This window comes from Lactuca sativa, chromosome 3, assembly GCF_002870075.4.
Source record: "Lactuca sativa cultivar Salinas chromosome 3, Lsat_Salinas_v11, whole genome shotgun sequence".
Taxonomy (NCBI): Eukaryota; Viridiplantae; Streptophyta; class Magnoliopsida; order Asterales; family Asteraceae; genus Lactuca; species Lactuca sativa.
Window position 1 is genome coordinate 79,509,510 of NC_056625.2, and position 72,089 is coordinate 79,581,598.

A 72,089-nucleotide genomic window follows, 5' to 3' on the forward strand; every position below is an offset into this window, starting at 1 on the left:
AATCAAAATTTATTTTATTGCGGAAAAAATTTGTCCTTACAATGCAACTCATTGAAAAACTTATGCTAATACATCTTTCTTAGCAATCTAACTCTAACTCTAAGTAGTAGCTTAAGAATCTAATCTTCGAGAAATGCGATCGAAATCCATTCCTTCATGGTTAGATTCTGCTCACTTCTTCCTTTAAGCTCCCGTTCTTTTGTTCGATTCTACAAAACATCAATTGTAATCTTATCACATTATGTATTAAGAATCTAGAACAGAAGCTTAAAAAAGTTAGTTAGTGGATTTTACCTATATTAGAGCCATACGTTTCGACTCTCCCATCTCTTAGATCTCTTACGTAAATGGGGCAGCTTCGTCTCCAATGCCCTTTCTCTTGGCAATAAAGCAAATTGACTCTTTTTGGAACGGGACATGGAACTACTTCAGACATTGCCTTTCTATTATGATCAAACTTTTCGATCATAGCATGTCTTTCGTTGCCATTGTCTATATCCATAGAGGTCTTAAAGGCAGATTCACCAATCAACTTTGTTTTTCCATTGCGCCAAACCATTGCTGATTCAGCAGCAATAAGCATATAGGTGAGATCTATAAGGGTCACGTCGCGGTTCATCATATAGTACTCTCTTACGAACTCACTATATGAGTTAGGAAGTGACTGAAGAACCCAATCAACAGCCATTTCCTCACAGACAACGGATCCCAACATTCTTAACCTATCAATGTGTGACTTCATCCCTAGGACGTGTGCACACACCGGCTTTCCTTCTTTATGTTTACTTGCCAAAAGGGCTTGAGTGATCTTGAACTTTTCAAGCCTTCGAACTTGTGGGTTAGGGAGAATAATCGGAGGAGGGGAGGAAGTGAAGTATGATCTCTTGTTCCTCGATCAAATCGTGGAATATCATCTTCATGTGGAAAGCTTGTTCTACGGGATTTGGGAAAACCATAGTTGTCGAACTTTGACATCTACAATACGGGAGAAAATGAATTCAAGTTAGTTGATTGAATGAGTCCTTAGCAAATCACCCAAATGAGATACTAAGGCTAGGACCCAACACAATATTCTACAACTCAGGAGAGGGATGTCGTAACCCTAATTGCAGAATATTTGAAGGTAAGTGAATGACGATTCACTAATTTCCACCATGAAAAACGAAAAAGAAATTTAATTTTTAAATCTATGAAAACTCCTAGATCCTTTGAGATTCATTGAACTTTCAATGGCATGTTTAAATCTCGATATGCCCCTCTTGTTTGTGACTGGGATGCCGAGGATCACAAAGCGGGTGTGAATAACCATGCAAACTTACATGGTGCCCTCACATGTTACAGTCACCTATTCGATGTGCCGGTAAACCACACACGCTCCACCAAACTATGAAAAACATTGAGTCACCCTTTGCTACCTTTGCTTAGAACCATTTAGTGTGCTGGTAAACCACACACGCTCCACTAACGTCTTTGCAAGGGCACAAACTGTAATTTCATGAAATTGCATCAATTCACATTTGCCTAACTAACTAAGATTGGGAATTTTATGAAAACATTTAGTTACTTTAATAATTCATTATACTTATAATGGAAGGTTTCGTCCTATCCTACCCGTTCGGCTAACGACCCTCCACTAGTCAAGAGTGCGGTGGGTAAGAGTGGATACCCATTCAATCGCCATTTTATAGGCAATTTCCTTAAACACCCCTTATAAGGTATATTTTACACTTTTAAAATACTAGGTGGTTAAATTTAACAATTATACTTTTAATTCAATTAAATTGTAAACCAAAACTTTTATGGATTTATTAAACTTCTTTTAATTATACACTTTAATTAATTAATAAAACCATAAGGGTGTGATTTGAACTTTTTCAAAACAATACTAGAGTTTTAGAATTTAACATTCCTAATTAAACTTTTAATCAACTTTTAAATTCCAAAACTTGAGGGCAAGTTTTGAAACATTTCAAACATTAAGGTTTAGAATTTAAATATACATCAAAATTAAACAATTAATCAAAATTTAAATTCCAAAACTTGAGGGCAAGTTTTTTTGAAACATTTCAAAACATTAGGGTTTTAACTATTTAAATTTCAAAACAACAAAACTTTTGGGTTCAAATTTAAACTATAAAACCTAAAGGGGAAAATATGAAACTTTTCATAACACAAGGATCAAATAACAAATAATCTAAATTAACAATTAATCACATAATTATCCATATTTGATTTATTTAATGATTTCTTGCAAAACAATTTATCAATTTAGTCAAAATAATTAATCAATTATCACATAAGGAAACAATTATCTTATTAATTGATAAATATCTTCAATTAGATCAAGAATATAGTCAAATATATCATAAAATCGGATTTATATTGATCTAATATGATAAGGTAACTATCCATAAGCAAAAACAGCAAGAAATCGCGAAGATATCCCCATCTGACGAGTTGACTCGTCCAGTCAAGCTTGGACTCGTCGAGTCTGCATGGACTCGGCGAGTTCAGCTATGGACTCGGTGAGTCCAGCCTCCAGAACATCAAAAATCGAATTTTTTTTGAACATGTAATGCATCAATACAATAGAAACCAATCAAGGCTCTGATACCACTGATGGGTTTTAGTCATAAGACATCCTATGTGCTCATACAAACCCTAATGCTTGGATCTAGGTTTCTCTATTATACATGCTTTGAATCCAAGACTATAAACCCTAATTCTAGCATATGGAAATCGATATTAACATATAATTAGGTTTAATATGTTACCTTGATTGTTATGTAGTAATAACAATCCCAATTCCTTCTTGAATTGACTTTGGAAGGTTTAGAGTCACAAGTGTCACTCCTCTAATGGCTTACAAACACCATAAGCAAGTGGAGAAGGTATAAAGAGAGAGGGGAGGTATTAGAATTCGTCTCTAGGACCTCTTGGGAAGGCATGGACGAATTCATGAGCCTTGGGGTCTTTATATAGGTGTAGAGATTAGGGTTTTAGTCCTTATCCTTATCTAGTTGCTTGCCCATCAAGTAACCATAAGATAAGCCTTGAAAACTCTTATCCTAGTCGAATTCTAAGGCCTTATCACCTTAAATTCGTCCAACCTATTAATAAGATAATCCTTACCTTATTTTGTAACTATCACATAATTACAATTCAGCCCCTCTAGTTTAATTAATTACATTTGATCACAAAATTAATTCTTAATTAGTTATTGACCAATATTAATTAAACAAATATGATTTCTTCTTTAATATATTATGCTTATAACATGTTAATAAATCATAATAACCTCTCTCTCTCTATTTATTTCTCTAATCAAGTTGCTTTGGTGATGGCAACCCAAAAGGACCATGCACCATCGGGTCAAGTACATACCAAAATAGTTATGGACTTAGACACTAATCCAACAGTCCGATCATCTTCTGATCAAGTGAATGTGTAGTTACTTTCTTCTAACGTATAATTATGAAGTATTTTATACGAAATACATGTTATGTGTATAATTTTGTTGTTATATGTGTGAATGTATATTCATTCTCTTCTATCTCATAGATCTGATTTATTTTCTATGAAATACGTGTTATGTGGGTGTGCCTCATCTGTTATGTGGAATATGTATTGAATGAAAATGCTATACAGGTTTTAAACTATGTATGAAAATATATATTTTTATCTACTAATATGTTGGGTAGAACATGGGTAGATAGTTGGTGTGTAATAAACAGATGAGAGGCCTCGATGTTGTTGTTGTTGTTGTTGTTGATCTAGTTATTCAGCGGAGTATAGATAACGACCACATACTCTTTCTAGACAGTCCTGTGGAACGCTAGCAGGTTCATAACCTGTAGGTGTTGTGAACGATGTGTTCACCGGTGTACTCTATCCCCCTCATGGTTGCCTTTAGGATATCTATTGTTGAGGAAACCCCTTAGCAGTAATGTCCGTCCCGATGAAAATCCTAGATTAGGTCCCTTGAGATAGATGTTGTTTTAGGGACGTAAAGTGAGGATAACGGGAATGGGTAATCGGGTTATTGTTGGTTGGTGAAATTAAATATAATTTATTTATTGTGGGTTGAAAACCCGATATGCTCACCAGGCTCCCAAGTCTGACTCACTCAATTTTATTTGTATTACAGGAAGTGGCGCAAGAGCGTAAGATGGATGAATCATCGAGTTGTTTTGTTTACAAGTCTGTATATGTATATATTTGTTGAATGACTTGTAATGTTATCGTTTATGCTTTATGGTCTGTATCGGAACATGATATCCCGAGTTTTGATTATATAATGAAAATGCATCTCTTGATGAAATGCTTTGATAAATATTATTTTATCATGTTTTGTTTTGGGAACAAATTCCGCAACACTTTTAAATCAAAAGGATTTACTCTGAAATTATTTTAAAAAGCATAAATGAAATCGGTCTTTTCTGGCCGTGATTTTGGGGATGTCACACATAGCCAGCTATCATCAGAAGAAGCTCTCGTAAGTAAGAAGATCGAAGGCTTCCTTCTATGGGGTCCAGATTCAGTGGATACATCTCGCCTTTTCTCTTAGACTTCAACATCATAGTCTTTGACTTCTTCTCTATAATTTTGGATCCCTCATCGTCAAATGAAACTTTCAATCATTTTCCAACAACCAACTGTGAAACACTTATAAGGTTGTGTTGTAAGCCTTCTACGTATGCGACCTTGCAAATTAAAAATTCTCCATTTGTGATCATCCCATAACCCTTGATTTCTCCAAGTGAATTGTTTCCATACTTCACTCTTCCTCCATCCTTTAGTGCCCTGAATTCTCACAGTTTTTCCTTCCTTTTTGTCATGTGACGCGAGCAGCCACTATCTATAAACCATTCTGAGTCAAACTGCTCGTCACGAATAACCTGCAAAAACCAAAGAGATTTAGGAACCCAAAGTTGTTTGGGTCCATGTGAGGCTTTCGCAGTAACAGGAAAAGTAATAGCAACATCAACTAAGTAAAAAGATAAAACTTGTTTTTAATATAGAGAAAGAAAAGAATGGTATAAGAAATGAGAGTGTATAGCGTGGTTTTTATAGATAAAACTTGTTTTTAAAAAAATGTTTTTTTTTAATTAGTGGTTCAACAGCTACATGACCGGTTAAATATGAAGCAAACTCTTATTGGTCGTTGCAACTCGTCCTTCCCACCCACGGTACACCACGACAACGATGCACCACAAATGGTCGGGCTGGTGTGCACGACCGTTGTCCGTGGCCAGCTAGACCACAAAGTGGTTCATCGATGGTATACCAATTGGTCTGATAGACCTAATGTATTATATTCCATCATTTTAATATTTAAATATGTGCATTATAAAAAAAATTGATAGAGTTAGATAGAAAAAATGATGATGTATTAATATATTAAATTCTAAAGAGTTGAATACTATGATGTCCATCTTTTATGGTAGGTTCTTAAAAAGCTTTTTACTATTTGAAAAAACTTTTGAAATTCTTCTACCGTCGGAAAAAAAAGACTTTGCATACACAAAGGTTTATCTTCCACTAACCTTTTAATTTTTTTCATATGTTTTGCATATTTGATCCCTAAATTAACCATTATATTTTATACCCTAGTGATATTTAGCTATTAAATTTTTTTATTAGTTAATCAGTTGATTTAATAAAAAAAATAATAAAAATGAATGTACTTTATAAAAAAGTTATATAATTTAAAAAGTAGTTGTAAAAATTCTCAAAATTAAAAAATAATAAATACTATAAAACATTTCGGTTACATAATATTTTACTGTTTTAATATTTTACTGTTTTGTAGTTTATTATCTTCTATGGTTTCGAAAAAAAGTACCCAGAGACAACGATAATTTATAAATTATATGATAGAACTTATAAATGATAAATTAGTTGGAGAGTTTTTTTTTTAATGTTAACCATTAATAATATATTTACTAAAAAATTTTATTAAATAAAAATTAGTGAACACAGGCTCTTATAGACGATGTGTTACCAAGAAAAGGTCTCACAAAAGGAACCACACTTATTCAAAAGCTTATTTAGATAAAAAGCTTTTGAAAAGAAAAAGGATGCTCTAAACTAAAACTAGATCCGTAAAGATTCTGTCATATACACGGTATTGGGTGTTCTTTATGTACCATCGATACATAGCATGTGCACGTAAGTCACTAAGTCGCTTCATCGATTTTAGAAGAAAACTTGTGAGCAGGGTTTTCATGGCCCTAAAACAAAAAAACGTCGAGAATGGCTGTCTTTATGAACCTCTGCAAACTATTCCGCCATCTGAAACAAACGAAAATGTTACTCCAATGGTTGAAGCAGGAACGTTAAGTAAACTTACATTCTGGTGGCTAAATCCTTTGATGATAAAAGGAAAAACTAAAGTTCTTGACGACAAAGACATCCCAAAGTTACGAAGAGAAGATACAGCTAAAGAATGCTATTCCAGATTCATGGAGACGATGAAGAAGCGACGTGCTTCCGGTGGTCGTGGTGATTCCGATCCGTCGATATTGTCAACACTGTTCGTTTGGCAATGTAAAGAGGTCGTGATCACAGGCTTCTTTGCACTAATAAAAGTGCTCGCTTTGGCTTCTGGACCTTTGATTCTACGAGCTTTCATTAGGGTTTTCCAAGGGAAAGAAAGCTTTGAGCATGAAGGTTACTTTCTGGCGTTAGGTCTGCTACTAGCGAAATGTCTAGAATCGGTATCGGAGAGACAACTAAAGTTTGGGAGTAGAGTGATCGGACTCCAAGTGAAATCGATGTTATGTGCAGCCATTTATCAGAAGCAACTCCGGCTATCCAACGATGCTAAATTGAGTTACTCCTCCGGTCAAATAATGAACTACGCCACCGTTGATGCTACTAGAATCGGCGAGTTCCCGTTTTGGTTTCATCGGGTATGGATGATACCTCTTCAGATATGTCTGGCGATAGTTATAATCTATTTTTCAGTGGGAGTTGCAACATTTGCATCTGTTCTAGTAGTAACGTTGACAGTTCTTGGAAATATCCCGTTGGGTAAGTTGCAACATGAAAACTTAACAGGACTTATGATGACACAAGACCGAAGATTGAAGGGTATAACGGAGGCTGTTACAAACATGAAGGTTTTGAAGTTGTATGCATGGGAGATGCATTTCCGGGAGGTGGTTGGAAAGTTGAGAAACGAAGAGATTAGATGGTTATCGGCTGTTATCTCACAAAGAGGCGTCTACTTGGCTCTTTATTGGTCGTCTCCGGCGGTTGTAGCAGTAGTTACGTTTTGGTCGTGTTATTTGTTGGGAATCCCACTTGATGCAGGTAATGTGTTCACGTTTCTGGCAACAATTCGGATCATTCAGGAGCCTATTCAGAGCATTCCCGATGTTGCAGCTGTGTTTATCGAAGCAAGTGTAGCGTTAGCTCGTGTTGTTAAGTTTCTTGAGGCGCCTGAATTGCAGAAAGAGGGAACAAGTCATGTGAATGTGGAAGATGATCAAGATCTATCTGTAATAATCAAATGTGAGAGGATTTCATGGAATGATGATTCATCAAAACCGACCCTAACCCATGTAAATCTTGAGGTTTCAACAGGCAAAAAGGTGGCAATATGTGGAGAGGTCGGGTCGGGTAAATCGACTCTTATATCTGCCATTCTAGGAGAGGTTCCCAACATAGAAGGCACGGTAAGTCTTCTTAAATTTTGACCTACCAAATAACTTCAAGATATATATTGTGCTCTTTACCCATTACTTGCTTCTAGCCCAGCGGTATCCGATGTTGTTTTCCTTTTTTAAAGTCGAAGGTTCAAATCCCACAATGGCTATAAATAGAATAATTTAGGAGTAGTTTATAACATTTGCTTAAAAAAAACCATTACTTGCTTCAAACAGATAAAATTGTTGTTAGTGCAATAGAAAAACTAACACCTCTATGTAATGTCACTAATTTCAGCCACATCATTCGATTATTAGGCTTGATAAAGCCACAAACTGTCCATGTCAATTTTGCCACACAACATAAATAATATGACGTTTTCAGGGACGAATCTTGGTAAAACAATACGAAAAGAAAAAAAAAAGTAAACAGAGTCACATGCATATTCTCTCTCCTCTCTCATCGACACTAAAATGCCAGTTTAGTTTGCCCTTATGTCACCTTTGAGGGGGTGGTGTTTGTATGGCATGTCAAACATAGGTCGAGTGTTTTTGTCACTTATTCCCTTAAGTCTTATAGTCTTTACCATTTTTAGTATCGGCTCCGTATATAGAGATCGATCCCTTTCTACATACATATTATGTGTGGAGAGAGAGAGAGAGAGAGAGAGAGAGAGAGAGAGAGAGCATGGCACATTATAAGTGAAGAGAGAGGAACTACACATCCTACCGCAGACGAGGGTGTTTGCCACAATTGAAGTGGTGAACCGCATTTCCTACCACATCCACACCCTGTAGTTTTAGCCCCACCCCACTAGATACATCAGACTTTTTATTCGACTTACCACTTCACTACATAAATATAATCTTTGTTTTAATAGCATATTCAACTTTTCTCTTTTTTTTTCTTTATTACATTTTAATGTATTATTTTTTATAAATTTTAATATATTAATATTTTGGTCTTAATCACATATTTGTTAAAGGAAAAATCCAAAACCGAAAAAACACCAAAACTGGACCAAGAAAATCCACGCAAAAATCGCACTTCCGTACTAAAAAATCAAGACCAATCCCAAATAGAATGAAATGAAAATAAAAATGTCAAAAATCAGTCTAAAGAAGACTTGTGTCGATACCGGTGGCCAAAAAAATCGGACCAATTCGAGATTGACCTAGACCGGTCCGGAGTCGTTAATATGCAGCTCTGCATGTGACTACTTCGCAAGAATAAAATAGGCTTTTGAAAACCCTTTGAGTCGACCTTAAACCATTTCCAACAACAACAAAATATTCTTGATATAATTCCTTTTTAGTAAGTAATATAAATTTTCAAACATAACGTTTATATTTATTAAAAATACAAAAGAAAAATGTATAAGTTTGAAACATAAAATTTACTAATACATAATTAATAAACTAATTAATATTAATCCAGTTGATAATATTCAAGATTGAAAACACAGATAATCAAAATAACTCTTTGATTAATAGGAAAATAACTCAAAACCTATATTGTGTTTTGTGTGTGTATGTACGTACAAACCATAACTCGGTATCTATACATATATATACTACCAACTTGTAGAATTAGTTTACAATTAGGAAACTAAAAACCTACTTGTTTATGATTTCCTAAAAACTAGGTTGCTATTACTTGGTCTCCAAGTCCTACTTGACTTAGGATTCCAACAATCACCCCCGAATCTCTAAGTCCTTCTAGAGAATTCTTCAACCCCGATCAAGCTCCGCATTTCCTTGAACTTGGTTCGAGCTAATGGTTTCGTAAGAATATCCGCCCTTTGTTCTTCACCGGGAATGTATTCCACCTCCACTTGTTCCTTTTCGACACAATTACGAATAAAGTGAAACCTTGTGTGAATGTGCTTACTCCTTCCATGAAAAACGGGATTTTTAGTTAGTTCGATAGCCGACTTGTTATCAACTCTAAGAATAACTTTCTCTTGTGCTTTGTTCATTATTTCCCCAAGCAAATCTTGAAGCCATATTGCTTGACATGCACTCGCTGTGGCTGCCATGAACTCAGCCTCACAAGATGATAAAGCAACGGTGTCTTGCTTTTGTGAACACCATGTAATTGGTGATGACCCATAGTAGAAAATGTGACCGGTTGTGCTTCTTCCGTCATCCGGGTCAACATTGTGACTACTATCACTATAACCAATAAGCCGCTTTTGTCCCATTCTTTCGTACTTAATTCCGTATCCAGTTGTTCCTCGTAAGTACCTTAGAATGTGTTTGATTGCACCACCATGTGATTCTCTTGGACTTTGCATATATCGACTAACAACTCCAACCGCATATGCCATATCGGGTCTTGTTTGCAAGAGGTATCTAAGGCATCCTACCACTTTTCTATATTGTGTTGGGTCGATTTCGGGTTCATCCTCGGCCTTTGACAATTTATTTCCCGGTTCCATCGGTATGTGGGTTGGATTGCAATCATATAAACCGGCTTCTTTTAAAATGCGTTTAGCATATGCTTCTTGGTTTATAGTAATCCCCGATTCTTCTTGCTTAACTTCAATGCCAAGGTAATAAGTTAATCTTCCAAGATCCGACATTTCAAAGTTCTTGGACATCTCTAATTTGAACCTCTTGATCATGCTCAAGTTTGTACCTGTGACAAATAAGTCATCAACATAAATTGCTAAAATTAGCAAGTTAGATCCTTCACATTTCCGGTACACCGATGGTTCTTTCATGCATTTTTGAAATTTCATATTCTTCAAAATCCCATCAAGCTTCGTGTTCCATGCTCGAGGTGCTTGTTTTAGACCATATAGTGCTTTTGTAAGGCGATATACTTTATGCTCGTTGCCCTTCTTTATATAGCCTTCCGGTTGTGACACATAAACAGTTTCTTTTAATTCTCCATGTAAGAATGCTGTTTTTACATCTAAGTGGTGAAGCTCCCACCCATGAGTAGCTGCTAAGGCTATAAGAAATCGAATAGTTTCAATTCGAGCTACCGGGGCAAACACTTCCTGAACATCAATACCGGGTTGTTGCACGTAACCTTTAGCGACTAACCTTGCCTTGTATTTATTAATGGTGCCATCTGCATTTTTCTTTAATTTGAACACCCACTTGAGTCCAATTGGTTTCACCCCCATAGGTCTGTTTACAAGAGTCCAAGTATTATTTTTGTTTATCGACTTGATTTCCGCATCCATGGCCTTGACCCATTCTGGTTCTTTCTTCGCTTCTTCAACCGATACTGGCTCGTCATTGGTTGTTAGAAGGAGTTCTTCGAGATTGTCAAGATCAAGCTCATAATCTTGGAATCGTCTTGGAGGTACTCTTGCTCTTGAAGGTCTTTGGTTTGCAGCTCCTTGTTGATCATTATTATTTACCGGACTTAGTGGTTCATTATCTTGTACATCCGCTCCGTCTCCAATCTCTTGATCCGATTCAATTGGATCATTGTTTACATCGTTTCCTTGGTTGTTGTTCACATCTTCTCTTGGATAGTCCCATGGTATTATGAATGAACCCGGTTCTTCATTGTTGATTCCTGCTTCTTTAATCCAATCCCACCCTTTGGTTTCATCAAAAATAACATCTCGACTCACGATTATTTTTTGTGTTACCGGGTTGAATAACCGGTAGGCTTTCGTACCCGGTTCGGAACCAACATGTACTAGTGGTCTTGATCTTGCATCCAACTTCTTTTGATTAACCGGTTCAACTTTTGCATGTGCCAGACACCCAAATATACGAACATTTTCTAAATTCGGTTTTCTTTTGTACAATTTTTCATATGGAGTTGTATCACCAAGGACTCTTGTGTAAACTCGATTGATTAGATTTGTTGAGTGATTTACCGCTTCTCCCCATAAGTAGTTTGGAACATGCATTGCCTTCATTATACTTCGTGTCATGTCCATAAGAGTTCGGTTTCTTCGTTCCACAATTCCGTTTTGTTGTGGAGAGTATGGGGCGGTGAGATGGCGTTTAACTCCGTTTTGCTCACAAAAGGAATTAAACTCGAGAGAGGTAAACTCACCTCCTCGATCACTTCTAAACACTTTCAAAGGCTTTCCAATTTCATTTTCCACCAAAGCTTTGAATTTTTTGAAGTGTGTAAACGCCTCACTCTTTTCTTTTATGAGATAAATCCACATAAATCGTGAAAAATCATCAATTAGTGTAAAAATGTACCTATTTTGACCCTTGGTTGCCGGCGTGATCGGACCGCATAAATCTCCGTGAACAAGCTCCAATGGTTGTTTCGCTTTGTATGTCGTCATGGTTGGGAAGGACTTTCTCGTTTGCTTGCCGACTAAGCATGATTCACATAATTGATTCTCATGATCTAATTTTGGTAACCCTTTGACTAAACCTTTTTTGGACATCTTTTTCATTGACTCGAAATTGATGTGCCCAAGTCTTGCATGCCATCGCCACGCATCTTCACTTAGTCTTGAATGTAGGCAAATAGGAACTCCAATCTGTAATTTTATTTTATAAAGGCGGTTTGAAGTTCTTTGTACTTTCATTAATAAGCAATTATCGGCATCGTGCATGGTTAAAAAGTTGTCTTTCATTCGAATATCACACCCGGCTTCAGTTGCTTGTCCGAGGCTTATAATGTTGTTCTTGAGATCCGGAATGTAGTAAATTTCCGTCATCAGCCTTTGTTGACCTTTCTTGCCTTGGAAAAGTATAGCACCTTTTCCCTTGATTTTTACACACGAATTATCTCCAAATTTAACCTTCCCGGTTATGTTTTCGTCAAGTTCGGAAAAAAATGACCGGTTCCCCGTCATGTGATTGCTCGCCCCATTATCCAAATACCACACATCGTTTTCTTGTGAGTCGTATCGAGACGGTATCACCTTCTCTTCATTCAAAAATACGGTCTCATGTAAAAATACGGCATCGTCGGTATCGTCATATTCAATAAAATTATTTTCTTGTAATTTTTTGATTCGGTCCGGACATTGAGACGCAAAGTGACCCGGCTTATCGCATCGGTAACAAATAACTTTTGAACGATCCTTCTTATTCTTAATTTTTTGGTTTGGGTCATTAGTATTATTGGGTTTATTTGAATTTGGGCTCGTATTATTGGACCTTTTGGTTTTGTATTGGTTTGACCCGTTTCCTTTTGACCCATTTGATCCGTTTGTCTGATAGTGCCCAGTAGATCCACTCGATCCCTTCCAGTTTCCCTTCGTTCCACTTTGAGATCCAGTCGCCTTCTTCGCAAACATCACCTTCGATTGTTCTCCATCACTCACCTCATCCTCCCTAATTCTCTCTTCGTAAGCTTTGAGCCTTCCGACGACATCTTCAAATCCCACCGTTTTTAGGTCCAATACTTGTTCAAGAGAGGCGACGATATGGATGAATTTTGATCGGGGAAGAGTTTTCAGAAATTTCTTTACTAACTTGGATTCATCAATGGTTTCTCCGAGGGCTGCTGATTTCGAGGCGATACAGGTCAATTTTCCGGCGTACTCATCAATTGACTCCGATTCCAACATCTTGAGTCGATCAAACTCGGCGGTTAGGGTTTGCAGGCGCGCTTCTTTTACACGGTCGGCCCCAACATGACGAGCCTTAATCGTATCCCATAAAGTTTTTGCCGAATCCACATCTCCGATCTGCATAATCAAGGATTCAGGGACTGCTTGATACAACAATCCGATTGCCAGGTAGTTCTTCTCTTCATTCTCTTCTGTTCCAGGGTCAATCACACTCCAAGCCTTATGAATTCTTAAAACTACCTTCATCCTTAGTGACCAGACCATGTAATTCGTGGAATTTAACATGGGACACTGAACAGAAGTTGATCCGGTTTCTTTCACAGTCACCGGTCCTCCATCGCCCCCTGTATCAGCCATGTTGACCTTACTCGTCAACAGGTAAGAATTGATCTCAAGGCTCTGATACCAATTCAAGATTGAAAACACAGATAATCAAAATAACTCTTTGATTAATAGGAAAATAACTCAAAACCTATATTGTGTTTTGTGTGTGTATGTACGTACAAACCATAACTCGGTATCTATACATATATATACTACCAACTTGTAGAATTAGTTTACAATTAGGAAACTAAAAACCTACTTGTTTATGATTTCCTAAAAACTAGGTTGCTATTACTTGGTCTCCAAGTCCTACTTGACTTAGGATTCCAACAAATATAACCTTACGAGTAACAAATATTATATATATGATATTGTTATGAAAATAATAAACTAAAATCAGAATCAACATGTACACATAAAACTTTAACACAATATTTGGTTTTAGTGACTAGTATAATAGCAACGTTAAGTGTATTTGGTGTCATATTGCTCACGAGCATCATGTATAGATATAATGGTATAATAAATCAATCCGGTCGAGTTATTTTACATTAAAACACGTGGAAAAATAGGTTTTGGGCTTCGATTAAAGATTGTATTATTAGTTTGAAATTGGATTTTGAATTTTTCAGGTTGAAGTTTATGGCAAGGTGGCATACGTTTCGCAAACAGCATGGATCCAAACAGGGACTATTCAAGAAAATATTATGTTTGGAATGTTGATGGATGAGGAAAAGTATGAAAAAGTAGTAGCACAATGCTCACTTGTGAAGGATATCGAGATGTTTCCGTTTGGAGACCAAACAATTATAGGAGAACGAGGCATAAATCTTAGTGGTGGACAAAAACAACGAATTCAACTTGCTCGGGCATTATATCAAGATGCAGATACATACCTCTTGGATGATCCGTTCAGTGCAGTTGATGCACATACTGCATCCAGTCTGTTCAAGGTAATCATCGTTTTCATATCTCTCTTTAAAAAATACAATTCATGAAACGTTTTTTATTTATAGGAATACATCATGGATGCTCTATCTAGCAAGACGGTGTTGCTTGTAACTCACCAAGTCGATTTCTTGCCAGTTTTTGACGATATACTGGTGAGCTCATGACCTATTTCACAAACTAGTTGTTTTAAGGTTTTTAAGCTCTTCCACTCTTAACGACTTTTGATTCCATTTACAGTTAATGGTAGACGGGAAGATCGTGCAAACAGGAACATATGAGAAATTACTTGCATCTTGTAGAGAGTTCAAAAACCTTATGATCACACTTAGGGATACTTCCACTTTAGATAATCAAGAAGCACATGATGATTCTCAACACGGATTTAAAGCTCTATTTCAACAAAACCAAAAAACTAATCCTAAAGAAGAAATTGTAGGAGAACAATTGCTTAAGCAAGAAGAAAAAGAAGCAGGGGACACGGGTTTTAAACCGTACAAACAATATCTTAGCCAGAGCAACGGTGTTTTCTACTTCTCTATGTTGGTTTTGATAAATTTTGTGTACATAATCGGGCAGGTGTTGCAAAATCTATGGTTGGCTAAGGAAGTGCACAGTTTTGGTGTAAACCATAGGAACATGTTGCTAGTATACACGATCCTCGCTTTCATGGTTATAATCTTATTATTTAGTAGATCTTATTTTGCTGTTAAACTAGGGGCTAAGACGTCGATAACAATGTTTATGAAGTTGATTACATCACTTTTTCGAGCACCAATGGCCTTCTATGACTCAACACCTATCGGAAGGATCATCAGTCGGGTAAGTTGATATCTTTTTACCTATAAAATTATGCTCGAATGAACTACAAGAAACTTAGGAATCTACTTTTGTTAGGTGTCATCCGATCTTAGCATTGTGGACCTTGAATTGGCAATAAAGCTTACGATGTGCGTAGGAGCAACGATGAATGCTTACTTAAGCTTTGGGGTCTTGGCGTTCCTAACTTGGCCTACTTTGTTCATTATCATTCCCACGGTTTATGTAACGATACTTCTACAGGTAAAAAAGGCTATACTTTGATTTCTAAATGCCTACTAAATTCAGAAGCTAAATAATCGATAGAAGGAATGTGTTATTAAATGTAACTGTAAACAACTATCATTATGAAAAATGACCCAACAATTATCATTATGAAGAAGGGCCTAATGACATAAAAGCTCTTAAGGTTGGTTGACAGAAATGTTGGGTTTTATCATTTTGCATATTTTGGTTCATTAAAACCTGGAGTTTACAACTTTTTTTCAGTTTTACCTTTTTGCATATTTACCTGGTAAAATCGAACATTTCTACCAAACTTAAAAAACTTTAAGGAACCATAAAAAAGGGTAAAACCAAACATTTAGGTCAACCTTAAAGGGCTTTAATGAATCACAGAAATGCGCTAAAGACTATAATTGAAAAAAAAAAAAAAAAAAAAAAAAAAAAAAAAAAAAGGTGCAAACTTCTGACTTTAATGAAACAAAAATATGCAAAACGGTAAAACCGGATATTTTTGTCAAACTTAAGGGTTTTTATATTATTAGGCATATGAAGAATGGCTTCTCTTAAAGACTAGGACTTATTTAACTAAAAATGGAGACTAGTTCTAAAAAAAATAAAAACACTCTACATGTATGTTCAGCAACCTAAGCTTTTAGCTTTTGATAAAGAACTAAATTTAAAAATAAAAATAAATAAATAAATAAATAAAAACTTCGTTTTAAAATACAAGTTTAAACTTTTATTTAAACAAAAAAAAAAACTTCAATCTAAAAAATATCTTAGGTAGTTTTCAAAAGCTTTTAGTTTTTATTTTTATACAATTCTATATTTTTTAAAAACTTAGAATTATTTTTGTCGAACACTTATACACAAATATAATATATAGTTTCTAGTTACCACCTACAACCTACCACCCACCACTTATCGGTTACCGACTTGTTTTGTCAAACATACCATATATGTAACGCTCCCTCTTAAGCTAATAATGTATTTGCATTTAGATTAATACATTGAATTTAGTTACTCTAAGCATGCCACGAAGCTTCTCAAATTTTTCTAGCTTCAGTGGATTTGTTATAACATCTGTACTCAAGGTTCTAAATGGCGTGAGGTGTGGCGTGGCGGCAAGGCCAAGCCTCAAGCTTAACGAGCCATGGCGAGCCACGACGTTTTTCAAGGCGTGATGTAAGGCGGCGATCTTGTATTAATTTAAAATTATATTACCACATAAATATAAATTTATATTAAATATAACTAGTTATTAGAAGTGTTAGATCAATAACTAATAACAAAAAGTTAACAAAAACCACAATACTTGTATCTCCGATTTGAAAAGACATAACGAAGAGAAAAAAAATTGTGTCTCAAACGAAAAAACACGCGCCATGGCGCGCCATATCAAACCTTGTCACGTGTTACGCCTAACAGCAACGTTATGAAGCTTTTCATAACGGCAAAGTCACGCCTTACGCCATGACGCGCCTTTTAGAACACTGTATGTACTTAAGTTCTAATTGTTGTAGTAGCTTAGCTTGACAAGTCCATCTTTCACCGGGTCTCATAGAAAATGGAATCATATATCAATATGTTTACTCTTGTTGTGAAACATTTAATTATCTTGGTATCTCCAACTAGGGGTGTTATTCGGTTCATTTTTTCGGTTTTCGGTTAAATCGGTTCGATTTTATCGGTTTTGGTTTATTCGATTACGGTTTATTTTGTTTGGTTTACCGGTTAAACCGAATAAATTTTCGTAAGTAAATATAAATATTAAACTAAAAGAAAAAATGTGCTAAACTTTTACCAAATAAAGATAATACACTAATATATGACATTATATTCAATCTTTCATGATGTGATGTTGGAAGAATTGATGCGAACACACAAGTTGTAGAGATGTGTTAATATAGCTTTAATCGCATATGAAAAAAAAATATTAATCGACATTTGGTTGATTTGTTTTTGATTTTGAATACAAAATAAAACAATTTTAAATTTATAATGGTTACTAACTAAATAATAAGTTATTAAAATATAAGTAATTAATCTATAAATTTATATATAAAATTTTACTTCATAGATATAAACTATGAATATATATACTAATTAAATAACTTATTTGTTTTTTTCAGTTTAACCAAAATAATGAAAATTTAACTAAAACCAAACCATATAAGATATCTTTATTTGGTTAACCAAATCAAATTAACCGAAAACCAAATAATCTGAGCTAAAACTAAACATCATTTGGTTCGGTTTGATTATTCGGTTTTGGTTTTTTATCACACCCCTATCTCCAACCAAACTCCAAATATCATTTTTAACTCCATTCTTCTCGATGTCACCCCATTTCTTGCACATTTGGTGTGAATACTATAACAAAATATAAAGTGATATTATTCATGGAGTTCAACTTTTGGTTTCAGTTTTAGTCCCTTTTATTTTAAGTTTATAGATTTCTAGTTTATTTTAATTACTAATTAAACATAAATGCTATTTAATATATGTGATATAATGTTATATATTTAATGAAATTAGTTAATCATAAATATAAAGTTTAATCTTTATGTATTGAATTTATATAAATTTAAATACGTTATAAACAAAATAAAACATGATAATATATTTTGTAAAGAGTTATATATATATATATATATATATATATATATATATATATATATATATATATATATATATATATATATGCAATTAACCTATATAGAAAAAAATGTAACATTTGTTAAAAACTAACTACTATAATCGATATTTTTGACAATTTATATAAGTTATAAAAACATATACCGGAGAATACACTTTTTGCTGTAAAAATAATGTACAAAAGGAATAGAATCTGAAATTAAACACTATTTGCATCAATTTTTACTTTATTTAGTTGTAAAAAATAAAGTTGGGTTGGGTATGGTCTTAGTATATATACTTAGAGTTTTATCACACAATCTTAATTCATGTTTTCTCTCTTCAACGCCCTTACGATCCCTACAATATGACCTACAAACCATATTTCACCTTTTGTTTTGCCTATTGTGGAAAGGGCAACCACGGGTTATGGTTGTTTATATGAGGACTAAGAAACAATTTTATGGGTCGTTTGATAGTTGCTGACTGAGAAAGTGTTGATTGAGAAAGGTCTGTTTGAAAAATAAGTTTTGACTGAGTAAGAAACTATATTGTTTGATTATACATCTGACTGAATGTACTGACTGATGCAAAATGACCACTTTACCCTGATGATGATGATGATGATAATAATAATAATAATAATAATAATAATAATAATAATAAAATTAATAAAAGTAATAGTAGTAGTAATAATAATAATAATAATAATAATAATAATAAGAATAATAAGGATAAGAATAAGAATAAGAATAAGAATAATGTATATAAAAACTTCCAACATAATAGATATTAAATATACTATTTTAGAGATTAAAACACAAAAAACCATTTAGCTTGCTGGGAAACATCATTATATATATAGAGGAGACCCGAGTTCAATTCTTGTAACCTCCCATTTCATTTGTTTTTATCCAAGGCCAAGGGTATTATTGTAAAGTCTTGCTTTCTTTCTCAGTCAGACATTTCTTACCGAGTCAGATGACCAAAGTTGGATTATCAAACGGGGCCTTAGTCCCCACCATTAACACAAACCCGAAAGTACTTCTAAATCATCCCTTAAAATACACCTAGTTTGAAATTTTCTTTATGCTATTGAAACTTCATTTTTCATAAAATATTGCAACTGAAAACTCCAGACATTTTCAAACATTAACAAAATATAAATGTTTAGAAATTAAAGAAAACAGAAAGATATGTATTAATCAAGCATTAAACATTGGTAAATAATAAATACTAAGTCATGCTAAAACATCGAGAGTACTAAATACTAAGCTATCTCCAATCTTTCAAGTAAACTTGTGTCTCTATCCACAAGTGACTCCACTATTTCAAACATCAAAATAATATGTCACACTAGCAAGCATGACCGCTTACATAGATTTTGACTCTATAATTATTATACATATAACATCATATGAAATAACATCAATATGGAATCACTTCAAGTCTTCAACTTCAACATCAACATCTAAACACTAGGACTTATTTATGAAATAAAAGATTAATTCAAACACAAATAAAAAAGGACATATACCCAACATGTATTTAATACCTAAAAACAATATGTCACTTGATCATTTTTCACATAGAAATTCTACAACGCTTCTGCAAAGGAGTTGATGCGATTAGATGGCACGAGTAAGTCATTAGTAGCAAGCCATCTTGCACAGTCAATTGCCGGAGCCGTAACCATCCGTGCGTTTAGCAAAGAAGATCGTTTCTTTCTAGAACATATGCACCTTATTGATGGCAACGCGAGTCCATTTTTTCATAGTTTTTCAGCAAATGAGTGGTTGATCCAACGTCTTGAAATGCTATGTGCACTTGTTGTTTCATTGTCTGCCTTGGCCATAACTTTGCTTCCATTTCAAGCTTCTGACTCAGGTTAGTGATTAATGATTTCAAAACCATATATAATAATCTCAAAAACTACAAGAAAGAAACGGTGTTTTTGGTGTAATTAATAATGGCAGGTATCATTGGAATGACTCTTTCCTATGGGCTCTCATTGAACGTTGCCCTTGTTGCTTCCATCCAATTTCAATGCCAACTTTCAAATCAGATAGTTTCAATTGAAAGACTAGAGCAATACATGCATATTCCTAGTGAAGCCCCAGAAATCATAGAAGCCAATCGTCCCTCAACAAGTTGGCCAAGTATCGGTAGAGTTGATATCCAAAACCTTAAAGTATGTAAGATTTTCAAACATATTTCCATGTATTATTCATTATTACAACTTTTGTTGACTATTTGGTTATGTGTTGAGATGCAGATTAGATATCAACCGAATTCCCCATTGGTTCTTCAAGGAATCAATTGTGTATTTGAAGGAGGACATAAAATTGGAATTGTTGGAAGGACAGGGAGTGGAAAAACAACTTTGATAGGTGCTTTGTTTCGACTAGTGGAACCTACACAAGGAAGGATTGTTATAGATGACTTAGATATCACTTCTATTGGCCTTCATGACCTTCGATCAAGTTTTGGTATCATCCCACAAGAACCAACTCTATTTAGTGGCTCCATTCGATATAATCTTGATCCCCTAGCAGAACATAGTGATCACGAACTGTGGAAGGTAATAATATATCACAATCAGACACATATTAATCAAAAGCCATCAACAATTTCTAATGATCATTATGTATTCTAGGTTCTTGAAAAATGCCAACTTCGAGAGGTGATTCAAGATAAAAAAGAGGGGTTAGACTCGTTAGGTAATAATCTTTATAACTTCTACATTATACTAAAGATTAAGATGGTGTTTTGGTATTAGTTATATGATGATGTAAATACAGTTGTGCAAGATGGCTTGAATTGGAGTTTGGGACAACGGCAACTATTCTGTTTAGGAAGAGCCCTTTTGAAGAGACGAAAGATATTGATACTTGATGAAGCCACAGCCTCAATCGACAATTCAACAGATACAATTATCCAAAAAACAATTCGGGAAGAATTTCAAGATTGTACAGTAATAACAGTTGCACATAGAATACCAACTGTTATAGACTGCACAGTGGTACTTGTTATGAAGGATGGTGAGTTCTTTCTTATATCTTTCTACTAACTAGCTACCTTTAACTTTTCACAAGCAAACAATCGCTCTTACAAAAATTGCCCACAAAAGCATGTATTTTGCAAGTAATACAAATTCGAAAATCCTCCATCCTTTCACAAGTTGTGGCTTCTTAAAATTTTCAAGAACGAGTTAAGGAATTCAAAATGCATGCTGATACTTTTGAAATAAATGAGAATTATGATTTTACGTTACAGGAAAGGTGATGGAGTATGACAAGCCCATGAAACTGATGAATGAATCGGCTTCCTTATTCACGCAGCTTGTTAATGAATATTGGTCACAACATAAAGCCTCAGGATTAAACTAGGTAAGATTTGTGCTACGAAAATAATCCACATATATTCCTCCTAACAACGACTTTTCTTGTAGTGTGAACTGTGTATAATTTCATATCCCTTTTCTCATTTTTTAGATCAAGTGAGACCTCATAAGATGCAATGCCAATCAATAATTAGATTTTCTCCTTGATCATGAAGAAATTGAGAATTATCGCCATGTAATTTACCTTTTTAGATCAAGATGCAATGCCTTATGATTTGGTTTAAAAAGGAAAAACTATATATCATCTATTTTAAGTTTTTAACATCTCTTAAATTTGCCACCTCTTTGGTACACTCAGGTATGTGTTCTTTTTTAACAAGCTAAATCATCTGTTTATGATCATGGATAATCTGATCTTATTATAAAAGCATATTTTATAAGATTTAACGTAACTTGTTTGAATATTCTCACACTAGGTGTGATACCCATGTATTACATGGTTTTATTTAAAAAAAATTAAATATAAAATTTTAACAATTTGAAAAGTTTGAATTTATAAGAAAAATAAGAAATTTTTTGAATTATTAAAATTAATGAGGATTTAATGTATTGGATACATTACATATATAAACTCTTTCTAATAAATATCTTACATATATATTTACCTTACATATTAAATGTGGAATTTTAATTTAATAAAATGAAAATTACAATAAAATGACAAGTGGAAAATAGAAAATTTAAAAATGTTAGAAAATGTCATGTGTCCAAATGAAAGAGAAGAGGACATGTGGCAAAAAAAAAACTTTCATTTATTAAGGAGGATATGTCATATGTTTATATACAAAGGTTTCCTAATGCTATTATAAGTTATAACTTGCCTACAATACTTTCTAATACATGATGACCTGATCAAAGCTAATCTAAGTATGTGTCGCTAATAGTCTTATGCAATCTTAGTAGAAGGTGCTCAGATGCTAAGACTGTTGACTTAATCCATAAATTTTGTTATGAGTTTTTTAATTATTTTTGCTGAAAGTTGTGATAAAAAAATTAGAGTTTTAATAAGACTTGAGCCATGTTGGCTATAGTACCGAGTCTAGAGTGTAGTGTGAGTTAGTTTCCTTATTTTTCTACATTTGATTAGTTTAAAAGGTGAAAGTGTACGTTGTTGAGAGTGTCTTGTTTCTGTTTATTGTGAAAGTGAATAAAACAGTGCAGCTTTTGCCCATTTTGTCCCCTATCCTCTGTTTTGTTTTATCTCATAAAAGCCTTCATACCACTTTAAGCTTTCCCTGTATTACTAACATTTGGTATCAGAGCATAACCTGGTGCATGCCCAAGTATCAGCCACGAGTGAAATAAATGACAAGGAACAACAATGGAAAAGATGGTCAGGTTACACTTCATTACCCCATGCTGTCAAGAAACCATTATGCTGCTTGGGCTATAAAGATGAGAGTGTTCATGCAATCTCAAGGGATTTGGGAGGCAGTCGAACCTAGAACAACAAACACTGTTGTGGAAGTCAAGAAAGACAAGATGGTATTGGCTGCCATCTATCAAGGTATACCAGAAGATTTACTATTGGTGTTAGCGGAGAAGCAATCAGCCAAGGAAGCATGGGAAGCCTTGAAAGTGATGTTCATGGGGGAGGATAGAGTGAAGATAGCAAGGATTCAAACTTTAAAGGCAGAATTTGAGGCTTTGAACATGAAAGATTCGGAGGATGTGGATGAGTTCGCTGTGAAAGTGAGCAACATTATGAGCACAATATGTGCCTTGGGAGATACCGTAGAAGAATCATACATAGTGAAGAAGATGCTAAGAGTTGTGTCATCCAAGTTCCTACAAATTGCATCAACTCTGGAGCAGTTTGGAGACTTGGATGTGATGATCGTTGAGGAGGTAGTAGGGAGGTTGAAAGCTCATGAAGAACACATGAAGGGTCACGTTGAAAATAAAGAAAGAAAACTCCTTCTTACTCATCAAGAGTGGACAGAAAGAAACAAGAAGAAAAATGAAGAAGACTCCAAGAACAAAGAAAACCGTGGAGGTTGCAGTGGGTCAAGAGGACAAGGCATAGGTCGCGGTAGAGGCACCACCAGCAACCGTGGTGGTCATGGAGGTCGTGGTTCTCACCAGCAGAAGAGCCATGAACCATCAAAAAGAAAAGACAAGAGCAAAGTGCAATGTTACAATTGCCAAGACTTCGGTCATTATGCGGTTGAATGTGGAAACCCAAGGCATGAAAGAAACCAAGATCTAAACTTGGCTCAAGAACATATCAACGAACCAGCCCTGCTACTGTCGGTTCTTGATAAAATTGTTGAAGTCCATCTAAATGAAGAGAATGTAAATCCATGGTTAAAGACAGGAGGTGATGAAGCGAGCCAAACAAACTTATGGTATCTAGATACAGGAGCTAGTAATCACATGACCAGAGACAAGAACAAGTTTCGTGATCTAAATCAAATGATTCAGGGCTCAGTCAGATTTGGAAATGGGTCTAAAGTAAGAATTAAAGGCAAAGGCTCAATAATATTCCAGTGCAGAAATGGACAGCAGAGAAAGCTCCAAGAGGTATAATATATATACCAGACTTATGCTCAAATATAATAAGTCTTGGTCAATTGGCAGAAGGTGGAGATGAAATTCGTATAATGGACCCGTTTTTATGGATCAATGATGCTACAGGAAAGCTACTTATGAAGGTACAAAGATCTCAAAACCAAATCTATAAGATTTCCATGAATGAAGTAAGATCAGGATGCTTGATTGGTGAGATAATGGAGCCAATGTGGCTTTAGGACAAAAGGATGGGTCATATAAACTTTGATACATTGAAGTTTATGTCTGACAAGAATCTTGTTGAAGGAATGCCAAAGATAAGAAAACCCACACGACTCTGTGAATACTGTCTTGCAGGGAAGCAAACGAGTAAAACCTATCCAACAAAGACTTCTTATAGGTCGAAGAAGAAACTTGAATTGATACATGGAGATTTATGTGGGCCCATCACACATACTACATCCTCTAGGAACAACTATTTCATCATGTTAGTTGGCGATTATACAAGAGCTATGTGGGTCTACTTGAGGAAGACCAAGGATGAAGCTTTCCAAATCTTCAAGAACTTCAGGGCAGCAGTAGAGAACGAAACAGGTGAAAGAATGAAGGTGTTTCGTACAAATCAAGGAGGTGAGTTCCTTTAGAACTAGTTCACCACGTACTGTGAGGAGAGTAGACTCAAGAGACATTTCACAGCACCATTTTCTCCACAACAAAATGGTGTTGTGGAGAGAAGAAACAGAACAGTCTTGGAGATGGTGAGATGCAATCTGAAGACGATGAGAGTACCAGATGTGCTGTGGGGAGAAGCTGTCAGTCACGCTGTGTATACTCTGAACAGAGTAAACACAAAACCACTCAAGAAGGCTACACCACATGAACTGTGGACTGGAAGAAAGTTGTGTGTATAACATCTTAGGGTGTTCGGTTGTGTTTCCCATGTGAAAATTGCCAAAAAACACCTAAAGAAGTAAGAAGATGGTTCATCTTGGAGTGGAGAAGGGAACAAAGGTGTACAGACTACTAGACCCAGATCTGGGGTCAATTTATGTGAGTAGAGACGTAGTGTTCGAAGAAGATAAGGAATAGGAGTGGGAAAAGACGGTCAAGATAAAAGAAATACCAGGTATGAGCTTTACAGTGGAAGGTTACGACCAAAATGATTTAGATGAGGTTGGATAAATAATAACTCTCGAAGAAGGTGAAGACAGGTTGCCACAATCTAATGATATGTGGACTAAAAGTGGGCCAGAGCCCAATACACCCCAGATGGACTCACACACAACCCTACATGATAGCCCAGATACCGACTCCATAAAGATTAGTCCGACTAGGATTCCATCACAGCAACAAGCCAACAATTGACATCGCCAGAAACCCCAAATTCTTCTATCGACTCATCAAGCACGATGTCAAGCTCTAGTGGTGGTGGGGCTCCCAAGCGATTCCGACTACTAACTGATTTGTACGAAAACACTAAGCGATTGTTGCTGGTTCACGATGAGGAAGAACCCACCTCATACGCAAAGGCAAGAAAGCGATCAAAGTGGGTTGAAGCAATCAAGACAGAGCTCAATTCAATTAAGAAAAATCGAACATGGAACCTGGTTGAACTCCTAAAAGGACGAAAAGCTATTGGATTGAAGTGGGTATTTAAGGTGAAAAGAGACCCAAATGGAAGAATTTTGAAGCACAAAGCGAGATTGGTGATACGTGGTTATGTTCAGAAACCGGGAATCAATTATGAAGACGTTTTTGCACCAGTGCCATGCTTGAGACGGTACATGTTCTATTTGCCCTTGCAGGAACTCATGGATGGCTTGTACATCATTTAGATGTTAAGTCAGCTTTTTTGAATGGAAATCTGGAGGAAGAAGTGTATGTACGACAGTCAGAAGGATTTGAGAAACCAGATCAAAAGCATAAAGTTTACAAGCTCATGAAAGCCCTTTATGGGCTTAAGCAAGCGCCTAGATCTTGGAACGCTTGTTTGAACAGGTACCTGAAGGATTTTGAGTTCATAAGGTGCTCTCAAGAGTATTCAGTATATACTCGAAACAGGAAAGGGAAAGTCTTGATAGTATTTGTGTATGTAGATGATTTGCTTGTGACAGGAGATTGCAAGTCATAAATAACAAGCTTCAAGACACAGATGAACAAATGGTTTGAGATGAGTGACTTAGGTCTACTATCACACTACCTGGGAATAGAGGTGAATCAATTTTAAGGTGGGGTCACCTTAAAGCAGGAGGCATATGCAAGAAATATTCTAGCAAAAACAAGAATGGAAGACCGCAACCCCACCAAGTGCCCAATTGATCAAAAAGTACAATTGAGAAAAGATGAAGATGGTGAGCTGGTTAACCCAACTGAGTACAGAAGCATTGTGGGAAGCTTGTGGTATTTAACACATACTCGTCCCGATCTTTCATTTGTAGTTGGTGTTGCAAGCCGATTCATGGAAAAACCAACCGAAAAACACCTCCAGTTAGTAAAGGGTATCATAAGGTATGTGAAGGGCACCTTAGATTATGGTTTTGTCTATTCAAAAGGTGAGAAAGAAATCAAGATTGAAGGCTATTTGATTTGACGATGGATGTAGATGACAGAAAAAGTACCGGTGGTGTGGCATTCTACATCAATGATAATCTAGTTACATGGGTATCTCAAAAACAATGGAGTGTTGCTCTATCCTCGTGTGAAGCGGAGTTTATGGCAGCCACAATGGGAACATGTCAAGGTATTTGGATAAGACGCCTACTCACTGAGATAACCAGCCAAGTAATAGAACCTGCAACTCTGCACATTGATAACAAGTCAACCTTAGATCTCATGAAAAACCCGGTCTTTCACGGGAGAAGCAAGCACAATGACACAAGATCCCATTTCATTAGGGAATGTGTGGAAATGGTGAAGTAAAGGTGACTCATGTTTGCAGCAAGGAGCAAAGGGTAGACATTCTTACAAAAATTATGGGAAAAGTGAAGCATAAAGAGATGAGGGAGCTGATTGGAGTCAAGCATGGAGTTGCAGATGACCAATTCTGGATTAGGGGGGAGATTGTTGACTTAATCCAGAAATTTTGTTACGAGTATTTTGTCAAAAATTAGAGTTTGAATAAGTCTTGAGCCACGTTGGCTATAATACCAAGTCTAGAGGGTAGTGTAGTTAGTTTCCTTATTTTTCTGCATTTGATTAGTTTAAAAGGTGAAAGTGTAAGTTGTTGAGCGTCTTGTTTCTGTTTACTGTGAAAGTGAATAAAACAGTGCAGCTTTGTCCCCTGTCCTCTGTTTTGTTTTATCTCATAAAAGACTTCATACCACTTTAAGCTTTCCCTTTATTACCAACAAAGACTGTCTGTAAAGTCATGAAAAAGGAGGTGAGAAACATCGGCCTACCAAACCACAAATCTAATTGATATAGATGAATCACTATAATAATGGATGCTAACAAAAACATCTCCTAAATTAACGACATAAAGAAAATGCTCTATATATATATTCAAAACATTTTTTTTCAATTCTCAAAAACAAGATAAACATTTTGTTTTCCACCAAACCAAATCTTCATCAACCAATATCTGTCCACTCGAGCATTTAATACATTATCGGATCAAATCTGCACATCCCAATCGTTGTGATATAAAATATAATTTTTCCAAACCATTCTCAACATCTATATAAATAAGTTTAAATTTAATACATCATATAACTTGTAAATTTTAGAACTTTCATCTAGAATTTAGATTATTGCGTACAGAATACAACAAAGCAACACCAGAAGCTGTTAGACCACCAAGCAGCATCAAAGTTGGATAATTAATAATGCGATTTTGTACATATGTCCACACCCACCGTAAAAAGAAATGAACTCTACATGTTGACTCAAACTTTTCTACAGAAAACTCCTACAAAAATAAAAATTGTAATCATTTTTTATATGTTTATTTAAGATCAACAAACTTTAAATTTTCTTTTTATCATATAGTATAAGGTGGTAACAAATTTTCAAGTTTAAATATTTTGGAAAGTCTTCGGGTTAAAATGCAAAAAGTTTAACCTAAGGTAAAAGAAGGGGGGGAGTCAGCAGATGACGTGGCCTGGGTTTATAATTTACCCACGTGGATAGTAAATTGAGAACAACTGCGCCTGTAATTTTCTAAAGAGAACTCCTGCATAATCTCAAATCAATTTATGTAAAATTCATTTTTATCAATTTAACTATTATTTTATAGGTTTAGTGTGAACGTTTTTTTTTTTTTACCTTAGGCAATTTGTTTTGATGAGCAAGATGCTCAACATGAAGCCTCACATTAGATGCAGCAATCACCCAAAGATTTCTGTCCACGTCAGCATATGTATATGCAACTATATCAAACAAAGTTTTTGACCCTGATTCTATAGCTTTCAAGATTGTAGATTCTCTACTTCTACGATTCCTGAAATAAACATTTTACTATAATACCCATCCAAACAAAACACCAATGTAAACTTTTTTGATAATTAATATGTTTTTTCCATACTTAAGATAACCACAAAGCATGTGTTTTGGCCATAAATTAACCCTTCCATGCATGGAGATCAAAGCATTTGGTGAGAGGTCCATAAATTTGTAAGTTGTTTGGAAGTAATCCTGAAAAAGAATAATTTAATGTTAATATAAAATTCACATGAAAAAAAAATTGCACTCACTTACATTCATATTACCACCAGAATTTATATCCAAGAAAGCACTTCCTTGTCTGAAAATAATAACAATTTTTATAAAAAAAAATATATTGGAATGCAAATAATAATTAATTTTAATGTCAAGGTGTAGGATCTTGGATCTTACCCCACACAATGATCACCTGCAATCAATGAATTAGTGCTAACATGCAACAATGCTAGATGTCCATCTGTATGCCCCTACATGTTTTAATTTTTAACTTTTTAGTTCTTAAATAAGTGATCATTTTAAGTTAATTAGATTATTAAGTTGTAATTACTGGAGCAAATATGATTTTGAATCTCTCTCCACCAATGCAGATCTCTTCTGTTCCAGAAACTGTTGTACAACCAAGAGTCCAATCATCTGTATGCCATAAATCAGAAAATAAAGTCATGTTCAAGGGTATTTTTGGTAATATGTAAATGTAAAAAGTTGTGACCTTTTCTAATGCGGCTTATGGTGTTTTTATGTGCCAAAAGACGAGCATCAGGATTGGTTTTTTGAACAGTGGAAAGCCCTGAAAGAAAACATCAAATTGATCATTATTCATCAAAAGAAATATAATTTTTAAATTATAAAACATGGGAAATGTAATTAAGATTTTTTTTTTTTAGTTGTTGCTTACCATCAACATGATCACGATGATGATGAGTGACAAATACAATTAACTTTTGTGGTAAAGCAGTAACAATTTCTGCAAGCTGGTTTTCACTTTCACTATTAAAATTACTTCATATTTAAGAAACTAAAAACATAATTTAATACATCAAAATCTATACATTTACCTCTTTATTAAACTCTGATCGACATCCAGGATCTATTATCATTGCATCTCCATGAGCAATAAAGGAACTACTTTCATGTTCAACTTGATTATTCCCATTTGTAAATACAATCAAATTTGTTGTATGAAAAGGTTGTGCTGTTTTGCTTCTCATAGGTATAATGTTTACTCCAGGAGGGTATTCCTGTAATTTTATGCAATAGCATTAAAAGTGGAGACTTTACTTGATTTATAGAACATTTAATGGAAGCCTACAAACCTGACATGACAATGTTGGAGGCAATTTCAAGGAATGAGATTGCATTGACTCTTTGAGTAGACTGTTGACTGCTAATGGCCCAATTCGATTGCCACCTGGCTTTACTTGAAGAAGCAAATTGGAGCAAATTTCATTGGAACTCCATTGACAATGGTCTGCAAAAGTCAACCCATAACATTCATTGTTTACAATATGAAACATTGTAATTGAAATTAGCATGTTGCTAACCTTTTAAAGTCTCAAGAACAAGGTCTCCAGTCACATACACAGTCTCAATAGGGAATCCTGGTCCAAAATTAGGTTCTTCCACAAGCTTCAAAAACTTCCATTCTACTCCATTGACTGATTCAAAACCTACTTGTCCCAAAACCTAAGATCAGGCAAGCAACTTGGATATTACATTGATATGCAATAACATCGTTTAGAAGTTCATATCATGATAATTCCAGAAGTCCTACTCTCTCCCTTCCAAAATCAGAGATGTGGCTTTTGGTCCAAAGAAGATACGGTTTGATTTACAAAGTGCATAAATGGGAGTTGCATTTACAATTGAGGGCAACCATTACTAAAACTATCTCTGTTCGAATAACTGATGCATTTTTACTGGATTGAATCGTAGTGCTTTCTGAATACAAAGATTATTCCTGTTTAGTTGTGCGACTTATTGAAACAGAAGGACTATTCACTTCCAAAACGAGTTTATCTAGATCACAACAACCTAGTTTAAGACCTGGTATTTTAATGAAATCGAAGGAGTACATCTGAATAATTCGATTCTATAATAAGTTTACTGTACGGATTATAACGAATTCGTTGGTAGAAGATAAACTCATTAATACCTCGGCAAGAGCTGAAGGAAGATCAAATTTCCTCAAATTGAGCTTATGCGAACACGCTTCTTCGCCTTGCAGTACAAAGTGAGGCGAGGAATCTACTTCCGGTGATAGCGAGGTCAACTTCGCCGACGGCAAGTCCCAGAGGTCGGAGTCAGCATACGAGTCGTATTCTTGATCATCGTATTTGGGAGGCGGAGTTTGCTTAACAAGAAGGAACTCGTCGTTATTGTTAGGGTTCCTGATGATCGCTGCGAGCTTGTATGTCGCCATTGATGGATTGAGAAATTGGAATAAAACGAGGGTGGAGCTTTTGGGGGATTTTTGCACCAAGATAGAGTTAGGTGCAGCGGTTTTGGTGCCACCTTACGACCTCCTTTATGCGCCGCCGTAACAGTGGGTGTGATACATTATCACAACTATTATCACAACAAAAATGTCTTGCGTCAATAGTCATATTTTTTGTGTTACAACATCAAATATAATATTTACACATCAAATATAATATTTGATAATACCAACTATTTTTTTCTGATGTTTTTTAATTTTTATTTTTCTAATTCGTTTTATTTTTTAAATTTATACCATATTATTTAAAAAAACATTTAAATTAATAAAACATAATTAAATTAACTATTTAATTAAACATACCATTTTAAAAATAAAAACAATATTACAAAAGAAAAAAACATTGACCGAAAACATACGATAGTCATAATAATTTTAAAAATATAAAACCGATATTTCCGCTCGATCTTCGTCTTCATTTTTCGGAGCACTTTCGCCCGTCTCAGTAGCATATTTTCATCGCTAGTTTGAAGCATCGTCAAATCCTTCACAATACGATCTTCTTCGGTTTCACGGCGAAGGAACTCCAAATGCTCACGTTGAGTGTGATTTCGTTGTGAGCGTCAGATTTTTGTTTCATTTCCGCTTGCTCTCGAAGTCTACTTTCGTTTTCCTCCGCGTGTCATTGAGCTGGCCTCGCTTTTCGCGACCCATCGGTCGTCGATGCGGGGAGATCTCTTTGATGTCGTTGAAGTCGCCCAATATATCATCTGTGTACGCATTCAGGTCGATGTTAGTGTGCCCGTCTGAAACGTCGATCGAACCCAATACGCGAGACCTCTTGGATTATTGCTCCGAAAATGTGTCTGTTTTATTCCATTTTGGGTCTTCCTTAACAATCTCTCAAATATTTTCGTGCTCGAAAACATGACCCGTCTCGACATGATATTGGTCAATTGCTTCTCTGTAAACATCAAAAATCGGTCGTAACATTTTGCTTGTGCAAGGAAAGTTTGTTGTAGATGAAATTGAACTCGGTACACCTCTTGCTTATTTGAGTCCACTTGCTAATCAACATATCGTGATTGCGATAATTTTCATCATACTTCAAAATGGTCCGAAATTTCCCGATCACGGCCTCCCAAAAAGCAATTTTTCTCATATCGTTTCCTTGAGTAGGATTTTTTGATGTCCCACACCATGACACCGCCAACGCATATTCTTCCTCTACAGCCCACCGTGCTAGAGGTTCGTTTTTCGATTGCTCCACCGCAACCGCTTTCCCTTTCCTTCTTGCTATCCCTTTGTTAGCCATTTTTTTTGGGCTCCCCCCCCCCAACCCCCTCCGCTTGCGTCTCAGGTACCATTTCTTCCATGGGTGGTGGTTGTGTGGTATTTTGTTGAATTGTAGCGAATATGTTTAAAAGGTTTTGTGCAAGGGTTATGGGGAATTGTGGTGGGGTGAGGCAGGATTGAAAAAGGTGTCTTGAGTGTTGAGGATGTTCGCATACAACTCATATTGTGCAAAACCGAGAGGCGGAGATGTATTTGTGTTTAGATGATGAGTGTTCGGGTTTTGATCCATAGCGATAGAATGAGTAATTGTTTAATGATTCAAAACATGATGAGAGGAGTAATTTGGATTGTAGGTAAAGTTAAAGTCAAAGTTGAAAAAATAAATTTGTTGTTTTTTTTTTTACATTTTTTACCATTTTTAAACGGCCCAATTTATTACCGTGTGAGAATCTTAATCCAAATGAAGTCGTTTCTACCACACTAACGCCTCGTAACATAACGTCGGGTAACACCTGTTGGGGGCGGTGTAGTCGGCGTTCTTTTGAGTGTCATGTCGTATAAACGGGAAGTTTCGTTGCCCGCTCCTACATGTCTTAATCCTTCAAAAAAACAAAGAATAATTTTAAACAATTTTCACATTTTCTTTCAAGAAGCCATGTTAATAATTATAAATTAAAATTTTTAATTAAAAACTAGCGGAAAAACCCGGGCTTCGCCTCGGGCCGTTTTTTGTGTCTTTTATGAAAAAATGTAAAAGTTTTGACTGCAAGAACCAAAAGTATCAAAATGTCTAAAGAATTAAATGAGTTTGAATTAGCAAGTTTTTAGAAAAGGGACCAAAGTTGTCAAATCCTTAAAGTTTTGTAGCCAAAATTTGAATATTAAAAGGTTCCTAGAAAAATGTAAAAATTTTGATTCCAATGACCAAAAGTGTCAAAATGGCTAAAGAATTAAAGGGATTGGAATTAGGAAGTTTTTAGAAAACTGACCAAAGTCGTCAATTTCTTAAAGTTTTCTGGCCAAACTTTGAATATTAAAAAGTTCCTGGAGTTGAAATTAGTAAGTTTTTAGAAAACAGACTAAAGTCGTCAATTTCTTACAGTTTTGTGGCCAAACTTTGAATATTAAAAGGTTCTAAAAAATGAAAAAAAAAATTGATTTCAATGGCCAAAAGTGTCAAAATGGATAAAAAAGAAGGGGCAAAGTTGACAAAAAAAAAAGACAAGTTTACTATAAGGGGCTGGAATTATCAAGTTTTTAGAAAATGAACCAAAGTTATCAAATCCTTAAAGCTTTGTGGTCAAACTTTGAATATTAAAAGTTCGTGAAAAATGACCAAAAATCTCAAAATAGATAAAAAAAAAATGATCAATTATGTCAAACTCTTAGGAATTTTACTGTTCCTAACGGAACATACAATTAATATATATATATATATATATATATATATATATATATATATATATATATATATATATATATATATATATATATATATATAATGATAATAATAATATTGACTATAAATTTATCTTGAGCAAATTACACGAATGGTCCCTGTGGTTTAGGGTAATTTGTGTGTTTGGTCTTTAACTTATTTTTTAACTCGGGAGGTTCCTAATGTTTGTTTTTGTTACACGATTGGTCTCTGTGTTTACCTAAAAAGACTATTTTTCTCTTGATTTTTTAATTTATTTAAATAAACACACCTCCAACCTCACCCCTTCCCCTTACCTTACTTACTCCATCATTTTTCCTATTTAAATAACAGTTTTTTTAGGTAAGACAGAGACCAAGCGCGTAACAAAAACAAACAGTAAGGACCAAACGCGTAACAAAATCAAATAGTAGAGACCTTCCGAGTTAAAAAAATAAGTTATGGACCAAACGCGCAAATTACTCCAAACCATAGGGCCCATTGGTGTAATTTACTCATTAATCTTAAAAGTAAAAGGTTAAAACATAAAAGTCCAACGATTACCTCATAGATTCCAACTACTCACCTCTTCCCTAACTAAATTCAAAGAACTTTGTTGATGCTTTGTGGATATTTCATTTGTATAGCCTTTAATATTTAATAACTTTACTTGTAGAATGTGAGCACTTTTTAGAATTAAAATTATTAAATTGGTCACTAATAATATCTTACAATCTAGTTTAACTACTTTACGATATTAATATCAAAAGTTTATTAATATTGTATATAATATCTTATAATCTAGTTTAACTACTTTACGATATTAATATCAGAAGTTTATTAATATGGTATATAAGTAATAAGTTACATCTTAACAACTATTAAATTTGTTTGAGATATATGATATTGTAACCCAGGAGGATATTTATCAAAGGAGGATATTTGATTTTTGTAGTAAGTTTAGATGCTAGAACTTGGAAGTGGAATTTGGACTTACCATAGCTAACAAATTATTACAAATACGAGTTAACGAACTAAAAAGATAACGAACTTTGGTTTTGTCGATATTTAATTAACTATATTCTTTTCGTATACGCTTGATTGATAAATTTGTTTGGTCCGTTGAAAATAGAGAAATGTTACTTAAAGTTGCGAGTTTATTTGGAGCTAAGGTGGGTTTATATGACCCACCTAAATTTTAAATATGTACAATGAATTATATAAGAAAAATAAAAAAAAAATAAGGACATATCATAAATATTTTAAAGTATATAACTTAATATGTTTGAGAAAAAAAATATAAACTATAGATAATATAAAACATATTTGGTTGTATGAAAGAGTCCTCTTCCAAAAAAGAAAATGATGAGAGGGTTTTTCATTATAAATAAATGTTTTATTTTTATACTTCTACACCATAAGCCTCATAAAGGCTTAGTTCAAATGCATTTGCTCCAAATATAAGTTGATTTAGTTTTTTTTTTTTAAGTTATGATTGTTCTGGGCTTGATCCTCTCGTCACAAATTTTTATACATGTGAACTAGTTAGCTTTTTGTTTGAAAATGTTAATGGAACCATGTGTTTTTTTTTTTTTATTATAGACTTTCATCTTACTACTTGTAATTATTGGTGATATTTACCATATTATCAATAGGTCAAATGCATACGAAAATAACAGAATTGATTAAATATGGATAAAAACTAAAGTTCGTACATAGAAAATATATTTTTATCAATAACAACCGCAACAAATTTAATGAAAAATGATTAAAAAGTGGATAGAAAATCTTGTTTTTTTCAGAAAAAACAAGTTGCTCAAATGAGAAGCAAGTGGAGACAGTTTTGTTGTGTAGCTAAAATAAGGTTCATAAACTTAACAAAAATATAGAATTCCAAAAAATTTATATAACTACTTTTTATATAATAGGCATGGTTTTAAAAAAACGCGTCATGACGCGCCTCAAGGCGTGTCATGACGTGAGGCGTGGTGTAGCCGTTACGAAAACGTTCAAGCGGATATGTTAAGCGTGACGTCCAAATACCGTGTCAACGCGCACCTTATCGCATTATGGCGCGAGTTTTTTTCAAGGCTTGAGTTTATTTATTTATTTATTTATTTTTTGTTTTTAATTTTGTTTGTCAAACCTAAAATATATTTTTTTAACTTTTTTAGATTAAATATTAATATAATACTTCTAAAAACTTCATATATTTGAAAAGGTTCAATAATTATATAATTTATCTTTTTTAATGAATATAAAATAGTCACGTCTTTAAAAACGTCATGACTCGCCTAGACTTGTTATGGCATAACTTTAACCTTGCCACCAAGCTACGATTTACGTTATTTAGAACCTTGATGATAGATGACTCTATAAATTTTGCAATTTACATAACTATTTTTTATAAAATAGGTGAGTAAATACGATTCTTTTAGCTTTCCTCTGATTGATATAAAACCTAGCATAAGAAAAAATTATTTGACTAATTTTTCGATATTTAAAATATTATTTACCAAAATTAAAGAAAAAAACAAATCAACATCACGTGTTGTTTACCATAAATGGCATTCTGTTAATTTCATAAGAAGAAACTTGTGATACCTGATAAGTTTCGTATAACATCACGTTAGGTGTGAGACCCATGTATTACATGAGTTTAATTAAAAAAAATAAATATAAAATTTTAATAATTTGAATAGTTTGAATTAATAAGAAAAATTTTGAATTATTAAAATTAATAAGACTTTAATGTATTGAATACATTACATATATAAACCATTTCTAATAAATACTTTACATATATATTACCTACATATTAAATGTGAAATTTTAATTTAATAAAATGAAAAATACAATAAAATGACAAGTGGAAAATAGAAAATTTAAAAATTCTAGAAAATACCATTTGTCTAAATGAATGAGAAGAGGACATGTGGTAAAAAACCTTCATTTATTATAATAGATTTAAAAAGTAAAAACAATTTTGTAGGAATATTTCCAATTCAGGAGTCTTATATTTTTCCTCCAAAACTTTACCAATGTTATTACCTAACGTTTTTAATTAATCCTATCAGATTGCTAAACACAAATGTCGATATGTCCGAGTGGTTAAGGAGATAGACTTGAAATCTATTGGGCTTCGCCCGCGCAGGTTCGAACCCTGCTGTCGACGAATTTCTTTTTTGTATTTTTCCGTCCTGAATTTGATTTTTTATCACGTCTAGTTAAAGTTGCAACCAATAAAAAGAAAAGTTTTTAAGCTTGATTTTATGTAGTTAGTAAAGAATTTCTGATCAAATTCACCATACGAAAAGACAGAAAGAATTTTTCGGGTTATAATTATTCTTATAGCAAATTAGCAATGCTGTTAATTTCTTTTGGATATATATAAATTAATAAATTTGAGAGCATGTGTCATCTTTTCGTCTAAAAAGTATCATATTTTGGATAGTTTGTTATTTAATCGATCAGTTCATACTCAGTTTTTTTTATCTATTAAATAAGAATATATTTTAACTTTTTATTCATACAATAAAAAGTTAGAAACTATTAACAAAAAAACATGGTTATTTATTTGAACTTTTTGTTGATCATAAAAATTGTTGAAGTGACTTTTCCTGATTGACTTCGCTGCCATATGGTTGCCATGTTATTTTCATTTATTTTCGGTTCATTGTTTTTTTCTTTTGTATCAAATCTCTTTTATTTAGTTTTTAACTTTTTATTGATTCAAATGTCACTAGGGTAGTGTTTGGTGTTTAGTTTCGAATACGCTAACGGAAATTACGGAATGAAACATACTTCTGTAATGGAATGAAACGTAACGGGCGTAATTTAAAAAAAATGGTTGTTACAAGGTAATTGAATGAAACATTACTCACAAAAATGCTATATTTTCTTCTGTGGTTGTGATTTTCATTCCATTAGTACAAGTGTTTTTCTCTTTAACTGCTTAAGAAAATAATATGATATAAATTACTTCTGTTCATTTAATCTTTAATAGATGTTTTTTTTATTTTTTTTTAATTTCAATCAAATAATTTTTATTTTTAAAAAATTAATAGAAATATTATTTATTATAATTATATTTTATGATTTCACTAGGTGTGAGACCCATGTATCACATGAATTTATTTAAAAAAAATTAATATAAAATTCAAAATATTTGAGAAGTTTGAATTTATAAGAAAAGTGAGAATTGAATTATAAAAATTAAAGTGTTTTTTTTTTTTTTTTGTCTTTTAAATTTAAACAAATAATTTAAATAAATAAATAAAGGAACTTAATGAAACTTTAATTTAGTAATTTCGACATTAGAAGGAAATTCTATTAATGAAATTGACATGCATTTATTATTATATTTATATAATATTTGGCATTTAATAAAATAGAAAAACCATAAAATGACAAGTGAACATACGATTTATTGATAATTTCCCATTATTTAAGTATTACAAATTTCCTTTATATATTTTTGAAGTTACAGATTGTCTTCAGGGATAGTAACACACGATTTATTGATAGTTAATGTATTTCAGATATTATACAAAATAATACGAGACATGAATGTCTTATAGATACTTATAGGTTTTATAATTTAAAAACTTCCAAACAACATCACAGTCGATATGTCCGAGTGGTTAAGGAGATAGACTTGAAATCTATTGGGCTTCGCCCGCGCAGGTTCGAACCCTGCTGTCGACGAATTCAATTTTAATTTTTTTTCCTGATTAGACTTACCCTTTTTTTTTCCTATATAAAATCTTTTACGCAAGAACGACGATAAATATGATGCTGCACAGTTTCAGTAGCAGGCTACAAAATAGAGAGAGGTGTCTTCATATGGTGAAGGTACTTAATTGTTGGCTTATTATTATATTCTTGCATATATCATTGCATAAAGAACTTTAGTGGTTGCCATTATTCACTTTATAATGGAAAAAGCAGCCTTGATTGAGTCAATCGCAAACATGTGTCATGATTTGATTCAACTGTTATTGGAAAAGATATTGAATTTGGTTTACGGGAGAAGATTAAAATTTTAAGGAACATTGTTAGTATTTTATTAAGACGAAGTAAAATTCATTATGCACGTTGCGACGAAGAACTCATTTGTTATTTGTCTATAAAATGTGATTTTCAAATGTCAACAATTCATATATAGAAGAATGAAGTATCAGACTAATGACATATACAATACTTGAATTCTCGGTGTAGATGCTACATAGTTGGTTCTCATCCTTCAGAGACTACGAGTGTAATAGGAGCATCCGTCGACAAAAGGATCACCCTAAGATGATCATCTCATGGCTATTGAGAACGAATCAAATTAGATGGTTCTACTTTCTGACTTGCTCCTACGGAACCAAGATCGAAAAGATTGAAAAAATCAGTCATTCACAACCACTGATGAAGGACGATTATATCATATCATGTGGAATAGTGTTGATCCGCTGATTTTGAATGACCTATGCGAAAATTAAAAATGAGCCCCTAATTATAATTTTTTTATAAAAAAAAATCATTAAACTACAATAAAGCGATAAATGTTACAAAATTAATAAAAGAAAAGTATCACTAATATGTAAATTTTTTTTTCAGTATTCCATCACTAATCCATCACAAATCCTTTGCTAAATGTACGTAAAAGAATTTGTCGTTTCGTATCGTTAATTGTCATCCCTAAATTGATCTTCATTTCTCTAACTTGGTCTTCTTTTTTCGAACTAATCTTGATCCTATGGAAGGGAATTAACTAATGATTTAATATGATTTAATCATTAAGGGGTTGTTTGATAGTTGCTGATTAAGTCAGATATGACTTGGTCATAACCTAATTGGGTCTGAAGCTTTGACTATATATGTCTTTGACTGAAATTATGTTGTTTGATTACGTATTTGAATGACTGCGTTGATTGTTGAAATTGACCATTCTACCATTATGCTATGTTTTGTGCTAAACAAAATGTATTTATTTGATATAATATCTTAGTACAATTGATAAATACTTATATAAAATAGACAAAGTTGCAAAATTGATCCATATGGTATGTATTTTTTTGGCTTTTAGTCCAAACTTCGACTTTTTAGGGTCCATGTTCATTTTGGCCTGATTTGTATGTGGAAATGATCCCTCTTAAACTTGAAAAGACTAATCTGTCATTTTAATTTGTTTTTTCAATTTTCTTAAATATATTTCCTTTTTACTTAAATTTTTAAAAATAAAAACAAATAAAGAGCTCTCTCTCTCTCTCTCTCTCTCTCTCTCTCTCTCTCTCTCTCTCTCTCTCTCTCTCTCTCTCTCTCTCTCTCTCTCTCTCTCTCTCTCTCTCTCCTCAAGAAAACCTACACAATTTCACACATATATACACATTGTAATTACACACACTAAATGTAACACTCTCGTTTCTGATTAAGCATTATTATGATGATGTAATAGTTAGGGTCAACAATTGTAACCTATTTGACGTAATAAAAAAGAATTATGTGAATATTATGGGTTTCATGATTATTATTATATAATAAAATAGGAAAAATCAGACGAATCGTCTGTAAATCGTATAAATAAGTGTGCCAAAACATATGTATATATATATATAAAGTACACGTCGTTCCGATCCCGAAAATATAAGTTTTATCGTAATCCGAATCCGTATGAATTAGATATGATTTTTATAAGATATAAACGTCAGTCACGCATAAGGAATGTGTGATGTAAAAAGCTACGAAGAGAACGGTTGACTTTTAGCTAATGTCATTAAAAAGAAAATCGTAGTACTCCTTTAAAAAGAATTTTAAGAAAAGAATGCCAAAAACGAAGTTCGTATGGAAGAGTTATGATTTTAACAAAATCATTTAATTCTATAAAAATATGGAAGAAAAAATAAAGTCAAAGTTAGTCGACGGAGTCTAAAGAAAGTTGTAGATCTCGTCGATAGCTATGCGTGTATATAAAGAACGTCAAAAACGGAGTTCGTATGAACGAGTTATAAATTATAATAGCATATTTACATATTACAATAAAGTGTAAATCATATATACGTATACATATATATATATATATATATATATATATATATATATATATATATATATATATATATACATATGTATATATCATTAGAAAGGTATCGACACACACACACACACATATATATATATATATATATATATATATATATATATATATATATATATATATATCATTAGAAAGGTATCGACGATACGGTCGTTATAAGACTAGTGTTGAGTACCTTTGACATTAGTTTAGTAAAAATATTGTTAAATTTATTTAAAATAATATTATAAAAGGGTGTTTAGTCATTTAAATTACTATAAGGTCATTAAGTAATTATAGTTGTTGGTTTTTGAAAATTCAGTTACTATAAATAAAAGGTTCTAGGCTCTCATATTTCTTACACCATTTTCTTGATTCAAGAGTCTTTCTCTTCTTATCGCCGAACATTTCGATCCCTCGTGATTCGACTTCTCTTTCTGTAGTTTTAGTATAGCAAGGTGAGCGCGGAAGTGCTACAAGAATCTTTTTAGAAAAAAAGATTCAGCGACGAAGTTCTGACCACGGAGTCCTAAGTTTTTGCTAGAAACCTTGTAAGTGAGTTATGTTTACCATACTTTAAGTATAACTTATATTTAAGTTTATTATCGTTATTATGAACCTATAAACAATATATGTGCTAAGTATTATAAAATATACAAAGTGTTAGTATAATACCCTTTAACTGCTCACGGTACGGGAATTTGGTTTGAAGGGCCACTTGGGTTGTTGGATTTAAGAACAGCTTAATTGTTAAAATGGCCTTGCCCTTCGGTGTTTCATGTTTGACCCATGTTTGTACATAGTAGTTGAAAAGTACTGTTTAAGAATTATATAATACAATAAAAACAATATTGCTCGTAGATCTTGAGTTAATGATAAATCCAGACTAATAATTAGTCGCAAAAAATATTAGACTAAAATCTAGTGATAATGATACTAGGTTTTTCGAAGGAAAATAAAATTGTTAGAAGCAAGTGTTGCCTGAGTTTGGAGTCATCACTTTAACAAGTGAGTGCATAGTTACTTTCATATTACATATAGATATGAAGTATTTGATATAAATTACATGCTATGTATGCATATTATATGTGTTCTTGATATCTATGGTGGATGAACGAAATATACATGTTTTATTCGATTTAAACTGTATATGTATTTTATACATATAATTATGTTGGGTAAATATGGGTAGATGAAATAAATGATGAATGATGAAATAAAATGATGATAGGCCTCGATGTTTAAGTTGATTCGGTCATCTAACAGAGTATAGATGACGACCACAAACTATTCTAGACAGTCCAGTGGAACGCTAGCAGGTTCGCAACATGTAAGTGTTTTTGAACTACATGTTCACCAGGTGTACTCCACCCCCTAATTGTTGCCTTATTGACATATATTTCCGAGGAATCCCCTACGCAATGTTGTCTTCCCGATGATAATCCTTAGGCTAGGTCCCTTAAATTAGATATCTTAGGGACATAAAGTGAGGATAATGGAAATGAGTAATCGGGTTGACTGATTTGATGATAATAAAGAACTTAATTATTATGTGTTGAAAACCCTATGTGCTCACCAGTCTCTCCAGCCTGACCCACTCAGTTTCGTGTATTATAGGTAATGGCACAAGAGCATAGATGCGATGATCTGATTAGGGATTACGGATTATAGGCCAGTAGAAATAAATAAATGTTGTAAGGCCTATATTGTTTCTGTTTATGTGTTTGATCTGTATTGACAATGAAATCCCGAGGTTTTTAATATAAAAATACATTTCTTCGAAAATTCTTTGATAAAATCATTATCATATTTTTGGGAACAAATCTCGCAACATTTTCTTCAAAAAGGTACTATGATTTTTATATAAAGAATAAATAAAATCGGTCTTTTTTTGTTGTGAAATTAGGAATGTCTTAGTTTGTATCAAAGCATTAGTTTAAGCGAATTAGGAATTTGTAGGATTTTTAGACTTCAACTTAGAATGCTAAGTGATGATTGTGAGATGAGTATCTGCTATATTTAGAAAATATATAGACACGAGCACTAGCTTATTTTAGGAACGATGCCTAAATTTCTTTTACGTGCTAAATGATTTATGATACCTTATATGTTTTATGATGCTATTATTTGATCAGATCTATGGTCTATTGCCGACTAGATCTGGAAACTTTATGTGTTGAGATTTCTAAACGTTTAACTACGATATTAGAACTGGCATGTAACTTTTCGAAGTGAAAAGGAGGTTTATACGTCTATCATAAATAAAGCTTTCCCTATCTTAATATTCTCGTCTCGAACTTCTACTTGGTGCCTACTAAACTCTCCAAGATAGAGAGGTTTGCTAACGGATTATCAACAGAATTTGGTCGAAAGGTAAATATGGCAACTACTTTAAAGACATTTGTTAAAGCAGGCAAGAATATGGAGACCTTACTTGGGGAGAAGGGTTTGGAAAGGATAGGGGTAGGAGAGAAAAAGAATTTCGATGGATCTTCAAGGTCCAACAAGAAGAGCATATTTTCAAAATCTAGTTCCAAAAAGTTTGGAAGTGGAAGAGAATCAAAATGGTGTCAGAAGTGCAAGAAGAAGCAATCTGGACAATGTGGCGAGGAGTTGACTTGTTTCAAGAGCGGAAAAAACTGGTCACTACGCCAATGAGTGTACATACAACAAGAGGGTGTGTTACGGATGTAATGAAGAAGACTTATTTCTAGGGATTGCCCGAAGAAGAAAGATCCAGAAAGGCCTAATGTTCCGCCGAGGCCAAAGGCAAGAGCATTCCAGATGACCCTGGAAGCAGCAAAGGATGCAGCAGATGCCGCTTCAGGTATATTTCTTGTAAATAGTTTGTCTGCCAATATATTGTTTGATTAATGAGCAAATTACTCCTTTATATCACACAAATTTGGTGGAAGACTAGCATTGCCTATAGATAAACTTCATAACGCTCTAGTTGTAGAAGTTGTTGGTGGCAAATTCATACCTATTAGCGATTGCATAAAAAACATCGTCCTCTACTTGACGGAAATAGATGTGATGATCTGATGAGAGATTATGGATTATAGGCCAGTAGAAATAAATAAATGTTATAAGGCCTATGTTGTTTCTGTTTATGCTTTTGATATGTATTGACAATGACATCCCGAGGTTTTAATATAATGAAAATACATTTCTTCGGAAATGCTTTGATAAAATCTTTATCATATTTTGGGAACAAATTCTGCAACATTTTCTTCAAAAAGGTACTCTGATTTTATATAAAGCATATATAAAATTGGTCTTTTATGGCCATGAAATTGGGGATGTCACACTAAATGATATGCTTCGATTTGGAAATGAAAAACGATTTCATGTTCTTGGTTCTTGTGCTCTTCTATCTCCAACCTCCATTTTCAAGAACAAACCCAAATTTGATCTTCTTCATGTTCATCAAAACTCAGGTCCGATCTTCATCTTGTAGAGTTGTTCCTTTTGCAGAACCTAGTCAATGCTCCAATCTCGTCCTCTCCAGCTCTATTTTTTTTTTTATCAAAAGATGGTGGCAAGCACAATTTTTTCCCGATTAAGAAAGAGGGAAGGGCAGTGACCGGAGGAAGAAAGAGTGATTTCTGATTCACACACACATATACCTTCTTGAAACAAGTTCAGATGCATACACATATATCTCTTAATTCCTACTTACTGAAAAGAATTTTCCCAAAACCATAAATGATTTAGACGTGTATTTTTCGGAGGTAGGTGTAAGAGGCGTTGTTGCTGGTGATCAAGTGCAGACTGGATCTATGGATGATCAGGTAAGGGATGCTGTATTGATGTAAAATATGATGGGTTTGTCGAGTTCATTGGAGGATCGAGTTGAGAATTCCACAACTCTAGGTGGCGTCGCCTCCGGTGGTAAACCTCCATCGTCAAAGAGAGTGTGTGGGTGTCCATACCTTCAAATCTTCATATAGATTACTTCTTCCATGACTGATGTTATGTAAAATCTGAAATTGGGGTTTATAAACTTCATATTCTTGCATTAATGGGTAATACCATGTACCAATTTGAGTGTGCGTGTGTGTTTTTCTGAGGAAGAAGATGATCGATCAGGTGAAGACGAAAAATAAAAGGATAGAGATGGGGATGAAATTGGGGATGTCACACTAAATGATATGCTTCGATTTGGAAATGAAAAACGATTTCATGTTCTTGGTTCTTGTGCTCTTCTATCTCCAACCTCCATTTTCAAGAACAAACCCAAATTTGATCTTCTTCGTGTTCATCAAAACTCAGGTCCGATCTTCATCTTGTAGAGTTGTTCCTTTTGCAGAACCTAGTCAATGCTCCAATCTCGTCCTCTCCAGCTCTATTTTTTTTTATCAAAAGATGGTGGCAAGTACAATTTTTTCCCGATTAAGAAAGAGGGAAGGGCAGTGACCGGAGGAAGAAAGAGTGATTTCTGATTCACACACACATATACCTTCTTAAAACAAGTTCAGATGCATACACATATATCTCTTAATTCCTACTTACTGAAAAGAATTTTCCCAAAACCATAAATGATTTAGACGTGTATTTTCGGAGGTAGGTGTAAGAGGCGTTGTTGTTGGTGATCAAGTGCAGACTGGATCTATGGATGATCAAGTAAGGGATGCTGTATTGATGTAAAATCTGATGGGTTTGTCGAGTTCATCGGAGGATCGAGTTGAGAATTCCACAACTCTAGGTGGCGTCGCCTCCGGTGGTAAACCTCCATCGTCAAAGAGAGTGTGTGGGTGTCCATACCTTCAAATCTTCATATAGATTACTTCTTCCATGACTGATGTTATGTAAAATCTGAAATTGGGGTTTATAAACTTCATATTCTTGCATTAATGGGTAATACCATGTACCAATTTGAGTGTGCGTGTGCGTTTTTCTGAGGAAGAAGATGATCGATCAGGTGAAGACGAAAAATAAAAGGATAGAGATGGGGATGCGTCTTGTAGTAGGGGAGAGAGAGAGAGAGAGGTGGGTCCTCTATTATTTTTTAATTTTTAAAATAAATAAATAAATATTAAATTAAAAAAAAAAAAAGAATAATGAAAAATAAACACCCCAATGGTATTATAGTCATTTCAATTTTCGGAGGGACTATTTTCACATACAAACTAGTCCAAAAGGGCCACGAAGCCAAAAAAGTCGTGGTTTTGACTAAAACCTCAAAAAAAATGCATACCACAAGGATTATTTTTGCAGTTTTTCCATAAAATATTATGCGAAATCCAAATTAAATATAAATAATTAAGAAGTTTGTAAAACAACAATGATAATAGAGATGGAAAATCAAATTTGGAAGACTAAACAACAATGATTCATTATGCAAACATGTTACAATTGTTGCATGCTGAGTAGGGATTCTATACCCTAATTGGACATTTGTGAAACTTTTTTTTGTAAAAGTGTGAGCGTGAACCAAACAGTTAAAAGAAATAAATTGAGAGTGTTCTAAAATATGCATTCATCATAAAGACAATGATAAATGTGCTAACAAGTCATGGTCAAGATCTGACTAAGGGACAAAGTCACAAATCTTGATCTTATTCATTGTAGATATGCATTCGCAAACGTCTTGAGAGTGTTCTAAAGTATGCATTTAGAAATGTTTAGTATGTTTCTTATTATTACATGAGTTATCAGATATGAGATAATTACATTAACAAAAAGACAAAGCGATTGTATGAAGCAAAACTTTAGAATAATGAGAGTATGAAAGAAATCCAACATAAATAGTTTACCTGATTGAGATTGAGAAACGAGGAAGGAAGTTTGAGTAGGAAGTTATAAGTGATTTTTTTGTTACAGATACCAAATGTTCAAAGATTTTAGTTCCCAATACCAAATTGAATCTAGACCTGTAAATATTTATACAAGAAATACAACAAAAAATGAAACACAGGTCTTTCAAATTGAAGGAACACAATAAACAGTTGATGAAGGAAATGAATGAGTAAACCCCTAATACCTGACAATCAGTATTGAAGGAATCAATTAAGTAGATCGATTTCAGTACTAATGAAGCTAACACTAAAGACCAATTACAAAAGAAATTGAGACATAGAGAGAAAATAGACAATACAAACCTAGAATCAGTGCAACAAACAATCAAGTTCTTCAAATCGCAAGGATTGAGAGAGATGGAAGGATCTGGACACTAATATGAATCATGAAATCGATTAAAATCGACCTTGTGGAATCGATTGAAATCTACCATGCGTAATTGACCCTTCTGATTGGTCTGCCAATCATTAAGTTGAGGAGGCGTTGAAAGAGCACTTTGAGAGAGTGATAGGGTTAGGGAGATAATAGGGAAGAGAGGTAGATGGATTATAAAAGAAGAACGAAGGGAAAAAAAAAGGAAAATGGGGTTATTTTCTCACTCAAATATGTTTTTGAACTTACTGAGTAAGAGATACAAGTGTTGGGCTGAAGTTCTGTTTTGTATTGCGTCTTTTGGGCTCGTAGATTAGCCTTGTATTCTCCGGTTTGGGCCTGTCCAACCGAGAGCCTTTTATGTATTGTATATAAGTTATCGCTTGCATGCATATTAGGTTAAGATTCAAGATTTCAGTTTTAGCATTCCAGAGTTTACGATATTACTTTCTTGTAATCTTCTAATCCTTTACAGTTGATGTTCTTAATCGAGCTATTCTAAGGATTTTATTTAATCATTCGACACATTTGATTCAAGCTGTTTGTTCTTATTGTTTCGTTCTGCCTTGTTATTAATATTGCGTTCTTGAAGTTTCATATTCATATACTTGTTCAAGATCTAATCGATCTTTATAGATTAAAAGTTGATTTAATCTCATCAATTGGTATCAGAGCAGGAGGCTGTGTAATCGATACACATCTTTTCTGTGAAAAAGATTTTCATTAGGGTTTTCCGCAATCATCGATATTTATTGAGCCGTCATCTTAATTGACGTATCTTAGTATTTATTGTTTTGCCCTAATCTGCTTTATTACAAGTCTAATCTTTGAACAGGTTATTACGATCATTATGGACGCAACGCAATCAAACCCTATTAATATTTCCAACAGCATTGGTTCGACGACAAAGATTCCAATCTTATACACCCATGACTATGAAGTATGGGCACATCATTTTGAAGATTACGTGATTGGATCGGAGGACAATGGTTTTCTCATATGGGAAGCCATTATCAATGGACCGTTTTCTCATTCCGCGACATCCAGAGTTATTAAGACGCAAAAAGAATACAACGATTTGCTCAAGGACGTGACGAATATTGCGCAGGATGAGAAAGATAAATTCCAGTGCAATATTAAGGCACTAAGATTGATCAGATTTGCCCTTCAGTCCGACACATTCAGACTAGTCAGCTCATGCACTACGGCGAAGGAAGTGTGGGATAGACTTCGCGAACTGTATTCAACAGACGAAGATCTTGAACATTCCATCCAAACCTTGCTTCTATCTGAATTTGGTGAATTCAGGCAAGGGTCCGAAGAAACTGTGACCCAGACGTTTGATCGCTTCAATCATCTTCTCAGCAAGATGATCAAACACGACATTGAAAGGAAGCTCATCGAACAAAAGGTTACTTTCTTGAACGGACTGCGATCTGAATGGAGAGCAGTTGTTTCCACAGTCAAAGCCCATGAACAGTTTAAATCATATTCTTTGGCGAAACTGGTTGGTATTCTAAAGTCCCAAGAGAAGATTGTGGTTCAAGAGAAGAACGTTGTGTCTAGTCTTGGTTCGTTGGCCCTCCTATCTAAAAGTAAAGCCGTGATGGAGGATGAAGAGCTCAACTTGGAAGAATATGACCTCACAACTGAGGATTATGCCATGATGGTATCCAATCCTAAGAGGTTCATAAAGAAGAGATTCTCCAGCAACAAAAACCGAAACTGGCAGGGGAGTTATAGCTCTGAAAAGGCGAACAATGAACCGAAGGCTGAGGAGTCCAAGAAGGAACCGAAGGCAGATGGCGATTCCGGAGTAAGCTGTTTTTACTGTGGTGGCAAGAACCACTATGCTAAGGACTGTGTTCTTAAAAAGATGGCTGAAAAGGATGACGGAAAGGATGAGGAAGCCGTACTGCAGAAGAGATTGGATGAGTTGAGAAAGAAAAAGTCTACCGCTAACCCTTCTATTAATGCTCTTATTGTGCAGGGTTCGGTTAATGACGATGAGTTCGGTAGCACCGAAGTTTGGTCTACTGACTCAGAAGACGAAGAAGTGAGGAAGCCTACTCATGGAAAGGCTTATATGGCTAAGGAAGAAAGCAGTGGTGGAAAATGCTTCATGGTGTCAAGCGCATCTCAGATGAGGGGATACAATACCGATGGAGGAAGCAATGGACCGAAAGTGCAGGAAGATATGTGCTTCGCAGCCAAACCACTCAGCCAACAGTTCAATGAGCTTGATGAACTGATAAAGAAGGTACAATCTGTTTTTATTTCATCTAAAGTACCATCATCCTCATATGAGAAAGAACTAAAAAACGTTAACTCAAGAATTTCTCATTTAGATAGTAGCTTAACTCAAACTCGAGTCACAAATTCTAACCTGACTGATCAATTAAGCAGGGTGGCGTCGAAGAGTGAGGAGCGGCGTATGTGGATTGAGTTAAAAGAGTCGGAATTAATTAAAGTCAAAGACGAAATCATTTATTTACAGAGAGACAATTTGAAATTGTTAAAACAACGAAATGTTTTTTGTTTAATAGCTAAACGTTTATATTCCAATATTACTCAGCTTTACTTGGACTGTGAGATAGGCAAAAAGATCCACCGCATGATTTTACCATTCCTTGAATTCAAGGAGGATGAAATCGATGCCGAAGCTTACAATTGTGAGAGTGTGATTTCGTCTGATGATGTCAACCCATCTTATCAAATTGGACTGGACAAAATTGAGTCCTTCATTAAATCCAAAGACCACAAGGACATGCTCAAAAATCTTTTGGACGAAAATGACAGACTTAAACTGAGAACCGAAACCATACAAAAGTTTGACTCTCTAAATGCCAAGGTGAGCTCAGAAAATAAAATCGATGTTGAAAATGCATCTGAGCTTAACGAGGACGAAAACATGAGTGAAATTTCTGTAGAGGATACGGTTGACTGCTCAGAATTTGTTAAAAGCGAAACTGAAAACCACAAAAATCTTGTTTCTGAAAATTCTGTGGAATTCGCTAGATTGTCCCAACAAAAGTCCCCGAAATTAGTAGAAAAGGCTGTTGTGTATCAAAAGGTCAGAACCACTCCGAATCAGGTATACAAAGTGACTGGAGTAACCGAACATCAAACAGCTGAACTCACGGCTATTGTTAACGAAGACAATGCTGATGGCTGTGATGAGTTCTTCTGGGAAGCTCCTATTGACAATGGAAACGAAACTGTTGGTCTATCTGAAAGAACCTCTTGGATGAAGAAAGGGAGATACATACCTGAACCCTTGAACAAGCCTGATAATTTCAGTGAACCAAGCACAAGTGGTACAAAAGACACTCCTCAAGAGGTTGATCGTTCAGCGAAAGAAGACATTCCTTCAACACCAACAGCTCGAAGTGAAACTTCATCAGAAACTCCTTCCACTTCCTCAGGGCAAACTGAATCTTCTTCAGATATTCCCTCTGCTCCCTCGGTTCAAAGAAAAACACCTAAAGTTCAAAAGGAATCAGCGAAGGTGACATCAAAAGCGAAAGCGAATGTTCATCATCAACCCAAACAGATGAGGGATAAAAAGATAGAAAGGAACCTAAGATACAGGAAAAACCTTTCTGAAAGGAAACAATTCTGGCACTCCCAGAATGCATACTATTCACACAAGGACAAGAATCTGAAGTATGAAAATAATCCCGTAAGAAAGCACGATGATTCCGACAACCGAAAGCCAAGGTTCGGTTCGCAAGAAAATTCCAACCGAAAGCCAAGGTTCGGTTCGCAAGAAAATTCCAACCGAAAGCCAAGGTTCGGTTCGCATGAAACTACCAACCGAAAGCAAAGGTTCGGTTCTGAAAAGGATTTCAACCGAAACCAAAGGTTCGGTTCCAAGAACATCTCCAACCGAACTCAGAGGTTCGGTTCTGAAGTCAGAAGAGAACAAGACTCAAAGGTTAAACCCACCCACGATCAAAAGCAAAAGGGTCACCTAGAGTCATCAGCAAGGAAGACACATCCATCCAAATCCAAATCCTATCTTCCTAATTCTTCTTGTTCATCTCCATCTTGCTCTAACGCTAATTCCATGGGTTCTCAAAAACCACGTCCATCGGCTGAACAGAAGGGAAAGCAGAAGGTCGATGAATTCAAACCCAATCCTAACAAAATAAAAGTCTTCACCATTAAAAAAAAAGATGAAACAACTTTAATCAAAAGAACGTATCTTGTTGATATCTCTCTAACTATTCCTGTTCCCATGAAAACCTCACATGGACCCAAGAAACTTTGGGTTCCTAAATCTGCTTAATTTTTGCAGGTTATAAGTGACGAGCAGTTTGACGAAGAATGGTACATCGACAGTGGCTGCTCGCGTCACATGACAGGAAGGAAGGAGGAACTCAGGGAATACAGATCTCTTGCAAATGGTGGCAACGTTAAGTTTGGTAATAACTCTTTCGGCACCATAAAGGGATATGGGATGATAACAAATGGTGATTTTACCATAAGAAAGGTGGCCTATGTGGAAGGACTTCAACACAACCTCATCAGTGTATCTCAGCTTGTTGGAGGTACAGGTCTCAAAGTTTCATTCGATGATGAAGGTTCTGAAATCATAGAGAAAACGACAAAGAAAGTGATTCTGAAGTCAGAGCGAAAGGGTGAAATGTTTCCGCTGAACATGAAACCCATCAAAAGAAACCCAACAATATGTCTGCTATCAAAAGCTCAATCCGACGAAAGCTGGTTGTGGCACAGAAGACTCTCTCATCTAAATTTCAAAGATATCAACCGACTTGTCACTGGAGGTCATGTTAGGGGTCTTCTGTTGCTCAAGTTTGACAGAGAGCATTTATGTGCTGCATGTGAAATGGGAAAGCAGAGTCGTCAAAGTCACCCATCCATAATTAACACAAAAGTTGTTGAACCACTCGAATTGCTTCATATCGATTTATGTGGTCCTTCATCTATTGAAAGCATCGGTGGTAGCAAGTACATTCTTGTTGTCGTTGATGACTTCTCTAGATTTACATGGGTGTTCTTTCTAAAGCTCAAATCTGAAGCGACTCAAAAGCTGAAAGTGTTTATCAAGCAAATTGAAGTCCAGCTCAAGAAGGTCGTTCGCAACATCAGGAGCGACAATGGTCTCGAATTCAAGAACAGGGAGTTTGAAGCGTTTCTTGCAGAAAAGGGAATTAGCCATAATTTCTCAGCTCCCTACACACCACAGCAGAATGGAATAGTCGAACGACGAAACCGATCTCTGTGTGAAGCTGCCCGAACTATGTTAAGTTTCGCTTCCTTACCTCTTTATTTTTGGGCTGACGCTATTTCTGCTGCTTGTTATACACAAAACAGGTCCTATCTCAACAAGCGATTCACGCTCACACCATATGAGATATTAAACAACAGGAAGCCCAATGTGAAATTTTTCCACGTCTTTGGCTCAAGGTGTTTCATCTTTAACTCTAAAGAACACCGCAACAAGTTTGATGTCAAAGCCGACGATGGAATCTTTCTGGGTTACTCACTCACTTCCAAGGCGTACAGGGTCCTAAACAAACGATCAAGAAGGATTGAAGAGACATACTATGTGACCTTCGATGATAGCTATGTCAAGAAGCTACAGGCCATAGATGACACTGCCAGGGAAATCTTCCCTCAAACTGGTCAAGTCACAGTCTCAATCGCCAATATGTACGAGAATTTTCTGGATCTCTTTGATGAACCGGAAAAAGCTTCTCTCTCAGAAGCAGGGGCAGCCGACAACAAAATAGATCACATAAAACAGATTGTCGAAGATGCTGCAAGAAGAATGCATGAAGGAGAATTGCCTACTGATGAATCTCCAACCAACAATGCTTCAGTCGAGGGGGAGCCAAATTCTCTTGTCGAGGGGGAGCCTAGCTCACAAGTCCAGGGGGAGCCAAGCTCTACTCCTTCAATCGAAGGTCCTTCATCAACCGAAGGTAACTCTCCAACCGAAGATGCACATCCAAACGAAGGTGCTTCAATGCCTGAAAATCCAGCACCACAAGAAGGGGAGCATGATGATATGATGCTTGATTTTGATAGCCAATCCGAGCCTGAAGAGATGATCAACGCTGAACTAGATCCATCCTTTGATCCGAATTACCCTCCTCTTACAAAATGGACCAAAGATCATCCTATCTCTCAAGTAGTTGGTGATGTATCTGAAAAGGTTTTGACCCGATCTCAACTGAAGGCAAAACAAACATCCTTATTCTCAAAAGTTGAGTTTTGTATGTTTAACTCATTTGTATCAAAAGTTGAGCCGAAGACAGTGAATACTGCCCTCGATCACTCTGATTGGGTTCAAGCAATGCAAGACGAACTAAACGAGTTTGAGAGGAACAAAGTCTGGCGACTCATTCTAACTCCTCCGGATGCTTCAGTTGTTGGTCTCAAATGGGTTTTTAGAAACAAAATGGACAAGGAAGGTAATGTCATAAGGAACAAAGCTCGTCTGGTTGTCAAAGGATACTGTCAGGAGGAAGGGATAGATTACGAAGAGACGTTCGCTCCAGTAGCTAGGCTAGAATCGGTTAGAATATTTCTGGCCTATGCTGCTCACAAAAACTTTGAGGTCTTCCAAATGGACGTCAAGTGCGCATTTCTCAATGGAGAACTTGAAGAAATGGTGTATGTGGAGCAACCTCCTGGGTTCGTGAACGAAAAATATCCAAATCATTGCTACATTCTGGATAAAGCTGTGTACGGCCTCAAACAAGCTCCGAGAGCCTGGTATGAAACGCTTACAAAATTTTTAAAGATGTCCAAATTCAAACAAGGTTCGGTTGACCCAACCTTCTTTCGCAAAAAGGAAGGTAACCACCTTATGATAGTTCAAATTTATGTCGATGACATCATCTTTGGCTCTACGAATCCCAGCTTAACAGCTGAATTCAGAAAGTTGATGGAGACTAAGTTTGAAATGAGCTCAATGGGTCCTATTAATTTTTTCCTTGGTTTAAATATAAGACAGGGACCCGATGGCATCTTTATCAATCAGGAAGCTTACACGAAGACTCTCCTAGCAAAGTTTGGCATGATGGGAGACTCAAAAGTCAAAGTCCCAATGGCATTCGGCACCAAACTTACCCCTTCACTAGATAAACCGGCTGTCGACATCACGCTCTATCGTCAAATGATAGGCTCACTGATGTATCTAACTGCTAGCAGGCCTGATATCATGTTTTATGTATGTTATTGTGCTCGATTTCAGGCTAACCCACGCGAACCTCACATGTTGGCAGTGAAGAACATCCTACGCTATCTCAAGCGAACCGCCTCCTTGGGTCTATGGTATCCATCCAACTCTGGCTTCTTCGTTCAAGCCTATTCTGATGCAGACCTTGGAGGATGTGGACTCGACCGCAAAAGCACAACTGGTGGCTGTCAATTTCTTGATGGGAAATTGGTCAGCTGGCAATCCAAGAAACAAACATGTGTGTCGCTGTCTACTGCTGAAGCGGAATACATTGCCGCTGCATCCTGCACATCACAAGTGATTTGGATCCAGAGTCAACTTCGAGACTATGGACTCAATATGAAGAAGATCCCTCTATATTGTGACTCTGAAAGTGCAATTAGGATCTGTCATAACCCGGTGCAACACTCTAAAACCAAACACATAGCACTGAGGTATCACTTCATCAAAGATCATGTGGAAGATGGAAACGTTGAAGTTCACTTCGTAAGAACCACTGATCAACTGGCTGACGTCTTTACCAAAGCTCTTCCAGAAGCATCGTTCAATAAAATATTGCAAGGGCTAGGAATGATGGAATCAGAGTCAGTACCTCACACTACCTCTCAATCTCAAACGTAAGAAGCGAAACCAACCGAACGTTCGGGTTCGGTTCAACCATTTCACTCGCTCATTGCTTCTAAGGTAGTTTTTCTGAGTTGTATATTTCTTGTGCAAAATTTGTTTTTCTTTATGTAAAAAAAAAAAAATTTTTTTTGCATATCTAAACTCCTTGGTTTCTTAAAATTTTCCAAGAACCGAAACCTCCAGAAGGTTCGGGTTCGGTTTTTCAAAATTTTCCTGCACCGAAACCAACCGAAGGTTCGGGTTCGGTTTTTCAAAATTTTCCTGAACCGAAACCAACCGAAGGTTCGGGTTCGGTTTTTCAACTTTTTCCAACCGAAACCAACCGAACGCTCGGGTTCGGTTTTTCAATCTTTTTCAAAGTTTTTTTTTTAATTGTTTTTTTTACTCTTCTATAATTTTTTTTATTTTTAAAATCCAAAAATATTTTCATTCATTTTTCTTTGTGTGCTCATTTGTTTATGGGAATATATTCCATGCCTTACTTAAGTGTCCCTAGAAGCATGCTGCTGTATGTGTCCAAAGCCTCATAAGATTTTGAATAATAGCCTTCATGACCTGGTATACACAAACCTTGTCTTCCCAATAAGGCTAACTCATTTATTCTAATCATGAGCTACCTCACTCTTTTCTCACATGAGTTTAGAGTCTCCTGCTTGGTCCTTATGTTCGCAGCAGAGGTACTATGTCTTCTCTCACCATCCCCATTACAATTCTCCATAACATTCGTTTCATCACTGTAACCCTTGAGACTCTCAGAAACTACCACTGAGGTTTATGGTTACACAACTTCTGTGTTTATGATCTTAGTCTCGTGACACTACGAACTGAGTGAAACCCCAAATTCAACACCAACGAATTGACGGTGACCAATTAACTTGATCAAGTTTTCACCAATGAATTGACGAATGTACCTTCATGAAATCTCAATTTCTTTTCCTTTTGCGTGGTTCCAATGAAATTGTTACACACCATAACATTTCTTCCCATGGGGTCCACTTTTAAATTTTTATCTGAGATTTCATAGTACTCCAAGCCACTACAGAATCAACTTCAACCTACTTGTTCAACAGACTACACTGGTCTCACAAGTACTTTGTTCACATTCGTTCTTATATCAAGAATTGAATTGATGAATCAAAGCGAAACCACCCTTTATTTGCCTTATTAAAAGAAGCCTTTCAACATTTATTAATAAATGTTTGATCGTAATTCAACGGGATTCCACACTAACACTTTGAGGTCTCTCTTGACCTTGAAGGAAGAGATTCGTGCCCGGGATCATCCGTTTCGTGTCATTATTGACATCACAGATTATCCTAAAACGAGTTGCTTTATTTCTTTTTCTTTTACACTCTTTGCACGAAAATCCTAGATTTTCAAAAACTCCGTTACTAATTATTTTACAGGTTGGATAATTAATGGATGGTTCCTAATGAAGTTGTGGTTACCAATAATCCACGTGGGCGTTTTATTCAAAAGACAGCAGATTAAAAAAGGGGAAGAGACAAAAGATGCTGACGCGGCGGAAGTTCAAAGGATAGAAATTCAAACGACGGTAAAAAGGCGGGCGCGTGAATTTGAAGAGGCCGCGCTTTTTCTGACACTATTGGACGCGTGTACAGTATTGAAGCGTCATCCATCTGGCATTAATGGCGCGTGTGGAAATGGAAACGGTTCCTCTCTCTGAACCGGCGCTTATTGGGCGGAGTGATCCTAGGAATCTGACACTCTCTCTCCTACGTGATCATCGTACGTCCCAACTGTCACCAATCAGTCACCCAGAAACCCTTCCGTATTTCCATAAGAGATTTGAAACGATTTTTCTCTCTCCTATCACCTACTATAAAAACCCATCAACACCACCTTTTACCTATTTACTGCCCCCATAATTCCTAAAGCAAAATTACTCACAAAACTCTCTCCCGGTCATCTTCTTCTCCACACCTGCAACAATGGCTGAATCTTCATCTGTTCATGCCACCTCTCAAATTCTTCCCATCAGACCTCAACAATGCCTTGTCATTGATCTGAACCCACTAGCCTATGATCCCTACATGTCGCCGGTTATTGAATGCCTCAAGTTCTCCCAACTTGCTCCGGCATTGTCCAGAATTGAAACGGTGCCAATGGTGGCTCTATCTCAGGTCTATGCGACGGCCTACTACGACAAGGGCGTCGAAAGGATATTTTTCGAAGTGGCGGAACACAAAATGTTGATTTCTCGTCCCCGCTTCTGCAACATGCTTGGGTTTGCTGCAGACTCATCGCGCATTAACCCAGAGACGATTCCCGTTGGAATGTTATACAGCATGTTCTACAACATGGGCTACACGGAAGTTCTTACCTCCGTCGCCAGGTTCAAGAAGTCATGCCTACCGCCCCTGTGGAATGGGTTATTTACAGTTCTCTTCAAAGGACTGTCTGAGAGGAGCTCAGGATCGGACGGGGCCAGTCGTCTTTTCCTGTCAATCATGTATGGGGTCTACAACGGGATCAACCTCGATTACGGGTCTGTCCTTTGGCAACAACTGATTCAAAGCCTTTCTTCCACTTCTCGACACTCTGAAGTGTCGCTGGCCCGGTTCTGGATCTTGATCACAAGATGGGCCATGGACAGGTTTGACGTCCCAACTGCTGACGGTGCACCGATGTCTTCTGTTGGTACGTTCCATACCAAGAAGATCATCGTATCCGATGCATCGAAGTTCTCCTTCATTGGCTCTATCCCGGAGTCGATGTATGGCAGTGTGCCATCAGACAGCAGTTTGATCAAGGCGATCAAGGAGGTAGGGCCATCTGGTCCGAGGGAACTGACACCGGACATGCTGCGATCAATTCATGATGCCGACAAACCGGTGGCAAGGGGTAAGAAGGCAGACAAGGGGAAGAAACCATCAAAAGCCCCAAAACCCACTCCCAAGAAACGCAAACAACCAAAGGCTGCTTCCTCCCCAAAACCGAAAAGGAGGAAGACCCAACCGAAACGGACGCTCGTCCTTTCCTCAACCTCCAGTGAATCCGAAGGTAGGAGTTCGGACTCTGAGGGGTCACAAGGAGACGAATCTCCACAAAGAGGCAACACACCCCCTCGGTCCCCAACCCCGGAGATGGAACTTCACCAATCCCCAGTTCCTTCCCCTCCACCCACAATTCCTATTTCCATTCCCACCATAAACCCTACTATACCACCCACCTCATTCCCTATACCACCACCCATATTCACCACATCAACCGAAACCCCACCGGTAACCGAACCTCCACAAACCGAAACCCATACACAACCACCACCCGAAACTAACCCCCCACCTACTCAACCTGAACCAACCAAACCCATAACACCCCCAGCTTCACCACCACCTCAATCTCCAGAAGACGCCTCCGATGGCGATGATCAATACCTAGGTGGTGATCACCTGAACTTTGATTCGGTCTACTATAGTCCGTTTCAAGTTCAAAGTGATGAGGAGGATGATGCTCCTGTGACCAAGAAGCATCTCCGCGAGCTGAACGAGAAGGTTGATCAACTTCGCGCCTCCTCTTCCAATCAGCAGTCATCCTTATCTGAAGCTGCCCTTCAGAGGATAGTTGATGCCTTCTCTAGGGCTCAACATGACTCAGTGGCCTCTGCTACTGCTGCAATAGACGCCTCCACCCGAGCTTGTGAGGCAGCGACCGAAAAAGTCGATAAACTATTCCATGACGCTACAATCCTGCTGCAGTCTATGCAGGAAAGCGCCGATGCCACCAAAACAACTCTGGAACCACTTGTTAATCAATTGGCCCAGTTTGTAAAGACGGAGTTATCCTCGTTCGCTACCCTCAGACAAAACCTTAGCGACGACAACTCGGCACTCCGTGCCTCCATCGATGCTCGCTTGGCAAAGCTACAAGAGGATCTTGCGGCTGAAAATAAACTGATGGACGTCCTGGCGAGTAAGACTACTGCCCTCAAGGTCAAGAGCACCCAACTTTCCAACTCCGAACAACAATTGGAGGCTCTTCGATCCGTAAGGGAAATCATCAAGACGTGTGTTTCGGATGTCCACGCCGCTCTATCTAACATCCTCGAAGCACACGACCCCATCCTCAATCACTCGGTGAGGCGTACCCTCGCTGAGAAACTCTCTCCGGCCATGGATCTCTTGAGTAAAATTGAAGGCCTACCCAGTTTCGTGTCCATTCCGAAACAAGGGGGAGATGAGAAGAAAGGATCGAAACCACCTCCTTCCTCAAAAGCAACTCACACAACCGAACCAACCCCAACTGGTCATGCCTCGGGTTCGGGTGTGAAGGACAAGGGTAAAAACATTGCAGAGGGAGGAGATGAAGATGAAGACAAGGAGACTATTGCGGACATGTTAAAAAGAAAGAACAGTCGCAATACTGATGACGATGTCAGTCGTGTGGCACGTGAAGCTGAAGAAGCCGAACGTAAACAAAAAGAAGCCAACGATCTCCTTGAGAGCCAAAAGCTGCTCTTCCCTGCCTGGACCAGGGATCGTCTGATAAAAGAGGCCATAGAGACTCCAAGCATACTATGGCTCGAGCCGGTGATATCGTTCGACTGCATCAACTCGGTCGATTCGCAATTTGATATGCCGCTGACTCGAAAGGCGTTCATCTTCCACGCCTTCTCCAACATTTTCGAAGTCCCGCATCCGAACGATGAGCTTGACAGGGAGCTCATTGACTTTTATCTGGAGGCCGCTCGCCCTCAATACCTTACATGGAGCGCCCAGAAGATTGTCAGTGTTCGGGTGATGAAGCCATTTGCCGTGGGGAGATTCACAAACATCAAGTTCAAGCTTATCCGAGGATCTGCAAGAACTGTTCACATGATCTCTCTGGCGGATCTGCCCAATCTGAACCCTCATGATTGGATAGTCTTGTACAACATCTTGCTGACAAACGAAGCCGAATATGGTCCCATCTTAGACCATGTCAAAAGGATGCTGGCATGCTATATCATGGAGGTGGCCCTAATGGATCAGGAGGTTGCCACAGTGTTTAAGAAGAAACCGAAAGTCAAGCCTGTGGGATCGGCCAGTGATCTAAACACGATGAAAATGGGCAAGATAGATTCGAGGCGAAACTCTGTGATGTTCACCAGAGCCGAAGGACAGAAATGTCTGTTCGCGTTAGCTGACAAGCACCTCTACACCACTACCTGCTTGGAACACGTCCTATCAATCGTCAAGCGGTGTAAGGACAATTCGGCTGATGACATCAAATACTTTGAAGATATGATCAATTGGTACATCCGGTTTAGACAGACCATCCTTTCCATAACCAAGTGTCTGTTTAGTACCGTGAAGAAGAAGGTACCAGCTTCAGCCGCCGGCCCAAGTAAGAAGTGAAGGTCTCGCTCCAAATTGACGCAAAGGGGGAGATTGTTGGGCTGAAGTTCTGTTTTGTATTGCGTCTTTTGGGCTCGTAGATTAGCCTTGTATTCTCCAGTTTGGGCCTGTCCAACCGAGAGCCTTTTATGTATTGTATATAAGTTATCGCTTGCATGCATATTAGGTTAAGATTCAAGATTTCAGTTTTAGCATTCCAGAGTTTACGATATTACTTTCTTGTAATCTTCTAATCCTTTACAGTTGATGTTCTTAATCGAGCTCTTCTAAGGATTTTATTTAATCATTCGACACATTTGATTCAAGCTGTTTGTTCTTATTGTTTCGTTCTGCCTTGTTATTAATATTGCGTTCTTGAAGTTTCATATTCATATACTTGTTCAAGATCTAATCGATCTTTATAGATTAAAAGTTGATTTAATCTCATCAACAAGGATTGAGTAAGAGGATTTAGTTGGTGGTATCAAACGCTCTGACTCGGACCGAGTTAGAGGTAGCCTTTTACCGGACTCAATAAGATGGATATCAAACACCCCTAAGGAAATTTGACCTGATAAGCAACGTCACTTCACATAAAGCTCAGATCCAAAAATAATCTATCAAATGACTAATATACTTTAATATTGATTGTTAAGTTAGTTTACTACACCTATATATTAAACTATCCTTATTGTAGTTAGTTTACCTATATATGTCATCTTCAAATACAAAATAGCAGTGGGCTAATAGAATTACAGTATACCCCTTTTACATGTATATGTACACAAGCAAAATAATTATCCAAAAATCTAGTACTAGATGTATGGATCGACCACTCATACTTATGGATGAATTGTAACGCCCTGTTTCTAATTGTTTCCCATTTCAGATTGGTGATCTAGGATTTGGGTATTAGAAGGATTAGGACCCTTGAGGAATTGAGATTTAGACTCATTTGGGGGGTAGATGATATAATTTGATGATACAGGTATTCGGTTTGTGCTTTGGAGCCAAAGGGTATTTTGGTAATATGTCAGCTCAGGCTTTTATGGAAATTGGATGTTTTTTTAGGATATTCAAGGCATGTATGTGTTAATTAAAGCGTAGAGCTTCTTGTTACCTTTTCATTGATATAATGATCATTAGAATCAGATCTATAATGAGGAAGTTATGGTCTTCGAAGTATATTAGGGTTAAGGGTTAAGCACTACATGTGGCGTACATATGTGTATGCATGGAATACTATTTCTTAAGGCGGTACGCAATGCGTAAAATGGTGTATGCGGGGCATCCTGATGTGAGGCAGGATTGTGCCTTCAGGCACATATGCGGGGTGTACGTGCATCTTAATGAAAACCCTAATTTTTATGTTGTACCTTATATAAGCACATTAAGTCATTAGTTCTGGCCTCTCTACCGGCCTCCAAGTCCCCAAAACCCTATAAATCGTTATTTATCCTTCATAATGGTATTTTGAGCTCATGTTGTCCATTTTTTTTGGTGTGTTTTGGTCCATATACAAGAAGGAGAAGTTGGTGCAAGGTTGAGGATCAAGGAAGAGCTTATAGATCTTGATTATGTGCTTCATTTCCAGCTTGTTTGAGGTATAAAGCAATGCACTTGATCATTTATGTCTTAGATTTATTGTTTATGAGATTTGGTTCCTTTTTGGCCCCATGGATGTGATCTAATGGCTTGATGCCACTCCAGGAGATTTCGAGTTGCATATCTTGGTGTTTCCGAGGTTCAAGGTCCATAAAGTTCGCACCTTTAGGGTTTAAATCCATCCATGCATGAGTTTGGGTCCTTTTCATGATAGTGGAGTGTTATATTTTAAGGTTGGGTCTTCTTGGGGTATGCAAAGTCACCAAGTCAGTGACTTTATGGTTCTAGACACTTTTTAGGACTCATATATGTGGTTTGGACTTATGGATTTATGTATTAAGAGCTTAATGGAAGGTTTTGGCTTATTGGGTGAGTACGTTGGGCGTACATGTCTGTACGTGCAGCGTACAAGACAAACATCGAGTACGCTTAGTGTACAGATGGGTATGCCCCGCATACTCAGTCAAGAAGGATTTTGCATGTTGGGCTTTGGTTTGGGCCATCTTTTGGACTTAGTTGTTTTGGGCCCTGTTGGGCCATCAGGTTTTGGACTAATAATTATTTTGAGAAGGCCTACAATTGGGTTGGGCCCAATTTGTAAAATTGGGCCATGGACTGGGCCTTGGATGGTTTTTGGTATTTGGGCCTTATGAATTATTAGGTTTAGGCCTAAGTCTTGGTACAAAAGAGGGGAGGGGTAAATTGGTCATTTACCCTAGTAATGGATTTATGGTTATGGATTGGGACCCAAATGTTGCTTGCGTGTTATTTTGATTTTGATAGTTCAGGGATCAGTCAGCCAGCAGCCAGAGATTTATCTACGGGATTCAACAGTGCGAGGTGAGTCTCCTCATTGAGTTTAGTGCGTCGAAGGCACCAATGTCGGCCCATGTTTTGCTATGTGGGGTCCTAGATGTCTGTGTGACTCTTACATGTATGTGCTTGTATGCTTACTGGGTGGGGCCCAATGGTTATTCTATATGCTAGTATCTGGCTATATGTATATGACTTATATGTGGGCGGGGCGTGTTATGTGATTGTGGGCAGGGACCATATCTCAGTGGGCGAGGTCCGATGATTGTTCGGTATGCTATTATCTTTGTGATTTTCACAAGTGTTTGTATGTTATATAATTATCTGCTATGCGTATAGGTTATGCGAGTGTGGGTGGGGCCCATACTTATAATTATTTGCTATGTGTATAGGTTAAGTGAGTATGGGCAGGGCCCTTCAATCTAAAGTCAGACGTTATGTCGAGAACTTACTTCATAGATTGGTCAGACTCAATTCAATATGACCGCTATGGTCAGAATTAATATTTTTCTTCGTAGTAATTACTGAAACAAAGGCAATTATGGAAATGAACAAAATAGCTCAAATACTTAGAGATTTTAGTAACCTTGTGACTTTGCCTGATCCACGTGCAAGTCTTATGCTCCCGTTAGTATACGCCTCTACTACCTTTCACACCTACTTATACTCGTCCTAAGTATTGCCACTCAGCTCTCCAAATCACCATACAATAAAATCATATAGCATCTTAACACATCAGATAATGTAACATAACTAAGGATTATATTACTTCTTAGAAATGATTACATTGTTATTCAAGTTCATAACACCTTTTACATCAGGCTACATCCTTCAATACTATGGGATGACTACCCTATATATTAGACATCCTGGATAAGTAGCTTCCTCTTATTGGTTTCCTGATGCTACTTCTGCTTCCCCCTTTATCGTCCTAAGAGTCATACGAGATGCTTATGCAACTTCTTTCTTTGGGAAGTTATTCCTAAACTGCCCCATTTCTTCACAATTGTAACATATGCTTTGGGTACAATTGCTAGAGCAGTGACCAATCTTTCCGTAGCCTAAGCATGTCACCTTATTGCATTGCCCATAATTCTTCCTTTCGCACTTGTCGCACCACTTGACTTTATTGCTATCCTCGGACCTTTCGCCGTTGGGGCTAGGTTTTAAAAACCTCCTCTTTTTGTTGGATTATAAGGACCCTTCATTAATCCTCTTTTCCCCGACTTTAGACTGGGTGGAGGTCCTTCTTTTGATCATATCTTCAAAAGATTGGGCATTTGAATGGCTTCTTCCAAAGTAGTTGTTAATTTCACCAATTGACTGAAATCGGTTGGTAGTCCATTAGAAAATCTTTCTACCTTGGAGGATTCAGTAGGAACCAGGTGAGAAACTAACTTCATTTTCTTAGTAAAGGTTGCCGCGTACTTACTGGCGCTTATGTCTCATTTCTTCAGATTTTGGAATTCCTTTCTCATTTCTGACAAGTCTTTTTCTAAGTAGTATTCCCTTTTTTAACAATACAAGGAAGTCTACCCATAACATCTTCCATCCTTCTCCCTTGGACATTGTGATGACCACTCGTTTCCACCAGCTTAAAACACTAGTCTGTAGTTGTCTAGCTGCGAAGATTGTCTTCCATCTGTCGCTACAATCACAACTCTCAAATGTCATCTCCATTTCGTAAACCAATCCATTACTGCTACCAGCGTTGGCCTTCTAGAAAGGCATGGTAATTGGGATGCCATGAAGTCTTCATACTTGCATTCATCTCTATCAAAAAATGTTTTGATAAGTTCTTCTTGTTTGTGAAAATTGATATCATTGTATTTTAAGTTTTTGCCATACTTAATCATTATGTAACATCCAAAAATACGACCCAAAAATTTTTTGTTTTAATAATAATAAAAATCGTATACTGATCGCCATATCATGAAACCATATGTCAAATATCTCAACTCATAATAAAATGTCGTGAAACAATTGTGCCAAATCAAACTATGAATCAAAACAAACTCCCAGGATAAAGACTGAAGCTGTGGTTTGAGCGATGCCATCATCCCGAGCTCTTCCCTTTACTTGCAGAAGTACCTGAAACCGAAACTGAAATTGTAAGCACGAAGCTTAGTGAGCTCCCCCAAACTACCACATACCATACAATAACATATAAGCAACTACTGGGCCTTACCCACTGCATCAGACCGAAGCCCGGAAACTGCATCAGACCGAAGTCCGGAGACTGCATCGGACCGAAGTTTGGAACTAAACAGGGCCTTGCCCTATGCATCGGACCGAAGTCCGGAAATTGCATCGGACCAGAGTCCGGAACTAACCAGGGCATTGCCCTCTGCCTCGGGCCGAAGTCCGGAACTGACTGAAAATAGCATAACATAATCACAATACTGGCATAAACACGTAAACTGCATACTGCATCAGACCGAGGTCTGGAACACCAAATCACAAATCTATGCTTGAATCACAAAGACATCAAGCACACTGAACTACTAAATCAGACCGAAGTCTGGAACTACTTCTAACTAAACGGGCCGACGTTGTGGCCGTAGACCCGTTCTTACTGGAAGGAAACTCACCTCGTAGCCTAGCTGCTGAAAGAACTGCTCTGGAATATGTCTGCTGCGGCTCCGGTTTCACCCCGGCTATAATTTCCATAAGTACCCTCAATCAAATACTGATAATAATACTGAGGGTAAAATGACTATCTTACCCCTGGTCAAAGTCAACCTATTGTCAAAGTTAACATTCAGTTGACCTGACTCGTCGAGTTGGGTCACCAACTCGTCGAGTCCTTACTTTCACTTTCTTGCTTCTGCTCGCTACTACTCGTTGAGTTTGGCATAGACTCGACGAGTTCCTCTTCGATACTAACACCCAGTCAATCTGCATCCGACTCGCCGAGTTGTATGAACAACTCGTCGAGTCTGTTCTTGAGGCATGAAGATTGCCTTGGACTTGCCGAGTCAGGGCATTGACTCACCGAGTCCTTCCATGAATGAGTCTAACCTCCAGCTCACTGACTCCATCCCTCACTCACTGGTTCCACTTGGCATAACTCGAAAAGGGGAAAACATGGGACTCGCGACTCGACTCGTCGAGTATGAAGAACGACTCGCCGAGTCGTATACATGCAATCACTATATACTCGATTCTGTTTGAATCCAGTTCATTCCATTTGTAGATCTGGGTTCTTAGGGCTTGTTTAACACGTAAAGTTTCCAACTTTACGTGTAAATAAACACCAAATGAAGGTTTTAAGGCTCAAAGCACACTATAAGAGTAGATCTAGGGCTTTCATGCAATATGGCTCCATAAAGGTATTAGATCTAGGCTTCTGGAACTCAAACATAGCTAGATCCGAAGGCTATTCATCTCAATGTGTCCTCTATGCTACTCCAAGCCAAGAAATGGTTCAAGAATAGCTTTAGTGGTGTTCCAATGGGGATTAAAGCATAGAAATAGAAAAGGGTCGAGTTATACCTTACTATACTCTGAAATGCCACGAAGATCTTGGATCTCCTTCTTCTCCTCTTGATCTACCTTCCTTCTTCTCTCAAGATCTTCAAAAAATCACACCAAAACACACAAAATGCTAAGAGAGTTCTAGGGTTTCGAGAAGGGTGCTCTGGGGGTGATGGGGGCTGACTTGAGGTCCCAAAAAGTTGATTAAATAGGGTGCAAACCCTTGAAATTAGGGTTTCATCCAGACTGGCGGACTCGCCGAGTCCAGAATATGGACTCATCGAGTCGCCAACTTAAACGTGCTTAATATCCCGACTCTACTCGACGAGTCTGGCTACTGACTCGTCGAGTTCCTCTTGAAAAATAATTATTTAAATAACATACTAGAATTTGGGGTGTTACACATTATGATACAGACAATTCGACAAAATGTTTAAAACTTGGGAGTTTTTGGTAATCAGTAACTTTGCGATATTAATAGAGATAATATATATGTATGTATATATGTGTGTGTGTGTGTGTGTATATATATATATATATATATATATATATATATATATATTAATACGATGTGGTGCAGTTTGAACCGTGGTTTTGTAGTTATAAACCACAAACTGAAGTTTGAAAAAATTACAAACCGCACTGCCAAATACTAAACCGCATTATGCGGTAAGGTTTGGTATGGTGCGGGCGGTTTATGCGGTTTTTTGCACACTCCTGTTTTTTCCTTTGCAGGGTATAAGTGATATCTTTAATATATACAATTGTGTTTGACTTTCTTGCTTTTAGTGGTTGGGAAACTTCATTCTTTAGTATTTGGACGTTTAATTATTTAATTCTTCTTAACAATATAAAATAATCAAAGCATTTAATATATATTTTGTAATCAACCAAATATAAGTTTGATTTTCTAACTTAAAAGCTTTAAGGGCTCGCGTGCACATCTTCGAGCTTCAAATTAGTTATAGCGACATGGTTTTGGCCTCTAAAGAAACAAATGTTGTCTAAACTAGAGTCTTTAAGAATGATTTTTTTTCTTAGTGCTAATGTAGAAGAAAAAAAAGTTGTCTTGGGGGAGTTAGGATAATGTGTTGGCCTTTAAGGAAAATGAATGTCTTGGAGTATGTAGTTTCTATGCTATAAATATAGCCCTTCTCTTAACTTACGTGTGGAGATTTTTGACTAAGGCGGTGCTTTATGGGTTCAAATGATCAAAGCTATCCATGGTTCTCATGACTTCCTTGATTGCTCTCATGTAGGGGGTGAGCATGGATAGTGGGTACCTGTTTTTGAAACCGAAACTGTCATGGAAACGTTGGTTCCAGAACCAAAACCGAGGTCACTGGTTGTGGTTCCGGTTCCAGTTCCTAAAAGTGGGAACGACCAAGGATTGATTTCAGTTTCGGCTACGAAATATTAAAATTTAAAAATACTTAATACTTAAACAAATTGGTTGTAACAACATTGATGATTAAGACATTTGTTGAGATGATCTAATTGGATCTTGGAAGTGTAACATCCCGATGATGATGTATTTTCAATTTTAACCCTATGTATGAAGAATATTGCATTTTGACCCTTAGGCTTGAGAAAGTTTGCAAGAATGGCCCATAGTGACATTTTGGTGATTTTGGACAAAGGCCTAGTACGTTGGGCGTACGTTATGTATGCTGGGCGTAAGTTATGTATGCTGATCGTACTAGGTCGGACCTTAGTACGCTAAGTGTACACCGTGGACGTAGGGCGTATGTAAAGAAACCTCAAACCCTAATTTTTAGGGTCTGGTCCATATATAAGCATCATTATCACCTCATTTCTCATTCCCTCATCAACCTCCATCTAAGAAAACGTCCCTCTAGCAAAACCTAAGTGAGAAGAGTGCATTTGAGCTCATTTGTGTGCTTTGGTGGTGTTCTTAAAGAAGAAGAAGTTGGTACAAGGACCTTGAGGAGTGGAAGCAACTTAGATATGAGATTCTTTCCTTGCTAGCAACCTCCAGAAGGTAAAAAGGTCATAACTTGATCATCTTATCTTGTAGATCTAGCTATGTCTTCATTTAGGGCATTTTTGGTCCCAACTATGATGATTCTTGAGCATGACATGCTCTTAATTGAATAAGTCGTCCTTTCAGACCTAGTGAGGCGTCTTGAGTCATAAAATGTGGTCTTGATGCTTAGTTTTTCCCCATGTATGCTTTAGAAGGTCTTAAGGTGTTAAGAAGTTGGGATTTTGTGTATTAGGCACTTAATTGGCATGCAAAGTCATAAAGTTGGAGACGTTATGACTCTTAGTGGTATTTTGGCCTTGGATCTAGAATTTGGACGTGAGAGCTTAATGCATTAAGCTCTTATTGATGAAATGAAATTACGTACGTATGTTGTGCGTACCCTCGTGTATGCCCCGCGTACGAGCCCTGAGTTGACTCGGCTGGGTTGACTCGGTTGACTTGTTGATTTTGACCAATTTTGACTAAGGGTATTTTTGGAAAATGTTATTAATTAGAATGGGGAATGTTTTGATATTTAGGATTTGGGTTGATCCGGTTGTCGAAGCTAAGAGTTATTCAGACTGTATTCAGATTGTGAGGTGAGTTTTCATCACTGTACCGGTGGGTCGAAGGCCCAAAGTCGACCCGCTAGATTATTTATCCTGGTCAGGATAATTATATGATAGTTGTGGATGTTCAGTAGATCCGTATGATTATCTGTATTTGCTGGCTCTGTGTTCAGTAGCTGTGGCTCTTTATTTGTGTTTTCAGGTATTTCCAAGGATAGTGGGAAGGCGAAGCGTGATCGTACATAGCTTCCAGTTTTTATGTCTTCGAGTATTAGGAAAACTTTGATTTGAAATAATGCTTTTGAAACAATGACTCTTTTTGTAAACAATATTGATTCATGGTTGATTTTAAAATTTATTGTGATTTCGGGAGTGTTACAGGAAGTAACATACTAATAAGTCATATTTGTAACGTTTTTTTTTTTCAAAACAAATGGTCTGATATGAATGCATGAAAACAATTTTAATATATGTGATTGTAATATATTTTGAAGATATCTGATGTAAAATAACATTAACAGGTTGATGGTAAAAACATGAACTTTGATTTATGATTTATATTTAGAAACTTGGATCATTTTTTAAAACGATTTTTTTTTTGCCGTTTGTAACTTGTATCGTAATGAACTAGTTATAGTATTTACTTCGTGTTTCAATGGCTAAAATTATTTTGTATTAACGAAACTAAAAAAATGACGTAACCGGGTTACCCGCTCCCAGAACCTAAACAGCCGGTTCCGGGATTGGTTCCAAAAATTTAAGAACCGTCTAGACTGGTTTTGGTTCCGGTACTAATTTCATAGGAATCGTCGGTTCTGGTTCCGACGAAATGAGATGGATACCCGCCTATGCTCATCCTTACGCCCATGGATCTAGGAGATCGCTTTGTCTTGATATTGTTTTTGTCCATGTCTTAACTTTCTCTAAAGGAGTTAATTTGTTGTCTTCTTGTAAGAAAGTAGTGGTTTACTAATTTTTTTATAGAAAATTTTCTATACAAATTCAAAGATTTTATTGGTAAGATAGATCTTAAATTTTTTCTAAAATAAAACATAATATTTTTTCTATAGAAATTTTACATAAATTAGAAAAAATTAGGTGGGTCCAATTTATGCATAGCCGGATGACACACACATTTGGGAGGATATTTGGTTGTGTTATGTTCCTTTAAAATACAAGTTTCCTAGATTGTTTTTGCTTGAGCTTAACAAATAGTATACTACAGTTGCTGAGAAGTTGAGACATTCACTTTTTCTTTATTTTCATAGATATCCTATGGGAGGTACCGAGACCAAGCAGGAAGATGTTCTTCTTACTCTTTTGAGTTCGGCTTCTCTTTCTCTTGTAGTGGATACATCAGTTTGGAGGTTCATATTTTACCTATTAAAGTTAATATTTTTGCGTAGAGTTTGTCCAAAGATTTCTTGCCTACTCGTTTGCTTCTTTCTAGAAGGGGTATGGAGATCCCTACATTGCAGTGTCCTTATTGTAGTATGGATCTCATCTTTTCTTCATGTGCTCCTTTGCATTGGAGGTGCAAGCTACAGTTTTTCGATGGTGTGCTATTGACATGCATATTCCTTTTTGTAGTGGAGATTGATTATTATGGTTCTCGGGTTTCGTCCAGGTAAAATTCAAAAGGAATTTTTTTGAAACGATTGTTCTAGTTATGAGTGTTCTAAACTCTTTTTATAAGTAGAGACTTGATAATGGACTTGCAAAACAACCATCATTGTGGATTTTCGTGATTATATATATTATTGTCAAAGGTGGCAACGTGTTTCTCATGCTTGAGTAAAGACTCATGTAACCATTTAATGCAAAGGAGAAACAATAATCGATAAGGTATACACTTTTTGTGTTTGACTTTCTTGACTTTTAGTGGTTGTAGGAATTAGGAAACTTCATTCTTTAGTATTTGGATGTTTAGTTATTTAATCAACCAAATATAAGTTTGATTTTCGAACTAAAAGCTTTAAGAGCTCGCATGCACGTCTTCAAAGTAGTTATAGCCACAACCAAGAATAAAAAAACCATCCTAATATATTTTTTTAAAGTTAAATATGCTTATAACAACATTTAACATGTTTTGCAAAAGTGTTATTACATATTTATGCAATGAGTTATATCTTTTTTTATTAATTTATACAACAACATAAACTTTTTATCGGTTTATGTAATAATGTTTTCGGTAATAAAGCTGATTACCTACCAATTTATACACAAATCGGCAAATCCTAACTAACAAAATGAAACATGAAAAAAAAACAAATTGTTATATAATTTGAAAAAAATTCATATATATATTTTCTAAAACCCATTCTTGTATTTTTTTTAATTTTTTTATTATATATAATAACTCGTATTTACATATGATAAATATTTTAGGTCATAAAAATATGGAGAGTACAAATTATGGGCCGATGCTTTTTCATCATCATTCATCGCTGAACCAAAGCAAAGGGAGGTGAAATCTTTTTAAATTTAGACCAATTCATCTCTCTGTCATATTTTCAGAAAACCCCTGTGTTCACCTTGTCCATTTGCATACAAATTTTGTTTTGGATCTTGGTCTTTTTCAATTCTTCTTTTGACTATATTCGATCAATTATCATTTCTCTGGATCAAAAAAGAAAGCGATCCGATGCTCTGAAGTTTGTGCACAGTCGATATCTTTCAGATAACACCAGGGTTTATAGAGTTCAATAATTTTTCGATCTTTAAGAAGTTGTGGATAGCGATTTTGGGAAATTTTAACTTTTGAGGTTGGAAGTAATTGCAATTTCTGAAAAGGCAGGAGATAGATAGAAAAAGAAGAAAGGGGATGGGAGGTTCAAAGATGGAGGAGGAAACCTCTTCTTCCGTCGCTCCTTCTGCAGCTGCTAATCGTAGAGACCCGTATGAGGTTTTGAATGTTTCAAGAGATTCTTCCGATCAAGAGATTAAATCTGCTTACAGAAAGCTCGCTCTCAAGTTAGTTTCAGTTTCTTTTCTTTCCTTCTGATTTATATCTGTCAAGTGCTTTAAATTGTTGTATTGTCTTTAATATCCACTGCTGGTATTTGAATCGATTTGTATCCATCAAATTTAGGGTTACATGATTATGTTCATGGTTGCTCTTTCAGTTCATTATCATTTATCAACGGCGACCTTACAGTTGCGCTTATTCGTGAGTCATCTATGTAATAAGTATTTCACAATACTGTGAAACCGATTATTGTTATAAACTAGTATCGACTGGTGCTCCATTGATGCATTGTTCATCATTTCTTTTCTTGGTAATTAAGATGTTAATTCGGTTTGATTCACATAACAACTTTCAAGTAATTCACTGTATTAGGTACGATTTAAGGAGTTCGATTATGCTGTATTGCTGTTAAGCTACTTCTATAGATTTACAACATAAGTTATTTACAGGTATCACCCTGACAAGAATGCTAGTAATCCTGAAGCCTCAGAACTATTCAAGGAAGTTGCATATTCTTACAACATTTTATCCGATCCAGAGAAAAGAAGACAATATGATAATGCAGGATTTGAGGTGAACATTTTCTTCTTTTTTTAATTTGTATCTAGCAACTTCTGTTTATCTACACTTATCAGCTA

The 72,089-nt window shown here is 36.1% G+C and overlaps 3 protein-coding genes and 2 non-coding genes across 9 annotated transcripts in view; 4 read left to right on the forward strand and 1 right to left on the reverse strand.

The window, feature by feature from the left end:
- Positions 1 to 6,143: 6,143 nt before the first annotated feature.
- On the forward strand, positions 6,144 to 21,786 carry LOC111904537 (ABC transporter C family member 10). Of its 2 annotated transcripts, XM_023900286.3 has the most exons (12): positions 6,144 to 7,682; positions 14,125 to 14,445; positions 14,509 to 14,595; positions 14,681 to 15,262; positions 15,338 to 15,502; positions 19,714 to 20,008; positions 20,098 to 20,312; positions 20,397 to 20,702; positions 20,778 to 20,841; positions 20,923 to 21,162; positions 21,398 to 21,510; positions 21,616 to 21,786. In XM_023900286.3, exons 1-11 carry the CDS (start codon positions 6,144 to 6,146, stop codon positions 21,508 to 21,510), a joined length of 3,927 nt encoding a protein of 1,308 aa, XP_023756054.2. In that variant the 3' UTR covers positions 21,616 to 21,786. The 2 variants fall into 2 exon arrangements, with proteins under 2 accessions (XP_023756054.2, XP_042756143.1); XM_042900209.2 differs by having other exon boundaries at positions 21,398 to 21,786.
- Positions 21,787 to 27,498: 5,712 nt separating this feature from the next.
- LOC111904538 (uncharacterized) lies at positions 27,499 to 31,069 on the reverse strand. Of its 4 annotated transcripts, XM_023900289.3 has the most exons (13): positions 30,628 to 31,069; positions 30,017 to 30,158; positions 29,789 to 29,943; positions 29,531 to 29,713; positions 29,371 to 29,446; positions 29,185 to 29,262; positions 29,023 to 29,108; positions 28,869 to 28,942; positions 28,731 to 28,776; positions 28,558 to 28,667; positions 28,299 to 28,473; positions 28,095 to 28,206; positions 27,716 to 27,942 (listed from the first exon to the last, which is right to left on the reverse strand). In XM_023900289.3, exons 1-12 carry the CDS (start codon positions 30,892 to 30,894, stop codon positions 28,141 to 28,143), a joined length of 1,458 nt encoding a protein of 485 aa, XP_023756057.1. In that variant the 5' UTR covers positions 30,895 to 31,069; the 3' UTR covers positions 27,716 to 27,942; positions 28,095 to 28,140. The 4 variants fall into 4 exon arrangements, with proteins under 4 accessions (XP_023756059.1, XP_023756055.1, XP_023756057.1 ...); XM_023900291.3 differs by lacking the exons at positions 27,716 to 27,942; positions 28,095 to 28,206 and adding an exon at positions 27,499 to 27,653; XM_023900287.3 differs by lacking the exon at positions 28,095 to 28,206 and having other exon boundaries at positions 27,670 to 27,942.
- A 5,646-nt stretch (positions 31,070 to 36,715) lies between these two features.
- Positions 36,716 to 36,797, forward strand: TRNAS-UGA (transfer RNA serine (anticodon UGA)). Its single transcript has one exon. It is a non-coding gene; the product is annotated as a tRNA-Ser (tRNA).
- Positions 36,798 to 38,247: 1,450 nt separating this feature from the next.
- TRNAS-UGA (transfer RNA serine (anticodon UGA)) lies at positions 38,248 to 38,329 on the forward strand. The gene has a single exon. It is a non-coding gene; the product is annotated as a tRNA-Ser (tRNA).
- Positions 38,330 to 70,894: 32,565 nt separating this feature from the next.
- Positions 70,895 to 72,089, forward strand: part of LOC111904539 (chaperone protein dnaJ 15) — a 3,743-nt gene continuing 2,548 nt past the window's right edge. The window contains exons 1-2 of the mRNA XM_023900292.3: positions 70,895 to 71,456; positions 71,901 to 72,024. Of these exons, the coding sequence (XP_023756060.1) occupies positions 71,308 to 71,456; positions 71,901 to 72,024 (273 nt within the window). The 5' untranslated portion in view covers positions 70,895 to 71,307. The remainder of the gene's footprint in view (positions 71,457 to 71,900; positions 72,025 to 72,089) is intronic.

Coding starts and splice junctions, on each gene's coding strand:
- LOC111904537 (XM_042900209.2), top strand. CDS start 6,144: ATGTACCATCGATACATAGCATGTGCACGTAAGTCACTAAGTCGCTTC. Junction 15,263..15,337: donor TCGGAAGGATCATCAGTCGG/GTAAGTTGATAT, acceptor TACTTTTGTTAG/GTGTCATCCGATCTTAGCAT. Junction 21,163..21,397: donor GGTACTTGTTATGAAGGATG/GTGAGTTCTTTC, acceptor TTTACGTTACAG/GAAAGGTGATGGAGTATGAC.
- LOC111904538 (XM_023900287.3), bottom strand. CDS start 30,894: ATGGCGACATACAAGCTCGCAGCGATCATCAGGAACCCTAACAATAAC. Junction 28,943..29,022: donor TCAAAATCATATTTGCTCCA/GTAATTACAACT, acceptor TAAAACATGTAG/GGGCATACAGATGGACATCT. Junction 27,943..28,298: donor ATCAAAACAAATTGCCTAAG/GTAAAAAAAAAA, acceptor TTATTTTTGTAG/GAGTTTTCTGTAGAAAAGTT.